Source organism: Chelonoidis abingdonii, chromosome 14, assembly GCF_003597395.2.
Source record: "Chelonoidis abingdonii isolate Lonesome George chromosome 14, CheloAbing_2.0, whole genome shotgun sequence".
NCBI lineage: Eukaryota > Metazoa > Chordata > Testudines > Testudinidae > Chelonoidis > Chelonoidis abingdonii.
Window position 1 is genome coordinate 4170112 of NC_133782.1, and position 69436 is coordinate 4239547.

A 69436-nucleotide genomic window follows, 5' to 3' on the forward strand; every position below is an offset into this window, starting at 1 on the left:
AAAGCTGCTTTCCTCAGGAAGAGGAAGGGGCTGCAAAGGGGAGGCGAATAGCTATTGTGTGGACATTTGCCTTTCTGTCCAGGAGCAAACCCAGTGCATTCTGAATACCTGCCAGCTTGAAGTGCAAGGCCATACAACACGTTTTCAAACTCTGGTCATACCAGAGGAAGAGAACAACAGGAAATAAGGGTCGCTTTATGGTAACAGTTTGGAAAAGAAGCTATATTCAGGTGCTTTCTTTGGAGTAATGCCAGGTGTGGCACCCATCAATATACTGGGTTATTCCTGAGGGCCTAGGCGCTTGGTCTTCCACTTTGCTACAACTTGATTTCTTTTTTGTTGATCAAAACTCTTTCACCTCCTCTCCAGGCTATTCGATGGATTTAAATGTCAATGGGGAAACGATCTGGGCACCATGGAGAGCTTGGATTAGTTACAAGAGTGAGGTCAAGGCCCCAGTCTACAAGCAGCTCTTCCGGGTGGCCCTCTCTCCGTCCAGAACCCATCGCCTGCCATGGAGCTCCATGCCTGCAAAGAGTTTTAACTGCACTGAGCAGCTTGCAGGTTTGGGAGCTAGTAACTGTAAGGTTCTCAGGCCAGGGACCAACATCTCTGCAAAGCACCAGGCACACCTCTGGTGCTCTCTAGAAATACTGGACAGTAAGCAAGCGTTCGAGAGCGGGCCCTGGGCAGAGCTGCTGCATAGAGAGGAAATCACATGACTGACTTTATAAAGAGCTGACGGGAAAAGGAAAGTTTGGTGCTTTCCACTCTTAACTTGGATTTAACATAATGAGTTTTGCCTAAATTCAGAGCCCCCACTCAGCCTGCTGCGAAGGGGGAAGTTATTCTGCCTGCAGGCTGGCCTGTACCTTCTGGACGTTAGAACAATTATGGCTTTGGCTTAGAAATGAGATATCGTCCCCTCCCCCCCCACATCTCCAAGGCAAGGGGGAGCGGTAGAATGGCTGGAATGCCCCTGGCATCTACTTAAACAGAAAGGGCTTATTTCTTATAACCCTGTGGAAACCAACTGCTCAATAAAAACCACCCACACCAGTTAGGCAGGTCTCCTTTCGTCTGCTGTTTCACTTACTTCACCGTGACTGTTGGCCTCTCTCTCCAGGAGAGGAACAGGCCTCTACTAATGCACTAAAAACACTGAGATTTTCAAAGCTGCCTGCGCAATCTGAATCCCCAAGTCCCATTACAATTAATGGGACTTGTGCACTTACATTCTTTTGGGGGCTTTGTCTCACACAGTTTAAGGTTGAGAACGTCAATGAATTCAGCTGCTGGAGCAATCCTGCATTCCTGCTGTGTCTCTCTCACTGCGGCAAGTGTTCCACTGAGCAATGCACTGTGCATGAGAAGGGAGTTGCGATTAGACAAACCTGTTGCTGGTGAACAGGATCTGTCGTCCCTGTGTTAAATTTATTGGAATTTGGCAGCTCTTCTGAGCCAGGCTGTTTTAGGCCAGGGCCCTGGCAACATTCAAACTGAGTAATTACATTCAGTCTCTAGTTCCCCACGAGCTTCAATTAAATAATTTTATTTTTTCCTCCCTGACATCTCATGTAGTGTTGGTAGGTGCTGCAGGGGTCAGCTGGAATTTCCTAAAGGAAGAGGGATGTATGGACTGCTGTCTGAGAACAGTCTCTTTCACTTCACCTTTCCTCAGCACAGAACTGGAGAGTGTGGGCAGCTGAGAACATCTCTAAGGAGGCTTTTTTGTTTTAAAGGAAGAAGCAATCTGTAACTGCTGTGCTCCTCCTTAGCAAGGCCACTTCACACCTGTTAGCTTGTCACTTACAAAGCAGACGAAGGTAACACATTACTTATTGGTGCAAGAGAGAAGAAACCTCACACTGGTGCTGGTAGGGTGACCAGACAGCAAGTGTGAAAAATCAGGATGGGGTGAGGGGTAACAGTCTATATAAGAAAAAGACCGAAAAACTGGGACTGTCCCTATAAAATTGGGACAGCTGGTCACCTTAGGTGCTGGGAAGAGCGATGCAGCCTCCTGAAATTGTTCCTGTATCTCATCAGGACACGCTGGCTTTTCCCCTTCTCCAAACTGGGGTCACTTCAAAAGCCAAATGGCCCAAATGCTGCTCTCATTGAGTGGGGTAAACTCAGAATAATCCAACTGTCTGCAGTGGATATACTCTGCACCTACCCTGGGTTAAGTGTGAGCAATATGGGTCTCAACATCCTCTGCAACAGGTTCATGCCTTGTTTGTAGCCCTTCACATGCATCCAATAACACACAGTCCTGAGCTCTATGAGAAGGTCTGTGCATCAGTGGAATTTTCCATTATGCTGCTTGTTGTCAGGCTTTTTTGTACATTCCCCATTTTCTTGCACTCCCTGCAGTGGTAGACAAAAACACAGCATTTGCCAACACATCCACTGTTAAACACCCTCCCCCCAGGGTTCGATATGTTGTCAGAAAAGGTGAATTCAAAGGCAGGCCGTTCTCAGTGATTCAGCCCTATGCTTCCAATAGAGCATTACGCTGGTGCAGCAGCCAAACAGCTATTCTTTAGCTGCATCTGACGAAGTGGGTATCACTCACCAAAGCTCATTCTCCAATACGTCTGTTCATCTATAAGGTGCTGCAGGACTCTGTCGCTTTTCACAGATCCAGACTAACACGGCTACCCCTCTGATCCTTTACACCTACTCTTTAGAGGTTCTTATACCACCCTCCCTCCCGTAGTACCTGAGTAGGTTCCAGTCGTGCATTAAGGGACAGGACTCACATCTCTCAGATCTGGTTCATTTGATTAGATGGGGTTCAGCCTGTTTGAAAAAACCACCTCTAGCCGCATCCTCTCCAAAAGAACTATCTGCCAAAATCCTAAACTCCCTTTCCCATCACTGCTGGCCTGGATCAGAGCCTACTCTCCAGTGAGCACGAACAACTTCCACTGAGTTCACTGTGTACTCAAGTTCTTACAGTCCTTGAGGCGAGTGGATTAGTCATAGCATTTACCACACACCTTTGAGTTTAAACTGCATAGGAAAACCTCAGAGGAACCTGGCAGGTTGATGCAATGCATCAAAGGTTTGAACAAATACCACTTTACCGTCTTGTGCAAGTTATCACTCATTCATGTCCAGTTGTTTGGACATTAGCATAGCCACAGCACCCAGCCACCCTTGCCAACTGCTCTTAAACTTCACTCAAGTGTCCTGTTTCAAAAGAGGAAGGAAGGGAGCACTTGTGCAGGTAACATCTCTTTAACAGTTTCTGATTACATTAGCAGATACTAACAGGCTTGGGGTAAATATGGTCTGGCAGGGAGAGTGGCATTTCTGCATTCTGTCTATTTCATTTCCAGTGACCAGAAGCCTGCTGCAAAGGGCGAGTGCCATTAATACTTTAGTGTGGGGGCCTATTAAACAACCATATCAGCAAGGGAAACAGGCAGAGAAGCATGAAGCTTTATTGTATACTTATCCCACCCAGCTTACAGGCACAGCTTTCATCCTAGAACATACATACAGAGGGCCTCAATCCCTCCTAATTACAGTATAGACACCAGGTATTCTCTCAGGTAGACAGACAGCAGAATAGCGCTATGACAAATCAACATGAGGCGACACTTCTGAAGGTCATTTTCCAGTTAAAATAGCCCATTGTGAGCTTACATGCCATCAGGCAGCTGCTGGGGGGCTGGCTTCCATCTCTGCGGTACTGTAAAGTCACAGCTCAACTTTGCCACAGTGGAAATAGAAATATAATCAACATTGACCCTACCCATTGCATTAACAACTGCATAAACAAGGCCAGTAACACCACCTACAATGATTACTGGGGTGGTGGAGTCCTCTCCCCTCTGTCCTTCACCCACACAGGTACCACCTGTGATACAACTAAGGTTTGGAAGTAGCTTCCATCAGTGACTGGAACATGAGAATCCAATGAACTGGTCTCTCGCATCTATTAGATTAAGAACTCAAGAATCATACATCCCCAGCCTAAAGCGATGAAGTAGAAATCTCTAAATCCTCTGCACTTGCACAGCCTCGCTGCAGCATGAGTTACCACTCAGTGTTTGGGAAGGCTGTGCGCTCTCCGGCCAAGGGATTAATACACAATGCTAGAAACATTTTCTAGTCCAAATCCTTTGCTCTTACAGTTCTTTTTAGATATAGAAAAAGAATGTTTGCCTCCAAACAAACTATGAAAGAATCAGGTGTAATAGGAGTCTTGTGGACCTTCCTCTGTAGAAAGAGCAGTCTGTATAGGAAGAAGCTGTCTGTGCTTCAGTTACCCAGCAACTTCTTACGTGATGTCCTTCTGCCTCGGGGGTCGGTGAATGTTCCGCACCACGCATTTCACCATCCACTCGATTCCCTCGTTCACCCCATTGCTGAGGAAAAAAGACAAAAGCAGAGTCACAGCCCCCGCCATGCTATGCTGACCACCCACCCCAGCATGTTTAGCTCTCTCTGTTCCCTGCAATCCTTCCTTTGGATTATTACACTGGCTTCTCATGCATCTGAGGAACAGGATTCAGTTGTACGCATAAAATTTTAAACATATTCTTCTCTTTGGTTCCCTGCTGTTTATGCCTTTTAATTCGGGTCCCAACTCATACACCATGTTTTAGATCCAATTTGCTGGTAGTTAGTGGCTGCATGAAAGTCTTATGCAAAGCATCAAATCACTCAACATTCGACAAGATGGGGACTTTACTATGAATGTCTAACCAGCTCTGGCTCCATGTCTGCAAACCTGCCAGACACACCTGCAGTGCTCCCTTGTGTGACTGGGTGCTCCAGGGAACTCACAGCTCTGCCAGGGTTAAACACAGTTTGAGTTTAATTAGTTAATTTTCCATTAGTTCAAACCCCAAACTCAAAAAATTCCTCCGATCAAAATGTTTGCACACAACTCTGTGAACTGGAAAGGCTGCATTTCACATGGCTGTTGGCTTCCATTCCTGCTCCAGGCTATCACCTAGATACTGAGCTTTTGTTCATCTCCTTGGAAGAAATTGCAAAGATTATATCAGTGGCTCTTCTGTTTGAGAAGGTTCTTTTCTCCTGCTCTCTTTAAGGCATTGCTGCTTTGCTACCAGCTAACCAAAACTGGCGAGGTACACTCGATCTGCCTGGATTCAGAGCCTGCATTGTAGCCTTTTTTAACCACTAAGGCCTGGTCTACACTAGGTGGGGGAAAATCGATCTGAGTTACACAACTTTAATAATAAAAAAAAATAATGAATAACGTAGCTGAACTCGACGTACTTAGATCTATTCACCGCGGTGTCTTCACTGTGCTAAGTCGATGGCTGATGCTCCCCTGGCGACTCCGCCTGCGCCTCTCACCCTGGCGGAGTACCGGAGTCGACGGAAGAGCGCTTGGTGGACGATTTATCGTGTCTAGACGTGATAAATCGACCCCTGCTGGATCGATCGCTGTCCGTTGATCCAGCCAGTAATGTAGACAAGCCCTCATAATACTACTTTGCATTTATACAGAGTAGGGTGACCAGATGTCCCAATTTTATAGGGACAGTCTCGATTTTGGGGTCATTTTCTTATACAGGCTCCTATTACCTCCCACTCCCTGTCCCGATTTTTCACATTTGCTGTCTGGTCACCCTAATACAGCGTAACACTTTTCATTCCAAGACTCAAGAGCTTTATACAAAGTAGGTAGTGATTGTTAGCCCCACTGTATAGATGGTGACATTTGGAGAAGTTATGTGATTTTTTCCCCAAGGTTACACTAGGTGATCACCTCACTTCTACCCCATTGTTCTAACCACAAGCAGCACCTCAGTCACCTGTGCATACATGCTGCAGTATTATGCTCAGACATATCTACTTAAAGCAAGCAGATCTCCTGCCTGAGAAACCAGAAGGACAGCAAGAGGGTAGTTACTTCTCTTCTTCTGAGAATAGACACTCACCCAGCCCTCCCACTGCCAGCATCACAAATGCAGTCATATTCCCATTTGGTTTTCTCTGGAAAATAGCTTGCGGCAAAGTTAACTCATGCAACTGGGATCACGGTGCTGGGTCATTAAGCAATAAAGCCATGTCACAAACCATTGCACAATCCAGAGTCTCAAGGTCCTATAGCACTGAGCATGTTCATGAGCCAGGGAGGGTACCTGGTCTTAGTGCAGATGAGCAATGCACACAGAAATCCCTGGGCTCTGACAAGGAAGCAGGGCTCCCTTGTGACACTCTTACCAGACCCACATAATGCTGTCCTTCTTTTCTCTGTCCCACTTCTCTGAGCACCCTGCAAGTGGCTAGCCCATTCTAGCAACATACACTTGGTTGCAGCAGTATTTCCCCAGAACACTGTCCAGACCCACACTTACCCAGTGAGAGCTGAGCAGGCCTGTGTGAGGCAGTCTCTCCTCCCAATTTTGTTAATGCAGTCACTAAACGCGGTCTTGATGTCAGGGATCGACAGACAGGTCTGTAAGGGAAGCCATAAAATGTAACTCTCATATGCTACAATACAGATCATTGTCCCACCCCTCTGAAATGGATCCTACTGTCCTTAGAGCAGTTTCCAGTATTCCGCCTCCTACTGAAAGCAGAGAGGTTTTCAGCTGTTGTCCAGGGTGCTCCACTTGGACTCTGCTTTCTGACCATCGCTAACCAGAGCATCACAACATCATCCTTATTTATTTCCATCTGAAACTGAACGCTCTTGCCTTTGGAGTGAACTTTAATGTTTTTGAAAATGTAGCAATGACCTCACTAGCTTCAGACAAGTCTATATTTAGGTACGTTAACCTGGCTCTCCAAGGCACAGGCCTCTCCCAAGTAGACACTGTCATGCCAAATTGTGCAATGGGTTAGTGACACAAACCAATATCCCCTTCGGAGTGAAGTACAGAGCAGAGCACCCTCTGTATCCTTTCCAACCCATGTGCATGGAAAGGTTTCTAACTTTCCATCCACCAAACAAGCTCTCCTCCAAATCACTCTCTACAACACCTGAACTTCACAAAGCCTTTCCAAAACCACCTCAACAGGGGGCCTGCACCAACCCGAGCTCCAGCCATAATCCTAGACAGAAAGAAACTGCTTTGTCTGTTTCTGTAGCACACCCTGGGAAAGGGATGGTGTTTCCTGAGCATTGAGTGCACTAGCAGCACTCAAAGAAAATGGCTCAGATGTCATCTCAAGTCTCTGCAATATTTCCATCAGCTGATGTGGCCTCCCTAGACTTCTCTTCTGGCAGGGGGTAGTATATTCTTCTTAGAGGGCCCTTCACTCTGGAACTTGCTTTACCTGTGTACTTTCTATGCCGTTGGGTCAGCCTGTTCTCAGTTGACATAGGCTGACCAGTTCTTGGGTGCAGGTATGTTGTACACATGCTCAGACTGCTAGGATGAGTTGATTTTAGAACATGTAAGTAAATAAAAAAAGACGAAGGCCAATGTGACCTACTCTGCTCCTAACCTTCCCTGACAACATTGCCACGAGGAAGCTTTAACCTTCTCAGAACAATGAATCAGGCTTTCAGATTAAGTCCTCCCATGTCAGAATGACAAGAAAGCTTTGGTTCTCCCCTCCTCGTGGCACTACTGGAATCCTGTAGTTCTCACCTAAGTGTCATTACCATCACTGTACAGTGATGCTACTCAAACATAGATTGTGGAAACTTTAGAACACATTAGGGTCAAATGCAGGGCTGGCTCCAGGCCACAGCACGCCAAGCGCGTGCTTGGGGCGGCATGCTGCGGGGGGCGCTCTGCCAGTTGCTGGGAGGGCGGCAGGTGGCTTCGGTGGACCTGCCACAGGCGTGCGTGTGGAGGGTCCACTGGTCCCGCGGCTTTGGTAGACCTGCCACAGGCGTTTCTGCAGACGGTCTGCTGGTCCCGCAGCTCCGGTGGACCTGCCGCAGACACACCTGCGGCAGCTCCACCAGAGCTGCGGAACCATCGGACCTTCCGCAGGAACACCTGCGGGAGGTCCACCAGAGCCGCGGGACCAGCGAGCGGCAGAGCGCCCCCCGCAGCGTGCCGCCATGCTTGGGGTGGCAAAATTGCTAGAGCCGGCCCTGGTCAAAGGAAAGTGTTGAAATTTTCCTTCTGGGTTCCCTCAGTGACACTGTTGTCTGTCAACAGAAAACCATGATCTCATCATTATTTGCATTCTGCTTGCTAACTGCCACACTGACTTACATACTTAAGCAAAAGACAGTTGGAGCTCAGGCTCCAGAAACCAGCAATGATTAATTAAGAAGCCTCTAAAAGATCTAAACAGACTTGAGAAGATTAATTAAAAAGTGATTAACGTACATATGAATGTTAGCCACAGGAAATGATTTGACACACAGGCCAATGCAGTTTCCACATTTCTAAATTAGAGCAGGAGGGTGGAGAAGAGGAGATGTGGTGGCCTAAACAAAAGTCTGAGAGCTGGGATCTCATAAGCTCTAACTCCTGTTCCAACACTGATGCTCTCTTAGTAGTCCTGGACAGGTCATTTAAGTGCTTTATTTTTAACCAAGCATTAGCACAGCCTCCCTCTTTGCAAGCACAGTTTGAACCTGCAGCTGGTTACACACTCACATCTACCTTTGAGCCAGTTAAGTATCTTGTTCAAAGAGCAAATCGGGTCTTTATCTGTCCAAGGAGCAGGATTTTACACTCACAATTAACGGAGACAAGGAAAAAAAGAACCCTACTGGTGTAATTTGTGCAGATTGTGCTCTCCAGAAGAAAATCCATCTTCTACAAGGCTAGACCTTAAATTTATCTTCCCTGTCTGCGAGATGGGGATAATGATCCCTGAGATGTATTGCAGTGCACTGAGGCGCCGCATGGTTAACATAGGTGAGTCCTCTGAGGAAGAGTGCTGTAAGGGAGTTCCGTTATTATTCAATGCTCCTGAAAGCGAGGAGCTATTGCCAGTTTGAGCCAGGGTTAGCATATGGTTCCCTGCCCAGCTCAGCCAACGCCACGAATGTGGCCTTGTGCTGCTCCCCTTGCTATTCTAGCCCTGTCTTGCACTTGAACAGTGACTGCTACTTGTGCAACTTCTTGTGAGCCAACCAGGATTAACAGGAAACCGTTTGCTCTTGTGCCTCAAGTTGGGCTTTGAACTCTTGCTCTCCAGCAGCGAAAAGTGAGTGTACAAATCCACTGTACTACTTAGACCATATGCTACAGTTCGCCAGCCATGGAGCCATAACAATCAACTCTACGCTTCTTTAACCAACTGCAAAGGCTACAATGTGTAAACGTGTCCAGCCACCTGATGAACAGCTAACTGTTGCGTGGCGCACTCGAACACTAATTGCGTTGGGAGTTTGACTGGGCCCTTGGGAGAGGCAGAACTCACAACAGAGGGTCTGGAAGGTGAGAGAGACACCACTACACTGAAATGATTGCACTTCTCAGATTTTGCAGGCATCCTGTCAGCCACTGGAGTCACCCCAGCACAATGTTCGCTGAGCAACGAGAAGGGCAGAGCTAATCACCTCCTGACAAATGGAATTTCAGGCCAAGATCAGTACTAGTGAGGACGAGGAGTGCTGCCTAGGAAATGCATAGTATTTACTGTAACATGACTTTTTTTTAGTAAGTATGACTTTGCAGTGCTAAGCTGATGGACATTAAAACCTCTGAAGTAACGGAAGCTGAAGGGACAACATTCAGCTTGTTATGTTTTGATAAGTTATGTCAGATTCTCCATGGAAGGCTTGTGGCTAGCACAGAGCACTGACTCATTTGGCTATCACATCTGATGTGACTTTTCAGAATCTCCAAAATTCCAAGGAGCAGCAAGATGCAAGAGAAGAGGTGAGAGAGCCCTGTAGGATGCTGTGTGTTACGATCTGGAGTTCAGGGAAGATAACAGTTCTATGGCCTGAACTGGTATTTTGGGATAGAGCAGAGGGGCCATATGCTCCCCTGCTACCCCAATCTGTAGAAACTCTCCTGAATGGCAGGATCTAGGCCTTAAGTAATAGGGGGCTTTTACCTCTCAGCTGCATATTCCTCCTTTAATCTTCCCCCTCCCGCTAGTGTGGGCACATCGACAGCCCACACAACATCACAATCCCAAGCGCTATAACTGTACCACAACTGCCAGCTAGGTCCAAGGAGTACCAGCTTCAGTGAATTCACTTGTACCAATCCAAATAGGCCAGTAAGGCACACTATTGTGACAGCAGACATCATCTGGTGGTACTGTTACATCCAGTCTTCCAAGTTCTTTTCCTCTGTGCGCAAGCAACTTTAGTCTTGGAAGAAATACTTGTGTTAGATTTTGGCTGGTCAAGGTTCTGGGACAGAGGGAGTGGTATGCAAAGCAGGAGCATTTGCTCTCTGCTGTAGGCTCTGGTTCAAGTCAATTCTAGAGGCAGAGCTGCTCCCTGGGAATCAGGCTTTGGTGCTGGGCTGAGATTGCTGAAAGAAGAGACTGCTGGCATCTCTGTCTTCCAGGATTGGTATCTGTGTCAATACAGTCAATAGGTTACACTTTGAATATAGCCGATTCTGCATCACTGGTTTCTGCTCCACTCAGAAGCCAAAAAGCAAGGCCTCAACATCTGCTACTGCTCAACAGAGGGGCTATGCTACAATAGTAGGGTGGTGACTTCTCTCATCCAACCCCTGCAGAAGGGACAAGACTTTACCGACTTGACCCTTACCAGCGTGGAACAGTGGATACCGCTACAACGCTAGGTTAGTTTGATATTAGACTCACTATAAGCTGGAAACTGATTTGGCTTTCAGAAGAGATCCCAGGCTCCCACTCACAGACTTTGGAGAATTGGCCAGAACAAAAGAAATCAGGATGAGAAATAAAGACCACCTTCACTGCTGCTCGCTCTGTTCTGTGCAAAATAGCCAGCCTCGGGGCTTTTCAAAAGGGACACGCACACCAGCCACCCGTGGGTGATCAGTCTCCATGATCTATTAACTTCACATGTTTGGCCACTGGAAGCCCTTCTGTGCTTCCAGTGGCCAAGAGAGTCAGTCTACTTCACCGTATCCAGATCTCTACGAAGGACCTGGGGGGAGATGTTTTCACTACTCAGTAGTACAAACAAACTTGGAGAGACTCCCCTCCCTAGTTTTGAATGCTGCAGTCATCTAGGGGGCTAGGAACAACTTTTACTCTATTTTGGTCACTTCTCTTTCTTGTTGCCCCTGCTATGATGGTTCCTTATTGTGACTTACAGAACCAAGCAATCATTGACTCTCAATGGAAATGCAGGTCAGAGGAAAACTAAAGCAGGGTTTATGCTGACTACATTAAGCAGCACTAGGACGATGAATCTGCTTTGAGGATTTATCATACTTTGTCTCAAGAGGAAAAACAGCTGTGGGGGTCAAACGTAGGTTGCTGATACAGGGACACACCCCTTTTGACAGAGCAGTTGCTCTCTCGCAGCCTCCAAAAGGAAGGCATAAATTGGGATCCTGAAAAGGCAATGGAGAAGGAAGTTACATCACCGTTCCTTTCGGACAGACATTTGAAGGTTTCGTGCTTGGGAGAGAACATCAGCATAGTTTAAGGTTATTTTTCCCTCATTCTTGTGAAGAGATGTTTTAGAACGTCATTTTGTTTCTGATGTAAAAGCATCTAAACTGCGAACAAAGCAATGGAAACCAGATCAGTAAGCACACAGAACAGCATGTCATTACAACCCACGCAGGGACTGCTCTGCAAAGGTCAGATTCATTAGCTATTTCAAAGCAAAGTCACATAACCTGGGAAACAGAGTTTTCACTTGAGGAATAAACCTGCACCTCAGCTCTCCATAAAGAGCCAATTCCACAAATTCCCCTTGATGAAGAATGGCTGTTTCCAAGACAAGGTCACTTCCCAAAATGGTCTTGCTTTTAAATCGTAGGAGCAGGCTTAAATCCTTTCATGAAGGATCTGCAGAGGGCCCCAGGGGAAGTGCTCCATGTTCAGGAAGCCTGTCTATTTGCACGTCCTCGACTGGTGACGCAGGGTCACAATGTCAGGAATATGCCTGAAATAAATATGGGCTCTTTAAATGCCTCATGAGGAACTGACTAACAGGTCAGGAATAAGATTGGGACTGTTCCGCTAATTCCAGGATGGGCAGCAACCCTGACTGTGAGAAACATTTAAAGAAAAAGAAAATGCATGATTAGCATACCCCATCGGCCCTAGTATTCTTTGTTTACTAGCATATAATCTTGTTTTATGGAGAGGTTAAAATAGTAGGCAGGTAGTGTTTCCTAGTGGATACAGCACTGGCCTGGAACTCAGACCTGAGTTCTATTCCTGGCTCTGCCACTGACAGGCTAGGTGACTTTTGGCAAGTCACTGCCTTTGTGCCTCAGTTTCCCCATCTGTAAAATGAGGATATTACTACAAGCCTCCTTTATTAAGCATGTTGAGAGCCACTGCTGAAAAGTGCTACATGAACTAGGTATTATCAAAAATTGGAATTGCCAATTTGCGGCAGAAAGAGGCAAATTTCCTAAATTCTGCACCCCTAACAACTACTAGGCAAGATCACCAAACTTCATGAACGCACACATATCACCAATACTCCTCCCATCTCCTTCTGTAAGGCTTATCAGGAAAAAAAAAACAAAACAAAAATGAGGGCTCTCCAAAGCTCTGGAGTTTGACATAATTTTCAGAAATGACACACGATTCCCCTGCAATGACCACATCTCCCTAGATTTACATACTACAGCCAATACTCAACATATGTTATAAATGGGCAGGTCACAGTTTTCCAAAATGAAATTTTTTTTTGCATGAAGTTTCAGCCCCACAATTTTCCCATGATATAATTGTGTCCCAGAAGTTTTAATTTGACATTTTTATAACACCGTTCAATGGGAAAAAGAGTAAGTTCGCATTTATGCAGGTTTTACTATAATAAGCAATCAAACAAAAGATAAACTTTTCTAAACATTAGGGATTCCCACTCAAAACCACTTGAAATATCTTTGTGGGAGAAACTGTGAGGTTTCATAGCTCTGTCACCAAATCAGTCTGTCTTCAGCCAATCTAAATGCAAAAAAGTTCTAATTTTGAAGATTCAGATCAGCACTGACGATGCATCTGATACAACACAGCATCTCGTCAAATCCCAGCGGTGAGGTACCACGCTCCTGTGAGCATTGTGCAGCCTTCTTGCATTGAACTTGTAGTTTATGCTGTTGACCATGCAAAATGATGCTACTCTGAAGTGCCAGGGCAAACTGGGACAGTTCTTGGACCCAGTGTGTAGGACTGGTTGTGAGTGGCTGAATCTGACAGCAAAGATGGAAATGGATTATTGGGCTCTGGTGTAAATTACAGTGTTCCATGGCAGCTTATATTCCAGTTTCCCCACAGTAAAGCAGCTCCTTTTACAGAGAATCTGAAATAAGAGATTCAGTGACATCCTCAAGTCACAGAGCTAGTCAGTGGCAAAACTAGGGCTAGAATTCAGAAGGCCCTGGCTCTCAGGCCTATACTAATTCTTCTGGACCATGTGGCCTCCTGATTAGGGCTAGATTATTTTTTAAACGGTTACATTTAAAAGAGTGATAACATCTGTACCGATGTTCTAAAATAAGAATCAAATCCCCTAAGGCATCGGATCAGAAAGGTACATCACAGTGATGTGGGATCTAGCTAGAGGCTTTACCCAGGGGTAGAGGGCAGTCAGCATTAGCTTCCTTTGAAGCAGGATACCAGACCTTTAGACCAGTGAACTGGTACTGAAAATCCTATGTGCCTATTAAATGTGTCTGGCTCCCTCTAGAGGACGACTGGTGGTACTGCAGCTATTGGAATTCAGGTAGACCATATGCAAACAGGAAAGAGAGAAGGGTGAAGTCTTGTATTTCCTTAGAACAGCAAACTGTCACCCAAACAGTATCCACAATCTGATCCGAAACTAAAGTAGGTCTATTCTGTAATTCTAGATATCCAAGAAAGTTTTGAAATTATAAAGCCAAGAAAAAGCAGGCTGTATCCTCTGCAATTCACAGCTTTTTCCAATGGAGAGCTGTAGCACAGACTGTCTCATTGAGTAGTGCTGGTCTGGTTAAAAGAAAGAGGAATGAGAGCATCTCATCACATGATTTGTCACACTGGTATGATGTTACATGAGCACAGCACAAAACAGTTTCACTGGGTATTGTTACTCATCAAAAATGGGATCAGCTGTATTAGGTTACTATTAAAAAAACACATGTACGTGTTGGTGTTTACATAAAGTACACAACAGGTACTGCAAAGATGGAAATATTTGCTATAGAGTCATTTTACAATGGGGAAGGAGGGGAAGAGGAAAATACTTGAAAATTAAATTCACAGCAATTACATCTGCTGAGCAATGGCAGTGCTATTAGAGACCAGCCTAAGAGCAGGAAACAAACGCAGAGTGAAGACATGGCCCACCTTTTTTGAGCTAAAATAATATTTGCTGAGTTGAGAACACAATCCATGGGGGTGGAACCTCAGGAGATGATCTTACCTCTACATCCTGTTTGTTAGCTAACACCAGGATGGGAACCCCTTCCAGAGCTTCACTGGTAACCACTTTCTCTGTAAGGCACAGAAACAGACAATGTCTAGGTAACTCTAGAACACACAGAGACTCCTCCAAACACAAAAATCACATTGGCTGGATAGACAGAAAGGAGTGAAAGGCACCACATGCATCACTGTTTAATTTAACCAAACTTTCTAGAGACAAATTCATCGTGGTACAAAAACATCACAACTTCCACTCTTTACTTTGATCAATAGTGAGTATTTTATGCAGGTATTAATTGGCTAGGTTAACACCTGGTTATAAAAAATTTGCTACATTTGGAATAAGGGACAAAATGCTGATAGGTGAGGAAAACAAGACCAAGGAAAGATCCAGGACAACTGAAGAGGACAACAACTAAAGATTTTGTCAATAACAATGTCTGAATGACAGAACAGGCAACATGCACAAACAGCCCCACTGATTTCAAAATGTATACCTGCAAAGAATGACTACGCAGTCTGCAAGCCATGATATGCAAGGAGGTGGTCACATGCATAATAAAATCAACTGTATATTTCAATGAGAGTAGCAGGAAGGGAGTTGACTGAAATAAGAGGAAGTCTCCATAGGATATAATGAAAAGTACATAACTACTGGTAAAAGCCCAGCATACTCACCAAAAGCTCTTTTAGATTCCGAGAGCCTCTCTTCATCAGTGGAATCGATAACATAGATGACCCCATGGGATTCAGCATAGTACTGAAATCACAGCGCAGGCGTTAGCATCTAACAGTGAGGGCTGCTCGCTTCTCTTTTCAATGTTGATGTGAATTTAATAAGATTTTTGGTACTCAGGAAAGAGACAGACTGAGATCAAATAGCCAGAGCCAGGCACTGTGCCGGCAGTTGATTTTGCAAGCTTCATCCACACAGATCTGCCGAAGTTCCTCTATCCAGACAGGTAAGATGCACTGCCTGCTCCTCCTGTTATGAGCCTCCTACTGAATTCTGCCAAAACATCTCAGTCACGACTTACAGTACCTTGTGCTATTCCAGTGCCACAGGCGCTCTTAGGCAGAGCCCGACAGTGGTACTCAGCTGTGTGGATGTTTTCTGATATGCACAAATTCACAGAGGGCTACGTAGAAATGACAAAACTCCAGGAAACAGATTTGAACCTGTTGAGCTGGCCTCCCCCAACAGTTCACCACAGTGTGGATTGGGTAGCTTTTAGAGCTTGGTATGTTTAGTCAAGTGTTTTGTTGATTATTGATCTGGCAGCTGTGAGGCTCCGTTTATTGTCAGACAAGTACACCCAACAGTAAAGGTGGCTTGTCTGGCTGACCAGCAGGTACATTTATTCAGCGTTTACGTTGCACAGCCGCCAGATGCCATTGTGATGGATGTGCAATAATTCGTCCTGGCAACGTAGCTTATAACACAACACAGGACTCTGCTGGAGAGGTTAGTGCCCAGCACACAGGGCTCTTAGGGATAGAGACTGGTGCTGATAACAGTTACAGACTTTACTTTTACACAGTGTTGTAATAACCAAGAGGCATGGTCAAGCCAAGAATTCTTGAGTTCTAATACTGGCTTTCATAGATTTTTAAGGCCACAAGGGACTATTTGACCTCCTGTCGTACAAGCCAGAGAAGCTCCCCCAATAATTTTTGCATCAAACCCGCAGCTCCTGTTTGAGTGATAATACCTAGCTCTTGTAAAGCACTTTGAGATTATGGATGAGAAGCGCTATATAGTGAAAGTCAGTATCAATATCCTTATTTTACATTTAATAACATATCTTTTAAGAAGCTATCCAGGCTAGGCTACCACATCTCTCTGTGGTTCTGGGCACATAACAACCTCTAGGTTAATTAAGCTCTGTCCCAATTTCCTCTACTTGTTACATAGGGATGATAATAGCGGTACTTACCTGACATGGGTGCTGTGAGAAGTAGTTAGTGTCTGTAAAACTATGTGTAACTGTTAAATATTAATTTTTGTGACTCTCTCAAATAGACAAGTGGAACAACAGCACAAGGGTCAGTGCTAAGGAGCAGGGCTGGCTAATTATAAAGTAACCCTTGTTTCTCTGCAACTCTGAGAGACAAAACATTTAAAATAGAAAAAAGTTATTTCCCCTACCTTGTCCCAGAGGGACTGCAGCTCGTCCTGCCCTCCAAGATCCCAGAACATTAGCCGGGCTTTGCCCACATCAATAGTACCAACTAGAGCAAGGAAAAAAGAAAAAATAACCCAATGCAGACTGACTATTCTCTAAAGCAGGCAGGGTCCCACACGAGGGAAGGCAGGTTGGAAGAGTCATCACACACACTTTTAATCCTCAGCAGGATAGCAGCACCTATCGTTAGCGGGTTAAATTCACCTTGGTATCAGCAGATACAAACCCACTGATTTCAATGGAGTTACACCAGTCTAAATAAGATCAGAATCAGGCTAACTTCCTTCAATGGTATTACAGGGCTGACTTTGGCTTAGCATCATTAAAAGGGGCACACTTGCCTTCAGATCCAGCATGTTTTCTCCATCTGATGGAGAAGTCCATTTGCTCTTTAAAGTGTGTGTGGGCAGGTGGGGTGTTGGTAGGGTCTCTCTTATCAGGAACTATTTTCACAGTGTAAACTCTTAGAATGATCACTAGTTGTCTAACTTTGTAGGATTCACTTACTGTTTAAGCCCACAGTGGTAGTGATTTTGGATAAGCTCATCCCCTTGTAGGTCCTGTTAAATCGGGTTTTAGTCTGCTCAAGGAAGGTCTGAAAGGGAAGAAGAAATAAAACTAGCTAGTATTATAGACACTTTATTGGCAAGGACAATCCTGTCCAAGACCTGTTCTCCCTCTATTGGGCCACAGTTCTCCATGAAATCTTAGAACACAGCATAGCCCTTAGTTTTCCCATTATAGCACAGAGTCATTGAAGAGTTCACAGCTGATTACGTGCTTAACGAAGCCCATGCTTGTCTCTCTCTGAAGGCTTATTGTACTAAAATTAGATGCATGGGGGTCAAATTCATACTTGGGATAACACCCCTGAAACAACTGAAGTGACAACAGGGAAGAAATTGGCCATGCTAACACAGTTTTTTTTTGAGAGGAGTGAGTGGGGCTGCATGTGCCCTCCATGTTAACAGGTAACTAAAAGCACATACCGTTTTCCCTGCATTGTCCAGCCCAAGGATCAAAATGCAGTACTCATCCCTACGGAACATGTACTTATAAAGTCCAGACAGCAGTGTATACATCCTGCTCCTGCAACAAATATCAAGACATTATCAGCAAATGAGTCTCCCCAGGGCCTTCCATTCAACTGTATAATTCTGTTCACTGCCAGATGATAATACAATTTTATATTTATATAGCACTTCACCTTGGGGGATGCCAGAGCAAGTCACAGACTCTATGAGACTGACCTTAAAAAGAACTCAAGGCCAGATTTTCAAGTGCTCAAACAATACCTGGGGGTGGATTTTCAAAAGAGCTCAACTCTTGTTTAGGCATCTAAATAGGCCCAGATTTTCAAACATGCTCAGCACCCAGCAGCTTCTATCACAACACTCATGGCCAGATTTTCAAAAGAGCTCAGCATCTAATGTGTACCCCTCATGCCGAGCATTTCTGAAAATCTAGCCATGTATTTTGGTGACTAAATGGGAGCTGAGCACTCGTGAGTGTTTGTCTAGATAGCTCTCTGAAATGTAGCTACCTCCACAAAGGAAGGGTGACAGCCAGATGCATAGCACCCACACGTGTGCAGAGAGGGGGTATTCTGACTAAGAAGGTAGAGGGCAATCCCTGACTCTGAGGAGACATACTTAATTATTATACTGAGCAGACAGGACCTATGTTTTAAAAGCCTGCGAAAACAGTTTCTTGTCAGAATTCAAACATTCCTTGGCAGGATCTCCTCTTGCCATGTTTGCAGTATACACATTATATCACCATGCGTGAAGACCAGACAGTGAAACTGACTAGTCAGTACCCTGAGCGAGGGTGGCAGAATCAGACAGAGCCAGAGCCAGATAGCTGGTATACAAACAAGCACTCTTCCATGAAGTCTGCATAGCAGGGTGAGCGCACACACACTTTGCCCAACCAAGGCCAAGTTTACTTTAAGTTTATGAATTGGATGATATGATGGGGTTGCCTGTGTTAGCAGGAGGCTGAACTCTATAACCGAAGGTGCCTGCCCTTCCACACCTATGATGGGGTGTGTTGGCCTCTTCCTGGGAGCCAGAGGGCCACACCTGACTCATGTGAAATGGAACAGGTTGCAACTACCTCTTATGGGGATGCAGCCCTGAGACTCCAGGTCTCACCTTGCACTGGGTCCCATCATGACCAGAACGGAGATGGCTCTTAATGCGCAAGGGCAGCCTGTGGCATCTACAGTCGCCACAAACCTTCCTGGGGACAAGTCGCTCAGCTGGGACCGGGAGCCCTTGTGAGCTGCTCGGCTAAGGATGGAGCATTGCTCTCCAGGAACGGCAGCGGGCTGGGGTCACAGCATCTCAGCCCAGGACCCACAGGGCCCCCTCAGCCCCGAGTCTAGGACAGGACCCACAAGCCCACCCCCATCCCCAGGGCCACCTGGCTCAGGCTGCAAAACCGGGGCTGGGGCCCACAGATTCCGCCCCCCGGGGCCACCTGGCCCAGGCTGCAGAGAATTGGGCCGTTGCCCATAGATCCATCCCCACCGCCGGGGCCACCCAGCTCGACCCAGGCCCGGCCCCGCAGGCAGGGGGAGCCCGAGGAGCCGGCGGCAGTGAAGGCCCCGCCCCCTACCTGGGTGACGGGTCTCGGCGGCTCCTCCTGCCGCTCAGTGGCCCCGCAGCCCCCACACTTGCTGCTGCGGCTCGTATCAGCTCCCCCGCGGCCGCCCACTATCCCCACCTGGGTGGGCAGCACCCCAGTCCCGCCGGGCACCCTGGGAAACGTAGTTCCTCCGGCTCACACGGCCCGCGCCAGCGACTCGGAAGCGGGAGGCCTAGTGGACTACCTCTCCCAGAATGCTCCGCGCGCTCACCCGACGTTAGGCGCCGCGGCCTCAGCCAGCCGGAAATACCAGTGGAGGAGGAGCTGGAGGACTGTTCGCCCTCTCGCCCAAGATGGCGGCAGAGGCGGAAGTCAGATCTAGCCGGAAGTCGGGCGGTATCTATCGTTTGGACTCAGCGGGGCGGGGTGGAAACCCTGGCAATGCAGGGTGTCCTGGCGCTGGCTTAGCAGAAGGTGGAGGCCTGAGGTGAGTGAGGCGTTGGGGGCGTTCACATTTGAGGGGGACCTGCATGGCCGGGCCCCCTTCGGAGGGTTGGGAGTAACCCCTCCCCCAGGGCCTCCATGAGGGGATTGGCAGTTACCGCTCCCCTGGGGTCTCCATGGCTCGGGGGGGGTTGGGCCCTATGAGGGGATTGGCAGTTACGCTCCCTGGGTCTCCATGGCTGGGGGGGGGCTGGGTCGCGTCAGAGGGATTGGCAGTTACCGCTCCCTGGGGTCTCCTGAGCTGGGGGGGGGCTGGTCCCGTCAGGGATTGGCAGTTACCGCTCCCCTGGGTCTCCATGGCTCGGGGGGGGGGGCTGGGTCCGTCAGGGGATTGGCAGTTACCGCTCCCCTGGGGTCTCCATGGCTCGGGGGGGGGGGGGCTGGGTCCGTCAGGGATTGGCAGTTACCGCTCCCTGGGTCTCTATGGCTGCGGGGCTGCGGCCCTAGGGATTGGCAGTTACCGCTCCCTGGGTCTCCATGGCTGGGGGGGGCTGGTCCCGTCAGGGGATTGGCAATTACCGCTCCCCCGGGTCTCCATGGCTGGGGGGGGGGGCTGGTCCGTCAGGGGATTGGCAGTTACCGTCCCTGGGGTCTCCATGGCTCGGGGGGGGGCTGGGTCCCGTCAGGGGATTGGCATTACCGCGCCCTGGGTCTCCATGGCTCGGGGGGGCTGGGTCCCGTCAGGATTGGCAGTTACCGCCCCCTGGGGTCTCTATGGCTGCGGGGGGCTGGCTGAGGGATTGGCAGTTACCGCTCACCTGGGGTCTCCATGGCTGGGGGGGCTGAGTCCTATTAGGGGATTGGAAGTTACCGTCTCTGGGTCTTCATGGCTGGCGGGGGTGGGGTTGGCCCTATGAGGGATGCAGTTACCACTCCCCTGGTGCTCCGTGGGTTGGGGGCGGGTCCTATGAGGGATTGGCAGTTACCTCTCCCCTGGGGTCTCTATGGCTGCCGGGGTGGGCCCTATGAGGGATTGGCAATTACCGCTCCCTGGGGTCTCCATGGCTGCGGCGGGGGGTGTGTTGGGCCCTAGCGGGTTGCAGTTACCGCTCCCCTGGGTCTCCATGGCTCGGGGGCGGGTCCTATGAGGGCATTGGCAGTACCGCTCCGGGTCTCCATGACTTGGGGGGGGGGCTGGGTCACTGTGAGGGGATTGGAGTACTGCTCCCTGGATTTCCATGGCTGGGGGGGCTGATCCCTTGAGGAATTGGAAGTTACTGCTCCCTGGGCTCAATGGCTGGGAAGGGGCTCCCATGTGGGGGTTGGCAGTTGTTCCCCTGTTTTACTCCAGGAGTGGGAAGCAATAAGGAGACTGTGCCAAAATAAATCTGATGAGGTTCAGCAAAGACAATGCAGAGTCTGGACTTAGAATGGAAAATCCATTCACTTTAGCAGACTAGGACAATGCTAAGCAGCAGGTTCTGCAGAAAAGGACCTGGGGTTACAGTGGATGAGAAGTTGGATATGAGTCAGCAGGGTACCCTTGTTGCCAAGACGGCTACACGCATTTGGGCTGTATAGTAGGGGCTTGCCAGCAGACGAGGAATGTATCATTCCCCCTCTATTCGACATTGTGACCTCATTTGGAGTATTTGTGTCAGTTTTGGGCCACCACACTACAAGAATGGCATGTGGAAAAATTGGAAAGAAGTCAGTGAGGGCAAGCACAAAATGATTAGGGCCTGAACACGATGATATATGGCGAGGTGAGGCGAACTGGGATTGTTTTGTCTGCAGAAGAGAAGAATGAGGGGGGATTTGACAGCTGCTTTCAGCTACCTGAAAGGGAGTTCCAAAGAGGATGGATCTAGACTGTTCTCAGTGGTACCTGATGACAGAACAAGGAGTAATGGTCTTAAGTTGCAGTGGGGGAGGATTAGGTTAGATATTACGAAAAACTTTTTCACTTGGAGAGTGGTGAAGCACTGGAATGGGTTACCTAGGGAGATGGTGGAATCTCCTTCCTTAGAGGTTTTTAAAGTCAGGCTTGACAAAGCCCTGGCTGGGATGATTTAGTTGGAAATTGGTCCTGCTTTGAGCAAGGGGTGGGACTAGATGACCTCCTGAGGTCCCTTCCAACCCTGAGATTCTATGATTCTATGAGGGGGATTTTAAGCACCTCACTTCTGTGACAGGGTAGAGTCTGTGCCCCCAGTGAGTAGGAGGCAGCGTGGGACTCCTGATGGGAGGGATTGGAAAGGTGCAGGCTGAGAACGGAACAGCTTTTTTGCCCCCGTTCCGCAGTAGGTGAGATGCTGCATGCCATTGAGCGGGAGCCAGAGTGTGCAGAAAGATACGATTAAAGAAGAGGTAGGTAGTGATGGTGTCATTTCAAGGGGCTGCAGGTTTAAAGGGACAGAGAAGCAATGCTAATGTTATTCTCTGGTCATAACTAATCATGCTTGAATTCCCAGAGCTAAGTTAAAAGCTTAATAGTTTGCACTTCAGTTTGCAGTTTTGCAAATGTGGTATGTCAGATTGAATGTGCGACTTGTGCTAGGTGTATATAATGCCATGTAGTGGTAGCTGTCTGCGTTAAAGATACCTTGTTCAATTTAGGATGTCTACCTTTCTTGTGAACCCTTTCTCTAACACAGCTTTATTATATTTGTTCACTGCAGGGATCTCCCTTTGATTGCACCAAAGTGAAGAAAAGACAGGACTACCGAGAAGATTGACAGCTAGTTTGGACAAAGATTCAATATTTCACATCACTGTCTAGTAAATTGCTTGAGTATGTACTGAATTCCCAGACAGGAATCAGCAAAACAGCTTTTTGCATGATAACAATGGATGAGGAGAGTCTGGAAACAGCAATTCAAACCTATAAAGCACAATTGCAGCAAGTGGAACTGGCTTTAGGGGTGGGATCGGATCCATCTCAGCAATCTGACTTGATCCAACTGCAGGAGGATTTGAAACAATTGATAGAACTGACTGAATCCAGCCTGGTGTCAGTGAAAAAGAGTAAACTACTGGCCACTTTAGACACAGCTGCACCCTCCATTTCTCCAGCAGGTCACCTAAAACAGGACAGTAATTCAGGCAGGTCCTGCAATGATGAGGAGTATGCTGCTTTTAAGGAAGCTATTGCTGAACTTAAGCCATTGAGTTCTGAAGTCGAGGCCTCTCCAAAGGAAGATGGAGAGGCTGATTGGGAAAATGAATCAAAGTACAGTGAAGAGGAGGAAGCATCTGAGGAAGAGGAGGAGGAAGTGAGTGGGATGAAGGTTAAAGCCCCGTACTACAGTCCATGGGGTACCCTGGAGTACCATAATGCCATGATTGTGGGGACAGAGTGTTTGGAAGATGGCAGTGCAGGAGTCCGAGTACTGTATCTCTACCCAACTCACAAGTCCTTGAAGCCTTGTCCATTCTTCTTGGATGGCAAATGCAGATTTAAAGAGAATTGTCGGTAAAAAAGCTTATCTCTGAGGGCAATTAGTGGCAATGTTAGCCAGTGGGAATAACTTCTCACTTGTAAATATCTCACCTTACTTGGTTTTTAAATCAGCTGTAATTTTGCCAAACAACTTTTTATTTGTTTAAAGTATTGTCATTTTACTGTGCTGTGTCGGTGGGTGTGCACTCCTGCAGCTAGCCAAGGGAGACAATGGAAAATCCTTAGAGGGAAAAGTACAAGGATTAGTTCTAATATATAATAAGAAGTTTGCAGTTAGCTAGTGTATTTGATTCTAAAAGATGCGAGCCTTGTCGGTTTTTTTAATGGATTTGTCATTGGCCTGTGAAATGTGGCTGCTTCTGGGGTCAAATGTGACACTTGTTTAACAGAATACAATAATGCTGTAAAACAGTCTTAAAAAAAGACACAGTGAAGAATAAGTTTTATGCAGTTGAAACTATTCTAGTGGTAAGATATTCACAATTATTGGTGAGGACAGGGCAGACAATTTGCCCATACTTCCATAAGGGAAGGAAACTTTTTCTAGAATCCCCTTCAGACCAGGGCAGATCTGATTGCTTCTCCCTGTATCCCCTGCAGGTTTTCCCATGGGCAAGTGGTATCTGTGGACGAGCTTCATCCATTTCAGGAGCCCAATCTCGGCTCTCTAGAAGTGGGCTCAGCCTGCTTGGCGAAGCACCATGATGGAATATGGTATGCTGCAAAAATCACTGGTAAGTCTTGTTTTCTCTGGGTGGATGTTAAAAGGTGAACAGAAGTACTTCAGTCTTCATTTTAACTAAACTCCTAAGACGTAAACAGAGCAGAGGATGGTCTTGTAGGCTAAAGCACAGGGCTAGGGATTCTGAGACAACTGAGTTCTCTGCCACAGACTTTGGATGTGGCTTGTGGGGGACCTCCAGTGTTGTGATGCTTAATTCATTGAGGATCTTAAAGCACTTTACAAACCTTAAAGGCAGATGATCTTTATGAAAGGGAAACCAGAGAAGGATTTAGGGATGGGAGGGCAGAAAACTGGTGGCAGGGGCCTACAGGGAAAGTTGGGGAGACCTAGGAGAAGGGAATAGTAGCAGAATAGAGGACATAGAAATGAAAAAGAGAATGAAAGAATCAAGTCAACTAGACTTTCAGTAAATTGTCCTTTATTTTCCTACCCCCTGTTCAGCTTTGTCCAAATATCATCCCTGGTATCTTGTCTAATACTGAAATTAGATACTTGGAACCACTGGCTCTTGTTTTAATCCAATTCCAGTTTAAACAAAGCCAGAGAACTTCGTCTGCACACCTGTCACCGACAGGAGTGTTTGACTGGTGCTTCATTCTGTGGGGGGGGGGGGAGGAGGAGGTTGGATTTGTTCCTCATGCTTCATCTCAAAGCTACTGTGAAGTAGCATTTCTTATATTTCCCCAAACCTGTCGTCCTTCCCCTGTAAGAACAAACTCTGACTAATGTGCTCAGATGCTGTGAAACACATTGGTACCATTAGAAACTGAAGATAAGTGATGACCCTAGTGCTGTTTATTATGACCCTAACTATGTTTGTACCATGTGGCAGTATCTGATGGTGGGAGCAGTGGGTGATGATGGTTCCACCTTCCAAAAGAAAACCCTAAATAGATGTTCCTGGACCAAATTCATCCCAGGTGTCATTCCACTGAAGTCAGTGCGATTAGCTAAGATGGGATGAACATGGTCCTCTAGTTACATTTCATACTCTTGGGGGAATTCTGCACCAAAAAATTAAAAATTCTGCCCATAATATTTGAAAATTCTACATATTGTATTTGTCAAAATAACATAATTTATTTCAAAATATCTGTCAGCAAGTAGGTCTGTAACAATACACACCAAAAAAAATTCTGGTAATTGTTTTTTGACAAATTGATTCCTTACTAGGCATATTCATACAGAACTTTGTGTAATTCATTTAAATTACAACACAGAACTGTATTTCCTGCACCTGTCAGAAGCAGTGCAAAGGCTTTGGGGGTTAGGGGTAACGGAATTGCTGAGGGAGAGGGAAAGAGCCTAGGAGTGAACCTGGAGGGTGTTGGGTGTGGGTGGGAGATTTTTCTGGTGGTGGGGGGAGGGATTGTAAGGGTATTGGGAAGCCTCCTGCATGCAGACCCTGGGTGACCCCAAGCCTCTCCCATTCAGTCACTGCACCTCTTCTCCTCGTGGGTCTCTGCGGCCCCTGTCCCCAGACTCAACACTATCACCCCACTAGCTCCTGAGCTCATGCTCCAGTCTGTCGCTCTCACTAACCATTGTGAACCCGTCTGTGACCCCCTCCCCTCATCAGTCCTGTGTGCCCCACTCTGTGCTAACCTGGCGCCGCGGGCAGGGTATTGTGATGAACTCTGCTCCTGGGGGAATTCTGGGCATAGAACTTTGTATTTTCCCGCATAGGATACATTTTACCTAAGTAGTGCTGCAGTTCCTCCTCTTACCCACCAGAGGCTGCTGTGGCACCATAACAGCGGGCGTGAACGCAGTAGGCTGTTATGGCGCCACAGCGGCCTCTGGTGGGCAAAAGGCAGAACTGCATCACTTAGGCAAAAGTTTTTTTTATGTGGGGGAAAAAACAAATTATGTGAGACAGATGAATTCTGCACGTCCGCAGATGCGCAGACTTTCCCCAGGAGTAATTTCGTGGAGATTTGCTCATGCAGTCCATTGCTTTTCCTCCCGCAGACGTTGACAGTGGTTACTACACAGTGAAGTTTGAGTCACTGCTGCTGAAGGAAGCTGTTGTGGAGGGAGATGGCATCATGCCTCCACTGCGAAGCGAGGAAGACTCTTCCTCCCCGGAGTCTGAGGAAGACAACATAGATGACTCTGGCTATGCTAAAGGTAGACAAGGCAGAGAGTGAACTGCAACTGTCAGTGATCAAGGGTCTGCCCTTTAATTCAGGTCCTCTTGGGCCACTGCCCAACTTAGTAGAACTCATGTTTTTTACCTCTTGTTCTGCTGCAGGAGGAGATGAGAAGACATTAAGTATCATGCGTATCACTGTCTCCAGTTAAAATCTCTGATGTTTCATGCTTATGAGTTTCACTAAACTGATGCAGATAAATAGCTTCAATGAAAAAGAAACATATTTCACCCCCAATGGGACTAGAGAGTATACCGGAGTGAAATGGGGTTTGGGAGTAGGAACCTCTGCATTCTTTTTGCGGTTTTGCTGTGTGACTCTGCGCGAGCTACTTATTTATTAAAATAAAGTTTTGAAAATGAAATGAGAAACCAGGAGACTTCAGATTTCCTAAAGAAGTTTCCAGGATGCCAGGACATCTGTTTGTTTTACATATTTATGTGGCACCCATCACTGTAACATCTGAGCGCCTTGAAATCTTTAATGCACTTCTCCTGTGAGGCAGGGCAGTGCTGTTATCACTGCTCTACAGGTTCCTGTGAGTGCCTCAGTTCCTTAGGTGACTTGCTGAAGGTCACACTGGCAGTCTGACAGAGCAGGGATCTGTGTCTTTCCCTTCCTAGGTTAGTGCCCTAACCACTTCATAGAAACAAACAGGGAGTGTCCTGGGCTCCTTAATTTTAGGTAAATAGATAAAAGGCTCCTCCGTGCCATTGAACCTGTTAGAAGTACGATGGCGGAACAGAATGATGCTGTTCAGCATGCTGAATTGTGTCCTGATGAAGCTGTGAAATCTGTCCAGACCCCAGGAGCATGGAAAGGATCTACTAACACTGCTGGATGATTCTGCCTGACTTAGGGGTTTATGTGTGTAGTAAATAGGGATCTCCCCGTGAACCCCAGCATTTAAAACCCTGCTTATTCCTCATGTTCCTCCCCTGGTCTGATGGATTAGGGAGTGGGTGTTCAGTAGGAACTATTTCATGGGCAGAACTGATTGTACTGCAGAGGACTAAAGAAGAGGCTGTGAAGTTGCTTGTGTGGAGGGAGAGGTTGCTGGGTTTTGCGATGTTGCTCGCAGCTTCACGCCTGCTGAGGTTTTCACTTGGTGCTTTGCTGCCCCAGCCTTACTGCTCAATCTCTGTTTTGTGCTGCAGTGATCGATTCGGGGCCCTTGGAGAATGGGGAAGGGGCTCCAGCTTGCAGTTCCTCCTTTGGTGGCTGGGAGGCTCATACTCGTGGCATCGGCTCCAAACTACTTGCTCAAATGGGATATGAGTTTGGAAAAGGTAAGGACAGACGAGTAAAATCCCTGCAGGACTAGGAGCCTGCATGTGTGCCTGCTTCTTAATCCCAGCCTCACAAAGGGACCAGGGGCTTGTTCCTGCAGAGTCGGGGAATGGGGTGACAGTAAGTCTAATCAGCATTGCTTGGATCAGGCCCAGAATGGGGTATGCATTCAGTACTAAATGCAGGATTGTACGTGTGGTGGTGCTGAAAAATGACCTTGTACAGTTAAGGGGTAAAGTCTTAATACTGATGTTTGGGGGGGATGCAGGTGTGTGCATGTTGACGTTCATATTCCGTGATACATCAGTGGAGGGGATTTTAAAGCAATGGCCAAATGATTAAAGCTGTCAGAGTAGAGCTTTAACTATTCAGCTGTCCTGCAGGCCATTAGGTAATGGGGAATCTGGCTCAGGGACTTCTGGCCCCAAACACAGACTTCAAAGCCTGTGGAGCCAGCTTCTGACTCAAGACAGCTTGCACTGAAGTTCTGCTGAGCCCAATGGGCTTGGGAAGCCAGTCTGCTGCCAATGCTTGCCTCCTGTTCTTGAGGAGTGACTGAACCTGCTTTTGAAGGGGAATGTCTTCTCTGCTCAAGGAGGTGACAGTGCAGATCTAAGCCTGGCTTCGCTGCAACACCTCAGCTGCATGACCCTGTTCTGTATCATTGCGGTTCTTGTGTGTGTAATGGTGTGAATCAAGTGTGTATGGGGGAAGGTGCATCTTATATCTTGTCACTCAGCAGTGAACCTTACCTTCAAGTATATAGTCCAACACTACTGCTGTTGTCTTCATGGGTATCAGCAATGATCCCCAACAGACTGTTTTCTGTTGTTCTGAGCCTGGTGGCTGTGCAAAAGTGGATGGGAGGAATCACTGGTGTATGGAGAGACTCCACTGTTAGCATTTGACTTCTCTCTGGTGCTGTTCTTCCTCCCTCAGGTTTGGGGAAGAACGCAGAGGGCCGAGTGGAGCCAGTGCAAGCCATAGTGCTGCCTAAAGGGAAGTCGCTTGACCAGTGTGCTGAGATCCTTCAGAAGAAGCAGCTGGATCCAGCCAAGTCAAGGAAACGGCGAGTGAAGGCAAACCATGCTGGCCGTCCTTCTGCAGGGAGCCGCAAGCCCCCCCGCAACGTCTTTGACTTTCTGAATGAGAAGCTTCAGGGGAAGGGCTCTGGGGAGCAGGATGGAGGGATGACACCAGTGGAGAGAAACAACAAGGAGATCTACCACGCCAGTAAGAGCACCAGGAAGGCCCTCAGTGTCCGCCTCTTCCAAACAATGGAAAAGATTGACCAAATGCAGAAGACCGTCAGGGGAATCCAGGAGGCCCTGGCACGCAATGTTGGACGGTATGGGGAAATCCCTGGTTGGGGTTCCAGAATGATTTTGGGTTGTCTGTTCCTTAGGCTGGGGGCGGATCATGCAGGTGATGGGAGCTGAAGGTGAAAAGTTGGATTATGTTACATTAAAAAGTACCAGTTTTGAAGGGGTCTCAGAATGGGGACTCGGGGTGGTCTGGAAAATACCTTGTCCTGCCATGAGCGCAGGGGACTGGACTGGATGACCTCTCGAGGTCCCTTCCAGTCCTATGCTTCTATGAGGTGGCTGTCTGTAGGAGAAGAGCTGAGCTTATACTAAGGTGTTTGTCACTGTTCCTACTCTAACCACTGTCATGGGAGGAGGCCTAGAATAAAGTGGTAGGCAAAAGCTTCCAAGCCATGACTTGGACCAGATTGTGTCTCTGACTGCTGCCTTGAGAAGGCAAGGACCCCTGGGCCAGACTTCAAATCAAGGAAGGAGGAGAACCCTCCAGAGTCCTGCAGAATTTTTTCTTCATTTTTTTATACTGATTGGGGCCATCCTTGTAGCATTTCTGTGATGAGTATTGTGGCAAGAACAATCGCAGTTCTCTGGTTCATGTTTTGCTTGATGTCTGACACTTCATGTCTCCCAGCGGGTCATTTACATCCACCCACTGCTGAGAGTGAGATTCCTAGCAGTAGAATGGAGATGTTAACGAGGAGCCGTTGTTCTTAACGTGCTAGATATCCTTAATGTGCCTGTCTTCTGCTTTTAGGCACAGTATTGCCACAGCCCAGCTGGAGGAGAAACTAGCGGGTGCCCAGAGGCAGCTGGGGCAGCTGCGGGCCCAGGAGGCCAGCCTGCAGCAGGAGCAGAAGAAAGCAGAGACACACAAGAAAATGACTGAGTTCTAGTCTCGAAGGAAAGTTGTCGATGTGATGTGCTGGTTTTCATTACGTCTGAGCCAGCGCTCAGTGCATTGCAACCGGGATGAGCCGTGCCATCACCTCTGCATCTTGGGCAGCCCAGCTGTGAAACTGGGATGAAAAGCAGCAGTTCTCCATAAAAACGGGTGCTGTCTGAGCTGAGCATTCCTGGGGGGAGGGCGGGGGGAGCAAGTACTTGCTTGGTCCTGAAGGGGTTCAGAAGACCCAAGCTGCTTACATTGATCTGCGATACAAAATAAGGCCCCTGCACCCTGCTTTTGTTCCCTTTTCCCAGTTATCACCATGGTAGTTCTCTCCATCCAGAGAGTCTGTAGCCACCCGGGTGATACCATGGTTGTCCACAGATCAGCTGGTGGGAAGAGCCCGAGGAGCCCCAGGGCCTGTCACTCTGCCTTGGAGACTCAGTGAGTTGTGCCTCTGTGTGTTTATCCACTAGGCTGGGAACTGAGTCCCAAACACATTGCAGCACTGCAGAAAAGATAGTCTGGTTTTGGTGAAAACCAGGGCAGGTCACTTCAGCTATCAGCATCCCGCTGTCCTTGGCTCTGGGTGTCACTCAGGGACACAGGGGTCAATGCTGGGTTTGTCCCTATTAGTTCTGATGTTGCTGTGGTATTTAGAGTAGCTCTTTAAAGTGCCAGCACACTGAACAGAAAGAGAAGAGGCGGGGCAGTGTTAAGTTCTGAGATCCCCAGGCCTTGCACTATTGCTAGCTGACTGCAAAAGCATTACTGGGTCCCAGCCTTGTACAAAAGGTTTAGGCCTGCATGCTAATGGTGACAGTATAGTACGCTGCCCCCCTTCCAGATCACAGCACCAAGGGCCAGAGGTAGGGGAATGTGGCAACCACATAAACAGTTACATACGTAACAGGTCAGCTACATACCTGCTGGCCAGGAACAGTACTACAGGCAGGCTTTTGCTTGCACTCTGGCTGTTTTGAGTTTTTCTGCTCTAGATATCTTTGTGAACAAGGAGGTTCTCCTTGTTATGAAACACCACAGAACCATACAAAATGACCTGAGGTCCAGGTGTACCCACCACACACAGCTATCCCTGTCAAAGAGCTCCTGCAACCCTGAGAGCAGACTCTCCTGCCCTGCAGTGGGTACAGACAGTCTCAGGCAGTTGAAAATCTCCCAGACAGGTTCTGTCAGTGGTGGCCGGCTCTTGCTGTAAAGGAGGTGTTGATTCTGTCAGGCATTCTGTGTTAGGCAGTGGACTATCCATTTGAGTATTTTTCTGTGGACCTTTCTTTTCTGATTCTGTAATTTTTGCAGGTGTCTTGAGAAAACACTTTTTTTTTTTTTTTTTTTTTTTAAGTAAAAGATATCCACCCCTTTTATCATAGAAGAGACTTCTTTTGCCTTTTTCTCTCCACCTCTCAGATGCCGTTGAAGGATTACAGAGCTGTCAACCTCAAGGGTAACAGTCACAAGAGCGGGAGACAGTGTTTCCTTGGCTACAGGTCAGGGCAATTAAATTCACTGCAGGGATGATTAAAATGACCACAGCTTTCACAGCCTCAGACCGAGGTGTGGAAGTTCCCCCCTGTGACTTAAGAGTAACAAAGGAGACAGAAAAGGAAGTGAGGGCAAGAACGAGAGAGAGAAAATACATCTTAAAAAACCTGCAAAATTCTTGGCTACTTAAGGATGCAGGAAGGAAATTAGATCTTTTGTGATTGTCCTTTCCTGAGAAGCACTCGATCTTACAGCAATGGGCAGTATCATAAGACCCTAAACAGGAGCTGAAGTTTCATCTCTTCTGTTTACAGTGTAAATGAAAGTGATGTGGATTTTGTCTTGAACACATCAGTATCCTTCCAAGCCTGCAACTAATCAGCACCAACATCACAAGCATTGTGACTAAGTATGGGTCTTCTCTCTGCATTGGGTTAATTCAGAGCTTGGTTTGGGGTGGGAAATGGGAGACGGGCAGTGAAGGTTAATGCATGTAGTTCGCAAGTTACCGTTAGTGGTCTCATACAAGTGCTCTTTGTGATAAGATTCACAGCTCCACATGGTTACCTGTCTCTGATGGAGAGATCCGGTACTGCACAAGTTGTCAGGGTGGAGGAGTCTTGCCCTGGAGCTTATCATCTTTTGCCAGTATTCAGGGGCATGCCATCTTTTATTTATTTATTTTGTGAGAGTGGGCATGTTAGTTCCATTGTCCAAAAATGGACATTTTACTGCATTTTCAGTCCCTTGAATTTTCTCAGTGGTTTTAGTTGCCTCCTCACGTACTGACCTAAACAGTTTCACCTTGAGACAATCGCATGTTAGTACTGGATAAAGCAATCTCTGTTTGTAACGCATTTTGTGATCCTTCACAATGAACAGTACTATATCAAAAGATAACTTATTCTTTTTTCACTATATTAGTCTACAAAACAAATCAGGCAAACTCCTGCAGGTGTTATGTACTCCTGGGGGAATTCTGTGCCACTGTGCAATGCAGAATTTTGCAGAAATTAATGTTGTGCATGCAGAATTCCCCCCCGCCCCTTGACAAATGAGCTGCAGTGCTGCTGGCCACCGCTAGGGGACGCTGAACCTGGCAGAGGCCAGCTTACACATAGAAGACACTGCTGGGTGGTGGTGGGGGGAATAGAGAGTTCCTAGAAGCTGCATTTCCCAGCACACGCAGAGGGAAGGAGAAGGCAGCATGCAGGAAACTCCACACAAGCCTGGGACTCAGCATCAGGCTGTTTCTCCCTCTGGATCCATGGGCTCTGAGGGGAGGGGGTGGCTATCTGGGCTCTGGATGTCTGGGCTGAGATGGGCCCACAGCTGGGCTCTGAGGGATAGTGGGTGGGTGTCAAGGTGGGTGGGGTCCCATGGCTGAGCTCTAGGGGGAAGGGGAGAAGGGGAAAGGATATCTGGGCAAGGAGGGACCTCATAGCAGGTGTTGGGGGGGTATGGGGTTCAGGTGTATTGGCTGGTGGGGGCCTGCAACTGGGCCCTGGGAGAGAGGCGTTGTGGATGTCTGGCCACCTGGCTGGGCTTGGCGGGGGGTGGGGGTGCTAGAGAAACAGGAACTGGGTTGTCATAGGGGTTTCTTTAACTCTACTTCTGGGGGAATATTTGCGTGTGTCTGTATGATACAGACATACTGATACGTATTCTGAAATAAAATTTCCAAAATAATTGAAACTGGCATGATTATGTAGTGTTATTTTGACAAATAAAATTTGCAGAATTTTAAAATTGTGTGCCAAATTTTTAAATTTTGGTGCAGAATTCCCCCAGGAATAATCAGTTATAGGAATGAGGTCAAGTACTGATGAATGGCCAGCAGAAGGCGCAGGTGCACATAGTCCTACTGATCCCATCCACCTGCCTGTTTTCTGCAAATGGAAGTAGAAAGTAAGTCAGTTGGGTGATGTGATGACTTTTGCAGGCCAGGAAATGAGCTGTGGTATTAGACTGCCTGGTGTCTCAGCTCAAAGGCATCTCTATCTCTGGCTGAAAATCAGGGTTGAACAAAGGAGCAGCCTGAGAAAGAGGCACAATCAAGATGTTTGAAAAACTCCAGAATATGTAGTTCAGAACAGTCACATTCTGCAGTGCAAGGAGAGCAGGAATAGAAGGTAAGGAAGGATATGGAAGGAAGAGGATATGGATGGATTTCTGCTCTTCATGCTATCTGGCTTCTTCTAAGTCTCCGTAAAGTAAGTGCTGTTCATTTCTTACCAAGCAAACTCAGGTGTTCCCCTGTCAATTACTGAAAAACATTGCTGCATCTCCTGTATCAACTAGCTTTGTTCATAACCCTCTAAATATTGTACACAGAATGTTAGGCTGGCACTGCTGGAATGGCAAGATTCTCTGTGTGTTGGTCACGTTACTTAACAAATGCCCGTGTGTTAATCACTGGCCAATGCGGGCTATCAGCTTTGTGCAAATTAAGATTTGTACCCATTGGAGCATCTAGGCTTAAATGCACAGAGAGGTCCACTGACCTTGATAGTGTTTGGCATCTCATGAGTGGAACTTTGCAGCCCTGCAGTTGACACCATGTTAAGTACAGTGGGGGCTGTTTAATTTTCCTAGTGCCTGGTTTTCAGAAATGCTGAGTTTGGAATCCGTTGAAACTGGAGGCACAGCACCTGGGGTGGAGGGGCGGGAGAGAAGAAAAGTCAGGCCCCTGATTGTTTGGGGGTGAGCCACCTTCTTGTAGAAATCCCCAGGGTTACTGACCACACCACTGCAGTTGAGGTTGTTAGGGATAGAGAGACTGATCACAGAAATAACAGCATATATCTTGGACTTCAAACTGTGTGTAAATGGACTTGCTCTTATGGTGGAAAAAATTCCAAAGCAGGTGAATGATTCTAGTAATTACCAAACATCTGTCTAAAAGCACCTTCCTGGCGAACAGCACAACTCAGTATTTTGCAATCTGGCTTTCTATAAACGTAACAATGAGTATTCTCACCGGAACTGCTACCTTGTTGTTTCCAGCCCAATGTTTGCATCAGAAACCTCTCTAACAGTGCCTGGCTCCTGTTTTAAAAATAAATTCCGTTCAGCAGAAACAATTTTATTGTCTCAGTCAGCAGAAGGGAGGCACAAAATAACAATCAAATTTCTGAGTCTCAAGGTTTCAACCAGTTTTCCATGGTGTGAAGAGAAGGGTTCAAGATACAGGAAGCCAACCTAACATTTAAAGCCAAAGGTGTCTTCCTTTATTACTTCTATTTATTTGTTTGTACTTATTTTTAGTGTAAACAGAAGCACCTATGCTGTGATCAAATACAAGGCTTAAGCCACCAGGCACCTAATAAGCACTTGGTATTGGCCCTGCTCTGTGTGACAATCATTCAGAATTTCCCCATGGACTTCCAGGGGAGCAGAGTTAGGCCAGCATAAAAACCCCACCCTATGTGGAGCAGTAAGCATTGCAGTCGGAAGTGTTTGTTCTTCTGTGCCCTTAGCCCTGGCCATTCTGAGACTAACCTTCATAAATCCAGTGTGGCTCTTCAAAAACCCAAACACTCCCCCACCACACACCCGTTTAGCAAAAGCTGCCACTCAGAGCCTGCCCACCTCATGGTCTTCTGGTGCTGAACTGCTGGCTGTGAGCTTTTGTGCTCAGTTCATGTTTAAAAAGTTCTTCTAGGATCATTTGTGCTTTATCATTATTAGCCTCCCATGATACTGTCCTGGGCTGACTGCAGCTCTCATTGAAGTTTACCTCTATGGTTGCTTGTGCTGTTGTAGAAATCTTGATAAGAAGAAACAGTCTTTTTTTTTTTTTTTTTTTTTTTTCCAATAATGCCCCCTGCCCCGAATCCCTGAGAGCTGTGTCAGCCTGTCCAGCTGATGGTCTCTGGTGGTGCCCAGCATGGACCCTTCCTCTCTTTCTCCTCCTTAAATAAAAGCAAAAAGCTGAGCCAATATTTTGGGAGATTTTGTGGGCTCTTCTCTTTCAAGCTGTTATTTCTTAAATGTAGATTTATGTTCATTGATTTTATTTTTCACCAGAAGGGACCATTAGATTATCTGGTTTGACCTCCTATTTTACACATCCTATAGAATTTCTCTCATAGTGAACTTTATTTCATGTAATCTTGCAGCCTAGCTGGATGTAAGTCCTTGTACCACCACCAAAACAATCATAGGGGAGAAAAATTAACAGGAATGAACTATTTTCGTACTTGATTAGCACCTATCTTTGCATGATTTCCCCCCTAATTCTCATCGTGCCAGGGTCTTTCTGTACTGTGGACACATGCTAATAATGTAATTGCCTGATCAAAGCTGCTATGGCTTGTGAAGCTTGTCCTCTGTGCAGCACTGCTGTGTTTTTACCTTAGAGAACAGCTGCAGGGGCTTGGGTCAATAGCTTTATTGGCCGGGAGCTTAATTGGCACATTTCAAAGTCCATTTAAGGACTTGATCCTGCAAATCCTTAATTGTGCAACACGCCCTTATGCATGCAATGAGCCCCACTGACTTCCATGAGGTACTCGCAGGAGGAGAGACTCCTCATGTAAGTAATGGTAAGCAGAGTCAGCCATTACATTTTAAAATTCAGATGACCCTGATTCATAGTCCATAATGCCGACTCCAGCCTCCCAAAAGTGATTTATCTCAAAAATAATCATACTTTTGTCAACAGATGTAGGATTTCCCTCCCACTCCTCATTCCTGCCTTGTTCTTCTGTTTTTTCTTGAATTCATAGAATTTGAGGCCAGATGACAGCGTTACCTCATCATGAGTTCTGGGATCATTTTTTGTGGTTTGAGCGTTCTTACTGTTGTGATTTGTATTTTGTGGAATTACTGTACAAGGCTGTCTGGACACTTGATGGGCCTTGAGGAAATGTTAAAACCTGACTGAAAACTTTCAGGAAGAAAGCTGCCTATAATGTGAGCCTGGGGACTCGGCTCTCTGGTGCTACATAGACAGTAATGTTTACCTATTCACACTGGTACATTGATACTAAAGCAGGGATTGGGAACCGTTGGCACATGGCCTGTCATGGTAAGCCCCTGGTGGGCTGGGCCGGTTTGTTTACCTGGAGCATCCACAGGTTCAGCCAACCGCAGTTCCCACTGGCCGCAGTTCGCCGCTCCAGGACATTGGGGGCTGCGGGAAGCATCCGCCAGCACATCCCTCAACCCCTGCCGCTTCCCGCAGCTCCCATTGGCCTGGGACGGTGAAACTGCAGCCAGTGAGAGCTGCGATCAGCCAAACCTGTAGACGCTGCAGGTAAACAAACCTTCCTGGCCCGCCAGGGGCTTACTCTGATGGGCCACGTGCCAAAGGTTGCCGATCCCTGTACTAAAGCCTGTATCTGTATTATACGGTCCCAAAGCACTGGGCCTTCCAAAAACAGATGGGAGTAGATATAGGGTTAGCTCTGTGCAGCAAAAGCAGAATCTGTAAGTGTACTGTAGTGCATACCCTCCACTGTGTTTATGCTTTTGGACTGCAGCTATCCTTGGCAGCATTGCAAGTCTACTAAGGGGTGAAAAATATTCATGTGTGCATGACCAGGTGCCTGTCGATTTGAGTGTTAGCTTTGCTTGGCGGAACCCACACTCTCAGCCTGTGCTAGCTAAGGGAGCTGACCAAAATGAGTGCTTGTTCTGCAAATATCACATAAAAGAACTGTATCCTCGGAGATAAAGGCAGTATTGTCTAGTAAAAGCATCAAACAGAGAGTCAGAAAAGCCAGGTTCTCTTCTCGACTCTGGCACTAACTCGCTGTCTCTTTGGGCAAATCACTTAACCTCTGTCTCAGCTCTGCCATCTGTAAAACTTGGAATAATTCCTCTCTGGGTGTTGAACCTTCAGTCATTCACCTTTTCAAAGGATGGTGAGATTCTCAGGCGGCAAGTATTGTCCGAGTGCAGCACTCTGTTTATTTGGGCAAAGATTTGTCGAGCACGTTGGCTTGTACCTTCGGGCGTGTAAGCCAGCGAAGAGATGGGTCAGTCTACGGGACCTGTGCCTGCCTTCGGCTCCCATTTCTCAAGAGGCTTCCCCAGGCACGTGGCCTTCGATTGCTGAGGAAGAGTTGAGGGCCTCTGTTTCTGATGTGATGGGGCCGTAGATTGTGTTGCTTTGTTAGGAGGCCACTCCTGCAGCTGCTGAGAGCTCTCTGACTGTAAGCAAGGGGAGATGAGGGAGATCAGCACCTTCTAGGATTGGGCCTTAATTTCAGCGCATGGGGCTGACTCCAGGGCCTGCCGGGGGCTGACTGAAGCCAGGTAGCTGCCTGACTTGGTTTTCCTTTTCTAGGTACTTTAGTATTGGGCAGGGTGATGGGGCAGTTAGGAGGAGCACAAAGGGCCCGACAGCACGGCCAGGCTGGTTCTTTCCCCTCCAGGGATGCTGTTGGAGTTGTGCGCTTCTGCTCTGCCCAATCCAGACTGCGAGCGGTTTGTCTAAGTAGTGAATCTGCCTTTGTGCCACCTTGTCCGCTGAGGTGAGCAGCAGCTGTTTCATTGCCTGTCCTTACTTCACTGGCTTCTTTTCAGCATGGCAGCTGCAATGATGGGAGGTTGCCCTAAGTCATTCTCTTCCCACCCCCATCCTTCCATCTGCGTGGGGGTGGAAACCCCCGGCCCATTTTTCAACATGCCAGTAGAGGTTGGGGGGTGAGGAAGAGAATTTTGTGGATGCCACTGGCAGCTGGGGAACAACCGTGCTTTGCCACCTCCTCTGGGGAAGGTGGGATTCCGGAGAAGCCCTGGAGAATAGGACTCTCACCTTCTCCTAGTCCCTGGGCTCAGTGCCACATCCACCTTGGCAGTGTTGTCCTTGGGTTTATGCTGCCTGTTGGGTTGCCTAGGGCCCTGTGCCCACGTACTTGGCCTGCATGCATGGATATGGGAGGAGGGCCAGCTGCAGAGAAGCAGGCTTAGGCTAGATGTGACTTATTCTCCATAGGGCTATAGCACTTCAAGAGTCTCAAGTACCATTATCCCCTTTTTAAAGAGAGGGAGATCCAAGGCACATGGTGTAAGTGACCTTCCCGTGGTCCCCCAGTGAATCAGTGGCAGAGAGAACGCTGGTGACCTGGCTGCTGACACCCTGGCCTCTCCATGCTGCCTGGTGCTGCCTCCCGTGGTCAAAGGAGGAGAGAATAGGACAAGGAGGATTCACAGTCGTCTCAGAGCCCAGCACATTGTCCACATCTGTTTTTCTAAAGCTCCATTGGGTTGTTCTTTCCCTTTAACACGGGAACAGCTAAGGCAGGAGAGTTCCCCCTTCCCAAGAGATGATCTTTTTTTATAAAGAGGGAAGTGAGTGAAACCTCAAAGGCAGAAAGTGCATCATTTTCAACTCTGGTGTGACAAACACGCATGTGGCCTTGAAACTCCCACCTTTAGAACCACCTGTGAATTGTGCCCCACAGCGGAGCTTTATCCAGTCAGGCGCAGAGCTCCTTTCTGCACTGGAAGTGCTGCCTAATGGAGAACTTGGTTAGGTTCAAATATGGCTAATTCTTGCCATGTGGCTGGCACTGAACCAAATCTTACCCCATCCCTAGTCTGTGCTACAACTATGTAAAGTCCAGTGCTGGCCCCCCGTTCTCCACAGCTCCACGTTCTCCGCAGCTGTGAATCAGCAGAGTGACATTGTGTTGCTTAAGAACATAAGAATGGCCTCACTGGGTCAGACCAAAGTTCCCTCTAGCCCAGTGTCCTGTCTTCTGACAGTGGCCAATGCCGAGTGCCCCAGAGGGAATGAACAGAACAGGGAATCATCAAGTGATCCACCCCCTGTCACCCATTCCCAGCTTCTGGCAAACAGAGGCTAAGGACACCATCCCTGACCAGCCTGGCTCATAGCCATTGATGGACCTGTCCTCCAAGAATTTATCTAGTTCTTTTTTTTAACCCTGTTATAGTCTTGGCCTTCACAACATCCTCTGGCAAGGAATTCCACAGGTTGACTGTGCATTGTGTGAAAAAAATACTTCCTTTTGTTTGTTGCTGCCTATTAATTTCATTTGGTGACCCCTAGTTCTTGTGTTATGAAGAGGAGTAAATAACACTTCCTTATTTACTTTCTCCACACCAGTCATGATTTTATCGACCTCGATCATATCCCTCCTTAGCTGTCTCTTTTCCAAGCTGAAAAGTCCCAGTCTTATTAATCTCTCCTCATTCGGAAGCTGTTCCATACCCCTAATCATTTTTGTTTCCCTTTTCTGAACCTTTTCCAATTCCAATATATCTTTTTTGAGATGGGGCGACCACATCTGCAGGCAGTGTTCAAGATGTGGGCGTACCATGGATTTATAGAGAGGCAATATGATATTTTCTGTCTTCTTATCTATCCCTTACATCGACCGTCTTTCAGAAGCTGTCCCACAATGCCCTGCATTGACAGTACAATCGATACAAGCACTCCTGGGGAGGACGCGCACCACCGAAACAAGAAGCTAAGTGTAGACGTGGTCTAGAAATCCCTATGGACAATGGTCGTGGAAACCATGCAAGCACCCTGCTTACATGCATCATGCTTAGACACGGTTGCTAGTGCCCTTTCAGGGCCAGGCCCGTAGATGGTAAGAGGCAATTACAGATTCATGTCTCATGTCACAGGAAGTTTTGCTAACCCCTTGTGCTGTTGCACAGTTTGCTCTTTTCTGCAAAACCTTGCACTGCGGCGCACTCTCTTGTCTTGTTTCTCTTGCAGCACGTCGGATGCACTGGAGACCACAGTGAGCGCGCTTGGGGGGTTGGCGGGCCAGATGGAGGGGAGCTGTGGCTTTTTCGTTTTCTGGTCCTGTTGCAAGGAACACGCCTAGTGCGGGGGGCACAGGAAACTGATTGCCCCGATAGATGGAACTGGAGCCAACCCAGAGAGAGGATGTGACTACATGCCTGCTTGCATGCAGGAAAGCCTCAGCCTCCTGGGGACGGCATTGGAGTGCCTGTTAAAGGGGTCAGCAGCACTTCAGATTGTCACTGAGCTGGTCACGTGGCTGAGTCCCTATGTGCCTTGTTTAACACCTGGCTCCTACTCGAGTGGGTGGGCCATGTTCCAAGCCTGCTCGTGAACAGGGCTGTAAGGCAAAGGTCAGGCTGAAGCAGGATCTAAGATGGCTCTTCTCCCAGCCTGGCCCCTCCTCTCTCCTAGCCCTCTGGATGGGAGAACAGCCCACCCCCACCCCCCGCCATGTGATGAACGTCCCCAGTCCTCTCCCACTCGCTCCAGTAGCTTGGGCAGGAAGGGACAGCAGCTGAGACTTGCCCCCGGTGCACTGCCAGAAGCCTGGCTGTGTGCCATGGGAGGCGCCAGCACAACTGTGTAGAAGCACTCAGCCCCTCTGAAGGGGGCAGGTGAGAGCAGGGTACTGCTCAGTGTGGGTCTGTCTGCAGACTGGAGGTGGAGGTAGACGCAGTCACTGGTTTGCAGGCCTAAAGAGCTCCTGTGAGACATCTGGCAGCACCCAGGGGCGGCTCCAGGCCCCAGCACGCCAAGTGTGTGCTTGGGGTGGCATGCCGCGGGGGGGCGCTCTGCCGGTCGCCGGGAGGACGGCAGGCGGCTCCGGTGGACCTCTCGCAGGCATGCCTGCGGAGGGTCTGCTGGTCCTGCGGCTTCGGTGGAGGTCCACGGCTTCGGCAGAGCGCCCCCCGCGGCATGCCGCCGTGCTTGGGGTGGCGAAATGTCTAGAGCTGCCCCTGGCTGCACCCCAGCCCTGTAAGTCAGCAGTGCCCCAGTCGTGTGACTTTTGTTACAACCCAGGACAGACCTTGTGCTGGTTGGTGCCCTGCGCTGCCAGTGAGGACGGCTGGGGGCTGAAGCCCCAGTCTTGTCTCACTCCTCAGGCTAGCAGAGGCTGGGCAAGCTGCCACAGCCAGGGGAAATTAGCAGAGGCTGGGCCAGGAAAGGAATTTGTTTCCAGTACCAGATGTGATATGTGCAGGGGCTGAGAATCCAGCCAGCAGAGGCTGCGTCTTGTCTCTGCCTTTTCCAGGCAGAGGAACGGCTGGCCAGTCCTCTCCAAAAAAACCCATCCTGGTTATTGGGTCCCCTGGTCACAGACAGCATCTGAACCAGTCATTGGGGCCATACCTTGAGCACAGGATGTGGCTGGGCTCACACAGTGGTGACTTAGCGTGCATGGGAACTGGGAAAAGGCCGCACCAGGACAGCACTGGATTCTGAAATAACACACAGGGCAGGCTGAGGTTCAGAACCAGCTGCATGTCTACTGTAAAGGGTGGTGAGCCTGCAGCCCTGCTCTTTTGTCCCACAGTTTGTTCTCCCTTCCCTATAAGCCCCCTTCTGACCTCAGCAAGGATCAGATCTCACTGTAATATTCAAGGCCAGAGAGGGGCTTCTTTCTCCCTCCGATGCGACCTAGTCTTCAAGCCATAGGGCACACACAGAGCTGGTGTCCAAGATGCTGTGATGGCGTTAAACCAGTTTTAACTCCATGGGAGCAGGCACCATTGCATCTGCTTGCACCAGCTCTGAATCTGGGGGTTTGTTTGCCTACAGGACTCATGTCACTGGCAAGCTGCTGCTCTACAAAACTTAACTCCTTAAAGGCCTGAGCATGGGAGGGGAGAGTGTCTGCGGAGGCCACAGGATCAGGCCCCAAGGAGAACACCAGAGCCACTCCCACTGCACACAGCTGCTAAAGTAGGTCTGGTGGTTGGCTGGGCTGTGGGAGGCAGGCAGTGTGACTGACTGTGAAGCCCTCATGGTTTCCTGTGTGCTGACACAGAGCCTGTTTGCCTTCCCATTGTTACTCACCCCACAACTCGAGCCTGCTTCTGCGAGAGGCCGTGAAAATGTGTGGCAGCCGAGCTCTCTGACAGCGGGCACAGCATTTCCACTCGCCACCTCGTCCCTGGAGCCACAAGACCAGGGCCTCGATGTGCCGGCCAAAGTGGTGAGTGGGGAAGGAGTGATTGGGTGACCTGGATGCGTGAAGGAGTCTTGCACATAAGGCCAAGTCCAGCTGGGGCCAGGGCCTGTCTGGCCTGTCCACACAAGCCATATGTGCACGTTGGGGCACCTGGTTCCAGTGCCAGAGCAGCCCTTTCACATCCGAACGGGCTGACTGCATCTGCCATGTCCCCGGGAGGGGGCATGTGGCAGTGTGGTAGCTGGACTAGTGCAGGCAGGCTGTTAATGGCAGATTGTTTCTGTGATGTCCTGACAGGGTCCGGCAGCAGGCACACGAGGGTACGAGGACAGTGGGATTGCGGGGCAGGATAGGCGATGCAACCACCAGACCAAGGTCGAGTGCTCTGGGACTGGGAATGGGAACTCCAAGGATATTCCCCTTCCCATGCCAATACTTAATGCCAACCCAACTCTCCCTTGCAAATTTTTTTGCTACACTGAGGCTCCCAACCTCGCATGAACCCAATACCCAGCCTGGGGATTTCAGGCTTGGGGGCTGCCTCTCATTTTAGATTTAACAATGTGTTGAATCTTAACCTAAAGCTGGGCCCCATCCAGAGCCTCACGGCTGAAGCTCCCTGAATTTCAGGAGGATCTGACTCTCTGGAGCCTCGCCTCGCCTCAATGCTGTTATACCTTTAGTTTCGGATCAGAACCAGGAGGGGCTTGTTACCCACTGAGATCTCAGGTCCTGAACAGCCATTCTTGGGAGATTTGGAGGTAAGGAGAAATCTCATGAGAACAGATGATCTTGCAAAGTTTCCACCAGTGAGTACCAGAATGACTTGTGAGACAGAAGCACCATGGACCTTGAATCTCAGTCTGGATTCAGCCTGCAACTCCCATGCCTGCTTGAATGGAGAGCCGATGCCCTCTTCTTAGCCCTGCTCTGTGTAAATACTGACTCCATATTCGTTTCCAAACACATCACCCCTGTGCTTGCTCTGTTAAGAACTTGCTGATGGGCCAGAGTGAACCCCGCCCCCACTTTCTGATTCTGCTGCATTAGGTGGGTCAGAGTTCAAATGCCGTCTTATGCTCTGGGCCCCCATCTTTTTCTCTTGTTTTCCTTCCCTTCCTTTCTTCCAAGCAGGTACCATTACTCCAGCATCGAGCTGGCTCCAGGACAAAGTGCCACGGGTCCAGAATTCAGTGTTGTCATGCTCACTTGGGTCCAGTATCACTAGACCCCTGACTTATCATTGGAAACCTAGTATTGGCAGCCCCAAGCATTCAAAGAGCAGGTGTCTGGCCCCCAGAAATAATCAGAGTGGCTTAAAAATGACAAGATTTTGAAAAATAGTATATTTGGGGTCCTTTTCTTGGCCTTGTGCTGTTTGAGTCCTTAAGGAGCACCTGGGTCGTGTTCTTGAGCATCTCTAGGCAACCACATGGGCTAGGAACTTTTTCTTTTAAGTGGAAGCTGCAATTGACACCTAATAACGTGAGGCCCCCAGGAGCTGGGGCTTCAAGAAAAGCGCCACCTTGAGCCAGATTCGTGATAGAACGGTGAGAATTAGTGATGCCGGAATCCACCTGACTGGGCTGTGCCAGGAACGGCTGCGGGGGAATCTCCCATGGCTTGGTGCAAAGCAGCAGCAAGGAAGAGGGAGCCCTCTTGCTGAGCTGCAACTCTGCCTTCCAAGTGAAAAAAGGCCTCCATCCCCCAAAACACCTTTGCCTGGGAAATCACAGGAGCTCAGCCCGCTCTTCCTCAAAGGACATTTGAGAGAGAGTGCGTGCAAGATACAGCCCTGGAGCCCCAGAAACTCAGCAAGGAGGGAGATCGGTTTACTCCAGCCATTCAGCGTTTGTCTAGGAAAAGGGGAAATCAGGCCAGATCTGAAGGCAGTGGCTGCCCACAGGAATGCTGTGGCTGCTGCTTTTCTTCCTTATTGGCTCCCTCTGGTGGCAAATCGTATGGATTTCAGCAGTTCCAGTCTAGGAGACTTCATTGGCAGGGCAAGCTAGAAGCGGGTTGCCAGAGTGTAATTCGCGAGGCAGATCCTTTAGGTGGCTGTTGAGCAGTTGGCACCTACCTCCAGGGAGGGGCTGCGCACTGTGCTGGGGGTTGATCCGTTTTTGTTGGACTCCACATCTATGCTGTCAAGCTAAACTTCCTAACCACATTAGCTGCAGCAGGAGAGGTGCCGCTTTGGGAAGCAGAGTTAGGAGGAGCAGGAGATTGGCTGCAAGGATTGTGGCTTCCCATTCATGCTGGGAAGATGCTATTGTAGTTGCATTCAGCTAAAACCCTTCACCCAGGTGATGTGACCCATTGGGCCAATCGGTGCCTGAATCCTGGCCTGGGCTGCTGAACGGGTATACATTGCTGCAAGCTCAAGACATGCCAACCAACTGCTTGTTGTGATGCTCTGTGCTTGGGATAGACAGGAGGACAGGAGTTGCTGGGACCTGGCATCATGCTCAGTCTGTCAGACCTGGCTCTAAATGGACAACCTACCTAATTCTCAATTACTGAGGGACACTCTCCACTCATTGATATATTTTGCTTTCCACAACCAAATCTCTGTACAACTTCTCAGGAGTGATGTACCTGAGTATTTGGATTTTAATATCTAAACTGTATTGTTAAATCTATTCACCTAAATTTGAGTTATTGCTGATTATGTATGATGTGACTTTTAAAAACTGACTTATATTTGTGGATAATCTATGCACTCTTCCCAGATGTCCAGACACTCTTTTCCCAACCATGTATTCTATAATTTTTTTAACATTATCTTTAATAATATTTTTAAGCCTGGCACTATTACTTTCCTTGCTTGTGTGATCCCCTGCCTGAGATGGGGACATTAGATGGCATGCCCTCTGCATTCTCCTTAGGGTGCACTAATTAGCCATGTTCTCTTCCCACAGATCTCTGTGTGAAGTGGATTTCTGAAGTGGCTCCAGACCGTGGTGAAAGGATGGCTGGGCCCCATCTGCCCCCCTTCACTGCTGCCCTGGGACTGGCATCGCTTGGTGTCCTGGTCTTCCTCTCAGCCCTGTGTGCTGCCTGTAGAAGGTACATGGCTGAGCCTCCCTCTCACGGCGTAAACTGTGAGTCAGGGCAGAGCAAACCTCAGGAGTTTTGCATGGGTCATGAAAGGGTTAATTCATACATGAATCACCTCTGGCTTAGGAAGTGACAGTCTGTATGTCAGCCCCACCCCAACCCGCTGTCCCTCAAATGCAGCTAACCAACCATGGCGCCGTGCATGCTGGGGCATGGCTGATGCTGTGTGGATACTCACCTACCCCTGCAGCTCAGGAGTGTGAGGACCCCAGTGGCTGGATTTCAGTTGCCTGGGATGAAACCCCCAGCTGCAGACATGCAGCTAGATTCCAAAAGTTCCCACCCTCCTGCTTCACTTCTCTCCCCTCCACCCAGGGCTATCCCTGTCAGGTTTGTTCCCCAGGATCAAAGCAGGAACAAAGCTCCAATCCAGTGCTGCACTGGCTGCAAACACATGAGTCACAGGCTAGGGAGAGGCCTGTATCTCCCAAACTGGCTGCTGCTTCCAGACAACCCAAACCACAAGCCACAAAGCCCAGCCAGGCTCCCAGTTCCCAGAGCAACTCCCAGCCCTGCTGAGGGCGGGGATGGGATTAGAATCAGCCCTGTACTCTCAGCTATGACTGTGCCTCTCCCCATGCTTCTCTGATGCCTGGTCTCCAGGCCCCAGCGCTTCCCTGGCAGACCAGCTGCCCATTGCTGTCATAAAAAGGGGGCTGGACGTATCTGTCCCGGCTAAGTAAAGTGAGACCTGACTTAACCCTCCCACCAAGGGACCAGGAAAGATCTGTCTCCTTGCAGAGGCGGGGCTTGAACTAAAGGCCAGACAGGATTGTCCTGAGAAGGGCCTAGGGAGGCTTCGGACAAAGTGCTGCCCATTGGAGGTGGGGTTGGGCTGTTGCTCCTAGTGTCACCATGCCATGTGAGTGGGGTGTGGCTAATAGGACGAGTTGGCCCTTATGCCACCACAGAGATTCAGAGCAGGGAGGTTAGGGGAGCCTGAAATGCAAGGGGGAAGTGATCCCAGCTGGGCGGGAACCTGATCGCAGCTAAGCTCCCAGCAACACCCCTCCGCCACTTGGCAGCAGCATGAACCCAGGAAATCTGCCAGGGCCTGGAGGCACGTGTCAATCCCACCAGAGCCTCATGACGCACTTCCCATAGGCTGATGTGTAAGGAGGGCACAGCGCAGCTGCAGAGATGCCAGGCCCTTTGAATAGGGAGCCTTGAAGGTTCCATCAGGGTTAGATGCAACTGAGCATGTCGAAGGTCTTGTCAAGGTAAAGGGAGTGGGCAGGATTCCCATGTTGAGCGCAGCAGGAGCAGGCAGGGTGCCCTGCCGCACCAGGCTGCCAGAGAGCCCAGACATGCAGGGCAATGACTGCGCTACAGAGGGGAGGGGGGGCAAATGTCCGCTGCCCTCAGGAGAGCAATGCTGCAGGAGGCGCAGGGAGTCGGCTTGCCACCTCCCATAGTGTCCAGGCACTGGAAAGATACAGGGCAGGACAGTCACAGGGTGTATGGGCACAGTGGATCCAGAGTGGCAGGCACGCTCACAGCAGCGTGTGGGCATGGATGCAGAGTGGTGGGCAGGCTCCCGGGGCACAGGTGCAGCGAGGCGGGCACAAACCCGATGCACTGTGTTGTACAAGCTTAAGAGCTGTGCAGTGCCGACAGGATACGATGTCACGGGCATGCTGCAGCTGGTGCCCGCGCAGGCAGGATGTGGTGTGTTCGTCTGACTGATCCATGCAGCTGTACGATGCACTGAGTAGTCTCAGGAAGCAGAGAGCGCGCGCTGACGGTGCTCTCGTTAGGATCATTCCCTATATTCGATATATGCTCCTAACATCAGCATGACCACTGCACTAGGAAACGTGGCCTCAGATATAACCGTGATGGTATGGTGTAAGACCCTGGATACTGTACACCTGGATCTGCTGGGCTAGCTGGGAGAAGCAGATTCCTTGGGTAATTAGTATTCACCAGTGCTCCACAGAGACAATACGTTAATGCCGAGGCTTTAGAAAATGACCTATGGTTTTGGGTGCCCAACTAGAGAGCTCTCACTGGGGCCAGATTCCCTGGGGCAGGCTGCAAATGGGGCCTGTTGGAGGCCTCTCCACTTGGGCCCCCAGAAACGCTGATCACATTTGACAATGTTGCCCTCCAGGCCACAGGAGAGCTCTTCTCACGCGGTGCTTGCAGGCATCTCTTTTGCCACCATCCAACCTTTGGCTTAATCCCTCTCCTTGCAGGAAAGCTAGGAAGAAGGTGGTCCCACCAGATGGGGTGAAGCTGGTAGATGTGGTAAGTGCACACGTTGGCTAGATAAGCTTATGGCCCCAAAGTCACGCAACAGCCAGCAGGAGCTGGCCTCGGGGGAGCCTGGCAGCACTGCCTGAGGAAAGGTGCGGGACAATCATCTCCTGGACAGCAGCTGTTGCAGGAAAAGCTCTAGAAATGAGCTGTCTTAGAGCCTCATCCTGCACTGAGCATCTCCTCCTGGCTCTGTGGGAATTGGGGGTGCTCAGCCCCTAGCTAGGACTGTCTGGAAGATGCTGGGGAAGAGCAATTGAGGTAGAAGGTGGAGTGAATCTTCTCTGCCTGGAGTGAGCAGCCTGTGGGAAGGGGAATCCTTGGGACGGCCTGTAGAAAGGTGACTGTGATACTGCTCTGGGAGAGACCAGCTGAGCCGGGAGCCAGGTTCTAGCCAAAGCAGCATATTTTGGTGTCCAGAGATGCACTGGAAAACTCGGTTAATTTGTTCAGAGGCAATAATTCAAAAACACGAGCAGCAGGGGGCTGGAGTGCTTGTTAAACAGCAGAGACCAGCCTCCACCCAGCGTATTATGTGACAGGGAGAGGGCGCGGAGCCCGAGCTATTGCTGGATGGTGCATAGATCAGGGGGTAAAGTTCACCAGCACTGCACTAGGCGGCTGGAGCAGGCTTGCTGGGTGGAGGGCAGTGCAGCCTGGCTGTAGAGCACGGTGCCCCCTCTTCCATTGTGAGGGATCCCAAAAAATGGGTGCAGGGTTGGCAAATGCAAAGTACTGCACATTGGAAAACATCATCCCAGCTACACATACAAAATGCTGGGTCTAAATGAGATCTTGGAGTCATCATGCATAGTTCTCTGCAAACGTCTGCTCGATGGGCAGCGGCAGTCAAAAAAGCGAACAGAACATTAGGAACCATTAGGAAAGGGACAGATAATAAGGCAGAAAATATCACAATGGCATGATATAAATTTGTGGCACCCCTACCCCTCGAATGCTACCTGCAGTTCTGGGCTCCCCATCTAAAAACGATCTATTAGAATTGGAGAAAAGGCAGAGAAGGGCAACAAAACCGATTAGGGGTGTGAATCAGCTTCCATATGAGGAGAGATTGAAAAGATGGGGACTGTTCAGCTTGGAAAAGAGATGACTGAGGGGAGACATAATCAAGGTCTATACGATCATGAATGGTGTGGAGAAAATGTGCAAAGAAGGGTTGTTTACCCCTTCACATAAGACAAGAGCTGGGGTCACCTAATGAAATTAATAGGCAGCAGGTTTAATACAAGCAAAAGGAAGTACTTCACCACACAGCACACAGTTAACCTGTGGAACTCATTGCCAGGGGATGTTGTGAAGGATAAAAGTATAACTGGGTTCAAAAAAGAATTTGATAAATTGATGGAGGATAGGCCCATTGATGGCTATCAGCAAAGATGGTCAAGGATGCAGCCCCATGCTCTGGGTGTCCCTAAGCCTCTGACTGCCAGAAGCTGGGGCTGGATGACAGGGGATGGATCACTCTGTAAATTGCCCTGTTCTGTTCATTCCCTTTGAAGTAGCTGGCACCAGCCACTGTCGGAAGTCAGGATACTGGGCTAGATGGACCATTGGTCTGACCCAGTGTGGCCGTTCTTATGAGTCTCACCGGTGTTGTCACGGAGTCCCTGGGCGATGCTCTGGAACTGCTCCCCACTAAGCCAGTCAGGACTTTGGGGAGCCTCCTCTCCCTTGGAACAGACTTGTTCAGGGCAAGAAGCTCACACGTCTTCACCTCCTGGGTCTCTCCTTGGAGCGTTCAGCATCCTCTGCCCCTTCGTGTGCTTCCCACAGCGAGCCCACCCAGGCGGGGTCCTGGGGAAGCCACAGGGTTCTGCACCCCCACTTTGCAGTCAGACGTGACTCTCAGCCAGCAAAACAGAGGTTTATTCGATGACAGGAACAGGGTCTAAAACAGAGCTTGTAGATACAGCGAACCAGACCCCTCGGCCGGGTCCATTCTGGGGGGCAGTGAGCCAGACCCCTAGGTCTGCACTTCACTCCTTATCCCCAGGTAGCTCCAGACTAACCAACCCCTCCAGCCCCTCCTCTCTGCTCAGCTCCTTTCCCGGGCCAGGAGGTCACCTGATCCCTTTGTCTCCAACACCTTCAGCTGGCACCTTTGCAGAGGAGGGGCCCAGGCCATCAGTTGCTAGGAGACAGAGTGCCAGGCATTTAGGTGCACTGGCCCTTTGCTCTGCAGCAATCACACACCCTTATCCCACCACCTAGATACTTAAGAACTGCATAGGGGACACTGAGGCACCAACACAGTGTTCAGAGCAAACATTAAGAACAGTCCCAGTTCGTCACAATGGACCATTGGTCTGACCCAGTGTGGCCGTTCTTATGGTTCTTATGAGTCTCATCGGTGTGTCTCCTCCTTTCTTTGCAGTCGTTGCTGAGGCAGATGCAGCTCCAATCACTCAGTAAATCTGACACCAAACTGCATGAGCTCCACAGGGTGAAGTGCACTGCCGAGCGTGAGTGGCTGTAAAATTCTACAGTAGCTGGAGCTGAGGTGCAGAGAGATCCGGCGGCTCTGCGGCTGGGAGTGCACCAATGCGAAGGGAGATACTATCTGTGTCCACAGGGCAGCGCAGCCTTCCGGCTGCAGGGATAGGGTGGTAGGGCCGCGTTGCCTGTTACTGGATGGCTGGTGTATTCCTGCGATCACACGTGTCGCATGCAAGTCCTCCTCGTTAGCATGAGCAATGACACTTGCTGCACACTGTGAATCAGCTTCCCAGTGAAGGGGGATTGGCAAGGGCAGGGTATTATCATCACTTATCTTTCTAACTCTGCTTGGTGAGTCCATTGAAAGAGCCAGCCAGTGTCCCCTACAAGAGCTGGCTGGCTCCAGCGCGGACTCCTCACGCACCTTCTCTTCTCTTCCAGACCAAAGACCAGCCAGCGTGGATTTCCTTTACCCATCAGGGTCTTTGGGGAATGGAGAAGGAGCTGTGCATAGCTCGAGCTTCAGCATCCTGCTGCACCGAGAGCTGCCTCAGATCCCCCATTGCAACCCTTTGGCTGATGCCCTGAGTCCTGACCAGACCTACTCAAACCTGTCCTTCTTAGCCCCACTAAAACCGGCCCCGGAGGCGCTGTACGAGTGTGCGGCCATGACTCAGGAAGAGCCTCAGCCAATGCCTGTCTTGGGAACCCCTCTAAGCGAGGAGGACAAGGCAGTGACGGCTGAGTACGCCTGTGTCCGCAAGGTGAAGAAGAATTTCCAGCCAGAGCTCCAGGATGAGACACAGGGCGAATCCTCCGTGGGACCCGCAGACCCAGAAGCCTGGGATGGAGCTGCCTGTAACCCAGCAGCGGTGAAGGTACTGTAACATCCATCACCTCCTCCCACACTGAGCCCCACAGCGCTGGGGGACGGGAGACGGGCAGTGTCGGTGCTGGGTGGGTAGGAAGATGCTGCCTAGTCCTGAACTTGGCTTGCCATTATCCAGGGGGTCACATTGTTCTTTATTTGTGAGGATTCAGGTGGCCGGGGAGATCTGTGGAAATGGTTACACATCCCACCAGCCTCCTGAATGGCAGCAGAAAGGGTCTATCTATTATCGATAGCACCGAGAGGGGCCATTGTGCTGGGGGCTGCAGAAACACAGAGCACCAGGACTGACAAGGCCCAAAGAGCTCAGTGCTTTGTTCTCCGGCCCCTGTTCTACAGGAAGTTCAGGGTAAATGATCTCGCCTTAAACTCTATGAATCTACTGAGTTATTCATTATTTGTCAGCCCCTTCCATTTGAAATGTTTCAGTTATCCAACCAGGGAGCAGAAATGGTAGCATGTGACTTTAGCAGCCAACCACTCGCCATGAATAGTGACTAGTGAAAGCAAACAGTGTGGGAACAGCCCAGAGTTTGAGGATATTCATCCAAACTCATCACCTCTAGTGAAGGAGGTGGGAATTGACTTGCAAGCCCCCGATCATGGAAACTGGGTCCCTCCTGTGGACGGGGGGAACAGAACTTGAACGCAAGAAGGAAGCCAGAAGCTTGGGATAATTTTTAAGCTTTCAGAAAGTTCTAAGTGGAACTAGAGCAGGAGGCCCCAGAAGCGTAAATATTGTGCCTGTGAAAGGCCCAAGTGTTGGGAATTGCGTGCAGTAAATGCACGTGCAGATGTACATGCAGTACTGAAAATGTGGGCCTTGATTTCTTTCCCCCTTCTTTCCCGCTGCCTCCCCTCGCCGACTGAAGAACACACGTAACCAGTGTTTGTTTCCTTCTGGGGGGGTCTGGGTGCAGATTAGCTGCAAGATGACCCGTGGAAGGTTTCCTTACAGGAAGATTCCAGGTCCACCTCAAACAAAGCTTGATTGGGCTGGTGCTGATGCCTATCGGTCTAAGGTTCTACGTCTATTAAATCCTCTGCTCCTAGGTGTGCCACCCTCCCAGCTGTACTGGTGAGCTGACCTGCCTTACCCACACATCAGAAGGAGAGGAGGGGATTTGGATTAGGCTGGATTTTGCCTGTGCTTCTGGGAGGGAGGAGAACAGTTTATCCTGTCCTCGCTGTTGTAACCGGGCATCTGCCGGGCTGATGAGTAGCTTATCAGCTGAGTTCAGGAGCCCATGAGCTTGCAGGGGATCAACTGTGCAGCAGGGTTCAAGAGTTCACCACAATCCCTAAGGCAGATCTCACCTTGGGGGATCACTGGGGCATCAGGCAGATCAGTCAGGGCCTTATCCAAAGGCCATGGGAGGAAACAGGAGGCTTTGCTTTGCTTTAGGTAACCTGTGGCTCAGGCCCTCAGGTGGCTGAGGGGGATACACAATTGATCTGGGAGAGCGAGACCCATTGGAATGACCCAGGGAAAACACTTCCCTTAAACGTGCACATGTCTGCATGTGTACGTAGCCCATAGAACTGATGAAAATCTTTCTGATAAAAGGTTGCGGGGGGAGTTTGGTGAAAGTGTCTTTTCAGCAAAATAAAACTTTTTGCCAAAAAAAAAAAAATTTTTTTGGTCAAAAATATTCAGCCAACCATTCTGAGCTGTGCGTATGTGTTTTAGTGGGTGAAATCCCAGCCTCTTCCCCCTTGGTTTTATTCCTCCCCCAAACGTTTTCCGTGGGAAAACTGGGGGGGGAGGGATGGTTTTTATCCACAGAAAATTGCCAGTCTTTTCACCAATAAACACACACCGTGGGAAATTTCAATTAAATGAACAAACATTTTGTTTCTATCGATATTTTTGTGAACTATATTTGCCCTTTTTAACAAATACCAGCTCTGAGTGGGTGGGCGTAAGCTTGATTGAGTCAAAGTGCTGGATGCAGACTTGGCTGTAGTGACAGGCACTCATCCCAGGAGCGCCCCCTGGCAGCCCAGTGTGGAACCACACTTATGTCTGCCTCAGTTTCCCCTAGTAAACTTTCAGTACGTTCAATGAGACTTGTATATAGTGAAAAGTGCTCCTTCAGGGGCCTGGTTTATTAAGCATGGCACGTAAATAAGCCATCTCCTTCTGCTCTAAGTGTCCAGGCTTCTCCACTGCCTGAGCTCTGCAACCTCTCGTCTGTACAACTGAAGTCTTTGTCTTTCTCCTCTGGAGCGTTCTCTCTTTGCCTTTTGGGGGGATCTGAGCAGATGCCTCTGCTCTCCAGGGTGGCACCACTGGGAGTAGCTTCTCTCTCCCCTGGAGCTTCCTCTGTCCTGGGGCCTCCTGACTGAGTGCTCATAACCCTTTATACAGCCCAGTGTTGGGACTGGGACAGTTTGATCTAGTGGTCAGAGCCAGAGTCTAAGCTGTGGGTCAGAGCTGGAATCAGGGAGCAGTAGCCACTTGAGAAATCTCTCAGTTGCTTGGACAACTCCCTGTACCGCCTCCTGACTTAAATAGTATGGTGGAGCCAATCATCATCCCCAGTCTGGATTCTTGTGCATAGTGCCTGTGGGCTGGGTTCGAGTTCTGCTAGATCCTCACTTCCAGCTGTTCTGGGGGAAGGCTGCCTGGCACCTGTGAGCCCTTGCACCCCAGAGTTCCTTAACTAACTGCAGCTCAGCGACTTGTCCAATTAACTATGCACGGGTGAAACTGGGTTGGCTTGTTCTCCCTAGTGGAGCCGGTCACAGGGAGACTGCCCAGCTGGGTCCTCAGAAGCCAGTCCCTGGGACCGAGGCAAATCTATTCCCTTCAGTAGGTTTGTCTCCCATTTACACAAGGTCTGAAGTTTTGCAGAGGGTGATCCCTGCAAAGACAGCCAGGGCAGGTGTAAGCCAGGATAACACTGGTGACTTTCGTGGAGTGGCAGGTGCTTCAAGCAGAGCAGAATTTGCCCTGTTCCTGTTTTTATGACGAGGGTTCCCCTAGCAGGGCTGCACATATCAGATATGCAAGAGGCCTTTCTCCAGCCTTGCCCAATTCCCTCCTCCTTCCTTATGTTCTCAGATCACAGGCACCATCTGGATAATGCTCCTTCCCCTTGGTGAGTTTGGGCGATGGCCGAGGACCTGGCCATGGCTCCGCTGAGAGCTGCCAGCAGAGGGTACAGCCAGCAGCCTGGCAGGAAGAAGACAGGAAGATTGTTTCCACTGCAGACTATGGTGGAACTGTGGGAAGCTAGTGAGCTCTGGGCAATGACACAAGCAGGGACCAGTTTGGACTTTTACCCCCAAGGAACTAAGAACTCAGGAATTCTGGAGTCGCAGGATTTTAAGTCTCTCATGCAGCCTGCGAGTGGGGCCAGTGGGTAAAGGTGGCTTCTCTGCAGGAGGAGGAGAGAGGGAGGGAGGCCGGCTTGGTTCAGTGTGCAAGAGGCCAGACCGTGGTCCAAACAGGAGGAACCAAGCCCCTAAGCATGTCAAGGCAGAGGGAATTCAGCAGCAGATTGCCAGTCCTTCTGCCTCCGCACTGGGTTATTTTTAAAATTCCTCCTGTCTCGCCAGCTTTTTGGCTCCAGCGTGCGACGGGACTATTGCTGGCTGGTCTGTGGCAGCATCTCCAGCCGGCCCTAGTGAGGATTGTGCATTTACAGGGACCAGAAGGCAGAAGAGCATTAACAGCTTCAGAGAAAGCAAAAGGCTGATTGTTACCATCCCAAGCCCCAGCAGCGGGGGCGGTGGCGGGATGAGAGTGCCAGCAACATCTCCTCCTCTATCTCCCGCGGGAGCATCCGGAGCCAGTGACGTTCGCTGCCCGAGCCCCGGGCTAAATAACAATATAAACCGCAGCTCCCACTCCCTGGCTTTTGGGGCCAGAGGTGCCTGGGCAGACACTCTGGGCATGTCCGCACTGCAGCTGAGAGCTGGGTAGACAGACTGCCGGTGGCGGGGGTGATACTGAGCACTAGTAACTAGCCATGTGGGCGCTTCGGCAGTGGCATGGGCTAGCCATGCGAGTTTGCACCAAGGGGGGAGCTTCGGGTGTCTACTCTGAGCCTCGGCCCCCCAGCTCTTTGTAGTGTGCTAGCACATGGCGGTCGACCCAGGCTGGGATGTGCGTTCCCAGCTGCAGCACAGCCTTCCTTTGGCCATGCCACACTGGGGGAACTGTGCCAGGAGGGGCCTGTTCTGCTGGTGCAGTAGCTCGCTGGGGCCTGGGCAGATGCTGAACTTGTAGGGGTGGCATGCAGGTGGCGTTTGAAGGTGTAACGCACCATCGTGTGCATTCCTACACCCACCCACCGTGCAGCTCTAGGCCGGGCCGCACATGCAAGGATCCCCCCCAATGGCAGCAGAGTTCCTCCCTGCTCAGACCCTCTGTCCCAAAGACCCTGCCCCATCAGAAAAATGCCTCCCCAAAGCGAGACCGAAGCCAGATGTGGGCTGAGCTGCTGCCCAATTGGGGGGGGGGCGGGTTCCGCAGCCACCAGGCCTCCACCGAGGATGCTGCGGTGACCTGCCTGGAGAGCCATGTGCCAAAGTCTCATTGCTAGAACCCGTCAGGCTGGAGTGCAGAGAGCCCCCATGCCATTGTGCTACTGCAAAGCACTTGCCACTGACCACAGCTTGGCAGAGGATGTTCCAGGACCTCGTTTTTTTGTGCTATAATTTACTCTCTTTGCTGTTACGTCATCCCCACCCCATTCGTCTCATCTCCCTGTTGCACGTCGCTCTCTTGCTCTAACCTGGATCATGGCCTTCTATGGGCAGGGACTGTCTTTCTAGTGTGCGTCTGTGCAGCAGCTAGCACTGTTGGGCCCTGGTCCCTGAGGGGAGCTGCCGGACCCTCCTGCAGTAGAGGAATATGAATAATCCCAAGAGGCAGGTGAGGACGATGGATCCCTCTAGGATCTGAGCTTTGTGGGTTTGCCCACAGAGTAAGAGGAAGATAGTGAAAGGAGAAGGGAGTTGTTCGCTGAGTTCAGACCCTGAAAACCTCACCGGTAGGTGGTGTCCTAATGGGAAAACCAGGAGTCTTCCTAGGAGGATCTGTGATGGGCACTGAGCAGCACTGGGCACTTTGTCCAGGGATTTGTATCGGGAGCTGAGTCAGTCCATCACCACTGCTAAAGGCTTCTCGGAGGCTCCTTGTGTTACTCGTGGATCAGATGTCTCCCCAGAGGGAAGGGTGGGAGGCAAATCAAAGGAAGTGAATTATTCCCAGGATCATCCCAGGTAGGAACAGAGCGACTGAAACGGCTGCCCAGCATTCCCTGTAACACATCTGGACTGGGCCTAATGGGGGGGGCATCTTCCCCCATCTCTGCTGCCTCACTACAGGTGTCCCGGGGAGCTGGGCACGCCTTCCCCTGAATTAGTCCCAGGCTGTCGCCCTCAGGTTAATGCGCCTTAACACAATACCTCCTCACAGGGGTCAGGGGCTGATGACTTAGGAAGTGCTTTGGGCCGCTGGCAGGTCGGGTAGAAGTAGCACCTCTTTGAAATCCGGGTCTTAGGGTGAAATCAGGCCTGGCATAATGGGCACAGCTCAGCTGCACCAGGGTTGAATTTGGCCTGTTAAATCTAGATCAGTCATTCTCAACCTTTTCTGTATCATGGCTCCATTACCCCCGGTCTAGACTGACCTTTGCTGGGTAAATGCCTAGATGCCCTTAATTCTGTTGGTGGGATGGGGTGACTTTATAAAGGAAGAGTGCAGAGCGTGAGTCACAGGCAGGGATACATGGGCGGGTTTCGTTGTCCCGCTGCTGTACAGGAATTCCCAGTAACCACAAGTATTCTTTTGTAGGTAGAAGAAATGTACTCGACTGTGTGCAAAGCTGGCAAGAAGAAGAAACACGAAGGCTCTGCTCTGTCCCTGTCTGAAGGAATGGACACTGGGGAGACAGGCCAAGGAGAACAGGGGTGGCCAGCTGCCCATCTCAGAGATGTCAGGGCAGGGTATCAGTCCACGCCGGGTCGAGTCTCACTCACTGAGCCCTGCTATGAGTCGATCAGTGATGGATCCTGGACTGAGCATGGCAGGAACCCAGTCCCAGAACCGGCCTACGAGGCAGTAGATGTCAACTGGAAAAAGCCCAAGAGAAGGGACAAGTCTACCAAGAACTGCCCTGCCGAGAACTTGTATGAAAGCATCAGTGAAATGTGGGAAGGGGACTCCAGGAACACAGCTACTCTGGCGGCTCCCAATGGGTTGGAGACATACGTAACAGACTTATAACCCCTTATGTCTAGCTGCCCCCTTCCTGGGAAGGTCTGTGCTCCTCCACTGAGACCTCCAGCTGTCTCAGGTCTCAGCCACATGGCGAGGCACAACAAGAACATCCAACACCACAACAGTAAATACTAAAAACATCAACCCGCTCTAACCCCTCCTGTCTCAGGCCAGCCTGTCGCTAACAGGAGTTAAACTTTCCCTGCGGGCCGGGTATCCTAGTGCTCCTTCTGCAGAATGCCTCATACCTTCCTCTGAAGCAGCTGGTGCTGGGTGCTGTCCGAGGCAGTTCACTGGACTCGGTGGACCTAGGGTGGCCTGAACTACAGGCAAAAGAATTGAGTAATTCTAATGGGTTTGGCATTGGTTGGGGGTTGTGCCCATTCTAGGTCAGGTGCCTCTCTTCCCTAAGTCTTTATGCAGGGTCCAGTGAAGCTGGGCACAGAAACCTAGGTAAGGAAAGGGGCAGCTGAGTTATAAAGAGGAATCTCCCATATGTATTTCAATCCTGTTCTGAATTTCTGCATCTGTCCTAGCCAGCAGGCTAACAGTGCAGTAACTGAGATGCCCAGAAACAGGATGGTTTTTATTGCCTGAGAATGCACATTTCACGGGATAACGGTGCCTGTTTCTTCCTGTTGAGATGGTGAGGGTTTCCTGTCTGGGGCCTTGGAGCTCTGATTTTCAGCCTGAGCTGCCCAGGGCTGTAGCAGCTCAGGGGTAGCAAAACAAGGCAAACCTTGGCCAGATTTTGGAGTCAGGCTGGAGGACGCAGGCCACAGTTTCTGGAGGGGCAAAAGGAGAGGGCTGGAAACTGAGGCAGTGCAGGGGATGGATGGAGCACACCAATTGGGGCTGACTGCATAGCAGGTAGAGCCGATTTGAAGGCAAAAAGCCTTGTGCTCAGTGGAGGGCCTGAGGGCAAGAGGAGAAAGGTGACTCGAAGCCGCCTGTCCACCTCCTCCATCCTTGGGCTGAGCAGGGCCCTTTGAGCCCCGAGCAAAAACAGTACCAGTAGGAACGGCCCTCTAGATCCTGTTATGCTGCCCAGGGTCTGCCACTTGGCCACAGTTCTCAGCCTCCTGTCAGCCTTCTGTGGTGGTGGCTGAGAACTGGCTTTGCCCTTCATACACCAGCCTGGGATTCTCCAGGGTCAGGGGAGTCCCCGGGTGCCCAGTTTAGGTGCACTGCTTGTTCCGCGGGTGCCATGCATGCCAGCCAGAGGGGTGAGCGTCTGGCCCAGAATGCCCGTGTGCTAAGCATGGGACTTATCGGAGGGGCCCCACTAACTGATTACATGGAGTAACTGTCTCCTCTAGTGCTTGGAATATTAAAGAGGCCGGAGACAAATTAGCAAACTAAGATCAGTTTATTAAGAGGGAGAATTTCTGCAGAACTGCAGAAGGCTAACTCCTGCCCTGTCTGGATCTAGGAATTTCCTCTCGTTGCTGACCGATGTGTTAACCCAAGGAACCCTTGTGGGCTGACAACACCCTGAGGACCCCAGAAACTGATGCTTGCTGCTTGGGGAAACTGGGGCTGTGCTCAAATTAACCCTTTCACGGTGGGGACACACACACTACATCTGCCCTGCCTTAGGCTGGGTCTACGCTCAAATCGACCCAGCTGTGTAGCTCAGAGTGTGAAAGATCCACATCCCTTCTCAACGTAGTAAAACCACCCCTGCTGCTGGTGTGGCCAGCGCTAGGTCAGGGGAAGGGTTCTTCCATCCACCACTCGGGGCAGTGGATTAACTTCGCTGATGGGAGAACCCCTCCCGCCGCTGTCGCGAGCGTCTACGCAGAAGCATTTCCAGTGTAGAGAAAACCACAGTCCAGCAAAGGAGGAGAGAATTCAGGACTCTGCCCCTAGGTGCCTCAGAAATGGTACTGCTACCCAGAAAGCAAGTCTGGCCTCATCTCCACTGGGATGCCAGCCAGTGGTGCCGCTGCACTAATGCAGGGCTCTGTTTGGCCCACTGGCACGGTTAGCCGCAAGTAAACTGTTCAAATCATGCAGCGCCAGGGACAGAGGTACCTGGGAGTTTCCACCAGTGGCTGAAATCCCAGCATCAACAGACTGGGTTCAGGAGGGCTTGATTAGCTGCGCTGTTCAAAATGGGTGCCTGTGTAGATCGTTTCTGGGTAACGTATTACCCTTTTAAAGCCCTTCCCCGTAACAGAAATCATGTGGCGCAAACCTCCATGCACTGCTTTGATAGTTTAGACGGTAACTTTGGGAGGCAGTGTTGCCTGGTGAGAAGAGCACTCAAGTGGGACTCAGAGGAGATGTGGGTTCTATTCCTGGCTCTTCCACTGGCCTGCTGGGTGCCTATGGGCAAGTCACTTTGCTGATCTGTGCCTCAGTTTCCCCATCTGTAAAATGGGGGTAATGATATGATTTCCTTTGTAAAGTGCTTTGAGATCTACTACTGATAAGATTCAGGGATTAGTGTTTTCCTTCTAGATGTCTCCTGCTGGCTGTTTGAAGGTCAGGACGCCTGCAGCCCCCTGCAGTTTCCTATCACTATAATAACCCAATAATATCATTAAAGGGCTGGGAGTATTTTTATACTGGAGCAAACATCTTTTTAAACTTTCACCTAAAGAACAGGCTTAGGATTGGATTTTGGTTTGAGGTATTTTTTTCCTGACACATGGTAACACACAAACCAAACCCACCCAACACAGACTTTACTGTGCTGTCCACTAGGACGGCGTCAGGGTTAAAATAAACACAGGAGCTACATTTCATGTGTACCAGCGTGTTTGCATTACCAAGGTGCTCGGAGGCGAAGGTAACAAGTGGCTCTGCAGAGCCTAAAAATGGTATAGATTTGCCTCATGCAGTGGTTCCCTTTGTGTCAAACCTGAATCCAGAGCACAGCTGGAGGGATCAGGCTGTGCACAGAGTGGGGAGGTCTAGACTCCAGGCCGCTCCGAGAGCCTCAGGCCTGCTCACCTCCCCTGCGCACGCACATGCTTGACCATTTGAAAAGCCCTGAGGTGCATTGTGGGCTGCTGGAAGTACAATCCCACTCCCAAGTTTTGTAAATCCTACTTATTCCCAACCAGCAGAATCCCACCAGCTCCCCTGCCCCTGGAGCTCTGTGAGCCTGTGTGGGTGCAGTAGGGTGACCAGACAGCAAGTGTGAAAAATCGGGACGGGGTGGACAATAATAGGAGCCTATGTAATAAAAAACCCCAAATATAGGGACTGTCCCTATAAAATCAGGACATTTGGTCACCCTAGGGCGGAGTCAGGATTTGCCCTGTGGAGGTTTGATGTTGATACAGGTAAAACTCTGCATTCCTCATCTGGGACGACTTGTTTTGTACTTTATTGTCTCCCTCCACTGTCAGTCGAGTAGGCTGGTTTCTGGATTGCTGCTGGAGGGAAATGTTTCCGGGGTGGTGCAAATTTAACAGGCCATAACCTAGATTAGGCTGTACACGTTGTCTTCTAGGAAGCTAAGAAACACTTACCTGCCTTTCAGCTGCCCATGAGTTATCAAGGGGCCGTAGCCCAGATGTTCAGACCTGTGCACCTCGTTTGCAGGTGCCAAAGACGTGCATTCATTTGCTGTCTGCTATTGCAATTGCAGCCGTTGTGCCCTGGAATGGGGACGCACAAATACGCACACCTAAGATAGATTTACTACTCTCCTTTACCCCGGTGATCAGAGCAGGCAATCTACAGGGGTCAACAAACGTGGCATTAACATAGAATATCAAATATTTTCCTCTTGTGCATTCTGCGGAATATGCAAATACAGTAATATTTGAATGCGGTTTAGTGCGTCTCTGTGGCATAGTGTTACTATGGTGGAATCAACTCAATTCCAGTTGGTTCTAATTGAGGTTCCCGTCTCATTTACATTCAGTTTAACTTAAGGTTACATAGCCCTGTAGTGGCACCTCTCTGCAAGCACTGAAACAAGGGTGACCTTTAACAGCTCTCCTGGCATCCTTGATTGTAACTGGCAAAGCAGTATCCTGACGAGACAGACGTTGAGCACAAGGCACCAAGTAATTGGTGACCTTTAACCACTGTATTAACACCTCGACTTATAAATGATGCAGAAATTAGGCTGAATATTTTTCCAAACACCAAAATGACACTGGTCCCAGTGCAGAGACCGAGACGGCTTTCTGCTTCACACGATGGAAATCGCTTCGCCTCTCCCAGTGGCTTTGACCCTCTATTGAATCATGCTCACATTGCTTTTAAGTATGCTAAGCCTGAAAGCCTTCTTGGCAGCAGGGAGTTAATGGGCCATTCTTCATGGGCCTTTTTGTCAGACTGATGCTCAATGGTGAACCACAGCCCTCAGCGATAGAAAAGCCCTGCTACATATCTGGTCCCACCCCTCTGCCAGACACAGTCCCCTCATAGGGGACATATCAGATAGTGAGCCTGTAGTTATAACATTAGCCCACTGTATGCTACTGCTTTGAACTTAAAAAGTATGTGGTTCTAGAGGGTCCTAGAGGGGAATAAATTCCTGGCTCTGCCAGAGATTTCCTGTGTGACCCTGGTCACCGCTGCTCCTCCGTGCCCCGTCTGTGAAAACGGGGATACTAATCTTCCTCTTCTCCCACGCTTGGTCTCTCTTATCTATGTACACTGTAAACTCTGCAGGGCAAAGATTCTTGCTCACTAGCAGAGCATGCAGTGCCTAGTACAATGGGGCCCTGTTCTTGGGTACAGCATCCAGCTGCTAACGTAACACAACTGAGTAATGATGCTGATGGACCCAACGCAAGTGACATTAGCGCTTGGGGGCCAGGGCTTCAGCTGTTGAAGTCGTCAGTCAGTGATTTCAGTGACGGGACGTCAAGTGGTACCAGCTGAGCCTCTGGCCCTGGGCATCCAACTAGTTCGTTAGTTACTGTGCTGAGATAGTGATGCTGAGGATTAGGATGCCCGTTCCTCAGGAGCTATCCGCTTCCCCTCCTCGCTGATTGCAATGACAGCAGCATATACTGGCAAAGACAATGAAGTCGGGGGCGGGGGGGATCCGGATCCGAGGACAGCAGAAACTCTCATTGGGAATGGCTTGACTTTCATGCCTAGCCAATTGCAGCTCTGAAGTGTTTTTTTGCTCTCATTAGCAGGTGATTTCCCACACCTGGGCTGGCCAAAGCATTCGACAAGGCCTGAATGGCCACAAGGTTTTTAATCCTTAAAGTGCTGGTTGGGGGTAGGGGGTAGCAGATCTTCCAAAGCGCTCAGTTCATAGCTCCAGTTTTTCCTGGATGCCAACGAAACAGACTACAGCAGGATCCAGATCTCCACCCAGCAAGCTCTGAAACCTGTCCCACTGCCCAGCTGGCTGGATTTACCCGTGGTGGGAACGTCCAGAGCCCGTGGGCTACAATAGAACCTAGTTGGGCTCAGAAACTCTTGGAAAGACACTAGATTTGGCTAACCTCCATCTGCCAGCAAAGGCAACATGCCCTCAAATGTGAAGTGTCACATGGACATGAAACACCTGGGTGAGAACAGCTTCCCTCCCTGTGAGCTAGGAAGCTGGGAGGAGATGAAAGTGCAAATTTTTTCCTCAGTTAGCTTTCCAGAAAGAGAGGAACCTGCTGAGCCATCGGACATGCAGCTGAAGATGTGGGGGCCAGTCCTGAGCCATGTGTGACTCCTGTACAAGCAGGCGGGACCCCAGGTTCACTGCAGGAGTGAAGCTTCGCACACTCTGGGCTGCATTCACATCTGTGGTTCCTGCACTCACCTTGCAGCTGCAGGATTCATGGGAGTTCTGGATCATCTTGCCACATCCTGGCTTGGTCCACAAAGCCCCTTGCCAGGCAGTGCAGGGATAGTCATCGTGGACTAGTGCTCTCCTGCAACTGGGTTCTTCTCTCTGCGTCAGAGCTGCCCTGGCTCCAAGGCCTTCCCGAGGCTGCAGGATCTGGCCCTAAAGGAGTCAAGTGTGTCTATCCATGTCGCATAACTGCTCCCATCGGGGCTCTGACTTTCGGGAGGCCTCGGTGTGTCCTGCAAAGAGGGTGATGTGACCACTGGTCCCATCCACTGCTGCAAAGCCTCTTAAGATTCATGGCTTTACTAATGCTAGTGGGATGGTTTCATTATTCTGCTCATGCAAGGATTTCCCCTGTGGCCTTTGACCCTGCTACAGGTAAGATTTTCTGCTGGGAAATGGTGTCCCAAGCTAGTTACTGGAACGAAGGTTGGATAGGACTGAAGGAAATGAACGTCAAGTCTGCAAATCCAGTTTGGAATGCTGCAAGAACTGGGACTTTCTCTTACCACTGGGGAACCCATTCTCTTCTTCTGATGGCAAAGAAATCAAGGAGAAGAGGATAGTCTAATCACTGTCATATGGCTTTGTGCACAGATGTGTGGAAGGGGAATTGCTGACTGGGTGTCCTGAACAATAGCTGTGTCTGTGTGTGCTGGGGGGAAAGCTGGACCGTTTTAATCAACATTTGCCTGTGACTTTTCCTGATGTGCATATGATCTATTCCTGTGCAGGAAAGATCTCTGTGTGGGGCCATGGTACATGTGCCTTCAGACCAGGCCTCTTCATCAGAATGGGCCAAAGCGTATTGCGGAGAGGCATCAAACTGCACTCACACTGGCATCTGGTACCAAGAACAGTGCCCTTCTGATGTACTCTGCCCTCCTAACCAGCATCTTCACCCAGAGTTCCCAGATAGGCTCCTGATAGGCTCTTCCTACCCGGTCTCATAACCAGAATCCATCCCACATGGGCACAAGAATCTAGTCTAGGTTTCACGTGAGGGAATTCTGGGTTAAAAGCATTAGCTAGCCCAGTCTACAGGGTCAGAAAGACAGAGGTCTTCCCCCCAGGCTCCACATGCCTTTGAAATAAACAAAAGACCTTGCTATGGATTCCTCTCCACAACACACCTGCACTTCACTAGCCTGATGACTGGAAGACCCGACAAGACTCCCAGACTAAAATGCTGGAGTCGGGCCAGTGGCCAGGCTCCCACACAGCTCTGGGAAGTGGTGGGAATTGCACCCACTTATGCCAAGGCCAGTGATGCTCCTATTACTCACATTAAATGGTGTGACTATAAGAGGTCTCCCAAACCCGCTGTAAGCAGCATTGTGTGAGTAGCATTTGGCGAAAAGGTGCAGTTTGCTGTGTTGCCAGCACTCATGGTTTTGTCACTGGTCTCACGGTATTTGGAGTTTGCCATCAAGCCCCAGCTCCTGGAGTCCAGGGATTAAGGGAAAATCTCAGCTTTCAATGAAAAAAGAAGCACAAATATCTAATCCTTGCGAAGGTGTAAAAAAGCATCAAAATATGTCCCGAGTGCAGCCTAAAGTTTCAAAAATTCAAAACCAAGTGAAAAGAACCCCAAGTTTATGATTTGACTTAAAAAATCAGGAGATTTTCTTTTCAATCTCATGATTTTTGGAGGCTGACTCGTCTGGGGTTGGTGATGCTGAGTTTGAATGGAAACCGTGTTTGCTGTGTCTGGGGTCCAGCCACGCAGTACAAACCCGTCTATCTCTTCCTAAGCCCTTGAGAGCTGCTCCTCTCTGCTGTGCTCCTCATGGAACTTGCCCTGGTATGATCAGGGCTCTGTAGACACTACCATGCTGCAGAACCAGGCATATCCCCAAGATACCACAGAATTCAGCTTTCTCGCCGCAGGGTTTGCCTTGCTGCAGCTGGGAACCGGCGTTCTGGTGTCTATCTGGCCTGCCCAGCTGCAACCTTCCAGCTTTCCCCACGAGGGGGAGTTAAATGGAGCCCAGTGCATGTTCCTGGAGTTGGTCAGCAGGGGGCTGATGAGCCAGAGCTGCCTCCAGCTTGCAGCCAGGGAGCTGGGGTGGGAGCCAGAAGTGTAGACTAGCCAGGGTGGCTGCAACAGCCAAGATCTAGGGAGCCAAGGAGTGGAGCTGGCCCGGCCCTCCTGGAGCACGTAGAGCAATGCCATTTGCTTTGATTTTCTAGGTGCCTTTGCTTTATACTGGGCACTGTTCTCAGGGGATCCCTGTGGCTCATCTCCAAGATGAAGAAAACAGATGTCTGCCCTTTGGGTAGGAAATGTGCCAGTCCAAGGTGCAGGATGAAAGATGCCCCTTCCCACAGCTGTTAGCAGGCTGAGCCGGCTGCAGGCAGTGAGAAGGCAAAGCTACCCTCTTGCCTAGCTAGGTGGGGACTCCAAATTAGGGGTGAGACTTGTTGATGGGGTTGCATGGGGGAAGCCTGTGCCACTGCTCCCTTTCCCGTATGGATTCTGTGGACAATCAGAGGAGGTCAGGCCCCAGGACTGTCCATCTGGCATCTTCTCCCTTTCAGCTAGAATCTGGTCTTCTCCGTACAAAATACCAACAAGGAATCTCCTGGAGCATCTGAATAACATCCTGGAGCCCCCTTGGAGAAGCAAGGTAGCTGGGACAGATGGAGTAGCAGCTAAGAGACCCCTCGGCCCCGGAGGATAAAGGCAGAGTGGGTGCCTGTGCCGTGGGTTCCTGATGCAGGGGAGCTCTTGTGAAACGACTGCAAACTCCATTAGCTGTGGTTGCATAATATTTAAATTGACTAAAGAAGCTAGCTCAGCATTTTTACGTTAAAGATTAAACAAGATTGGAAAAAAGGCAGCCTGCAAGCTGACACCCGGGTCCCAGCATGATAACAGCCCAGACTTGTTATTTCGATAATAATTTGAGAAAAGAAAAAAAAAGAGGCGTTGCCTTTCCAGCCAATGGCAGGTTGTTCTGCAGTTAACTCTTTCTGAGCTCAACTAACACAGGCAGGTTTAACTAAGTCCGCCCCCAGCTCCTGCATTGGTCCATATCTTGTAATGACCTTAGAATTGTATATGAGCAGGGACAGCTGTAAGCACAGCACTAATTGCAGCAATTACAGGGCTTAGCTGGACAGGCTCTGAGAGATCGGGTTTGAATGACCATGAGTGTTCTGGTCATTTTAGCCAGTAAAGGTTACCAAGGAACAGTCCAGGGAAGGCAGATGGGTTGCACTTGGGGTTCATTAAGAGGTCCATTTCCAGCTTCTCCTGGAATTTTCACAGCCAGTTTTGGTCCCAGCAGCTGAATGCACCAGCTGCACATGTTTTGCGCGCACAAAGCCCTGCGGTCCCATTTGCCCACATAATGCCAGTTCCTGTCCAGGTTTGCAGGTGTGGTGAGTTGGGTGGGCAAAAGTGAGTGTGCTGAGTCAGAGACCAGGACTGCAAGTGAATTCCAAACAGTTACTGCTCCTAACGGCACGGTGACCTACGCAACCCCAGGGTTGCGGAGCAGGGTCAGAAAAGGAAAGTCAGCTATGGTGAGGGCACTAGACTGGGAGACGTGGCTTCAACTGCCCACACTGCCACAGATTTCCTGTGTGTTCTTGGGCAAGTCACTTCATCTAACCTGTGCTTCGGTTTCCCATCTGTAAAATGGGGGTAACCCATCCCTACCACACTGGGGGTGCTGCGAGGATCAAATCCATTCATGATGGGAAGGCCAGATAAGTACCTGGACAGGTGGAGCAGTCAGAGCTCATGTTCTTTGCCGACTCCATACTGCAGCCCTCACGTGATCCTTTTTGCATTTGACTGTCATATGGAGCATTAGCCTAACACCACTAATTCCAGTGACTGCGTTTGTTTAAAGTGAAAGATGACGGTGTCTCTGTCATGGGAAAAGCGAGCAACACCCTTGGTTGCTGGCTGCCCTGGGTCCTGCCCTCCTTGCATCAAACTCCAGAAAGTGGGCGCTTCGCCCGCTTAAAGGCTGCAAAATCAAGCCTAGTTGCTGTTTATGGCAAGGGAGTCACAGGAACTAGAGCTGGAAGAGACCAGCTAGTCCATCTGCCACGCTCCTTCCACCTCTGCAGGACCTTCCCTATGGATTGGTCTCTAACACCTTGTCCCATCTAGTTTGCAATGGCACCAGGACTTTCACAAGCTCTAGGGTGACCAGACAGCAAATGTGAAAAATCAGGACAGGGGTGGGGCAAGTAATAGGAGCCTATATAAGAAAAAGACCCAAAAATCGGGACTCTCCCTATAAAATCAGGACATCTGGTCACCCTAAGAAGCTCTCTGGGGAGATTGTTCCACACAGGTTTCTTGGAGGCATTGCCTTGGAATGCAGAGCGGGCGGGAGGGTGAGGGAAGGAAGCCTAAAATCCTAATCTGTATGTTCTTTGCAAACCACGCGAGTGCAGTTATGGCCTATCATTACTGAATTAGCCCTGGGCATGGGGATCCAGGATCCTCCAGAGTGGTAGCTCTGAATCCTCCTGCCCCAAGGCAATCTCTAATAAACAGACCCTGTTGGTAACTGCTCCATGATGGACAGTCTCCTGCAATAGGCTGCCTCCGGCTGGGGAGTTTTCCTGTAGCACCCCAAAGCTAAAGACCTGGGTGCTCTCTGCTAAGGGAGTGGAGGCAAGATAGGGGTATAATATTACTGAGCATTTACATGATGGTGCTGCCCCTGGCCCCAGGTGGGATGGTCACTGGACACACACAGATGAAGGGAGAATCCTTGCCTGGGGCAGCTTAGAGTCTAATGAGCATCCAGCCCAAGCTTAGATGCAAATACAGAGATGGTCCCACCCACTTCAGTTTGAACCAGATGCCTGGTCTTTGAAGGCTTCAGTGGTCCGTAGGCCTTGAGGTGCACAGGGGTGAACTCTAGAGGGGGTGAATCTGGTCTGACTTCAGCCCCCAGAACTGCTCCCCGATCACGTTCTAGCATTCTGGGTTGGTTACCTGGCGGGACAGAGCCGGTGAGGTGGGGCCTTAAGGAAGCTTGAGCCTAGGCCAATATAGGGTACCCAGGACCTCAAATTGTACCCGTAATATGACTGTTACCCACTGCTGTGTGTGGAGATCGGGGCTTTGGGGGTTTACTCAGTTACTGTTTGGTTCCTGAAGGGTTAAAAGGAATTGCTGTTCCTTGGCAAAAAGAGGGAAGCCATGTGGGAGGAACTAAATATAAAAATAACGCCAAAGAAGTGATGTGTGTGCATGAGGGGAAAACATCATCCCGGTGCAAGGGCCATGGCGGAGGTGGTTTCTGCAGAACAGTCTGGTTTCTAGTAACACAATTTTCATTTCACAGTCCTGATGAGAGCAGGAGGAGGATGAGCACGCGAGAAGTTTTTGAAACTCAATATTCTTGTCAGCCCAGAGAGATACGTCACGCTGCAAGGGAATGGAACGGACGGATACACCTAAGTCCACGTTCCATGGACAGCGAAAGGCGAGGGATCCATATTGACTCTGTCCTGGCTTTTCAGCCTCCGGTTTGTAAAGCAGACAGTAGGAGCATCTGGATGGCTTCTACCCCCTGTGCTGGCTGCCAGCACTGAACATATGTTGTGGGAGAAGATGGTGCTCAGAGAAAATGCTAACGGGTCTGCCATGTCCATGTTCTTCCTCCTCATGCTTTCCTCTCTCAGCTCCCCCCATGTCTGTCCACACACGCATGATCTCCCTAGGGTTTTTCTTGTGTACAAGAACTGTGGAACTAAGAGCTGGGCGAGCCAACGAACGCTCAGGCTAAGCATGAGCAGAGTAACCAGCTACATGTCCAAGCTAGAGGAGGAGCTGAGCTGCCAGAGATTTATTTGGCATCACTTCCCAATGATCACACTGACCGCACAGATCAGTTTCTGAACTTCCCTTTCCATGGTCAGAGTTCAGGTCCAGTGACTGGGCTCCCCCAAGCCCGACCTCTTGGCTCAGCTCCACCTTCAAACCTTGTGGCTTCTCCTGGTTCAGCAGGGAAGGTCAGTAGTCGGAATCTATCTTTTGGCAGGTCAAGGCGTCAGATGACAGGAAATGAATCACTAACACAATGGTCACAAGATGATAGGCAAGTGTAAGATAAATGAGCAAACTTGTAGCTCACACTGTAAATACACTCACAGAAGCATGAGGAGCTACAGAGCCAAAGAGAACTGAAGAGCACAGATTCGTAGGTTAGTGGCAGGCAGCCTCCACGCGTGGAAGAATGTGCCCTGCAGAAGAAAGTCCACCTGATTGCACCACAGGCTGCAGAGTAAAAAGAAAAAATGACCCAACAATGTCCTAGGACAGAGTAATTCTCTGCTCGTCCTCAGCACTGTTCATCCAGGGATTTATTAATTGAGTCCTGTATTATCTGCCGCACTATTTTGCTAGGATTGATGGCAGACTGACAGGCCTATAATTACCTGGCTCATTCTTTTTAAATATTGACACAACATTAACTTTCTTCCACTCTTCTGGAACTTCTGAAGTGTTCCAAGACTTATTGAAAAGCAGCATCAATGGTGCTGTGAGCTCCTCAGCCACCTCTTTTAAAACTCTTGGATGCAAGTTATCGAGGTATGACGATTTAAAAATGTCTAACATTAGTATCTGAGCTACTAGTGGAATGGAAAGAGTGTTATCTTAGCATATGACTACGTCATCTGTTTCTTCCAGATACAGAACAGAAATATTTATTTAATACATCTGCCTTTTCTGTATTATGATTCATAATTCTACCATTTTCATCTAGTAATAGATCAATACTATTATT

The 69436-nt window shown here is 49.5% G+C and overlaps 3 protein-coding genes across 7 annotated transcripts; 2 read left to right on the plus strand and 1 right to left on the minus strand.

Moving 5' to 3' along the window:
* Positions 1–4210: 4210 nt before the first annotated feature.
* ARFRP1 (ARF related protein 1) lies at positions 4211–19403 on the minus strand. Of its 3 annotated transcripts, none has more exons than XM_032766241.2 (8): positions 19272–19392; positions 17639–17738; positions 17157–17244; positions 16613–16695; positions 15142–15223; positions 14462–14532; positions 6351–6451; positions 4211–4382 (listed from the first exon to the last, which is right to left on the minus strand). In XM_032766241.2, the coding sequence occupies exons 2-8, from the start codon at positions 17729–17731 to the stop codon at positions 4295–4297; spliced, it is 606 nt and encodes a 201-aa protein (XP_032622132.1). In that variant the 5' UTR covers positions 17732–17738; positions 19272–19392; the 3' UTR covers positions 4211–4294. The 3 variants fall into 3 exon arrangements, 2 of the variants coding, with proteins under 2 accessions (XP_032622132.1, XP_074928276.1); XR_012656974.1 differs by lacking the exon at positions 4211–4382 and adding an exon at positions 8568–11423 and having other exon boundaries at positions 6364–6451; positions 19272–19403; XM_075072175.1 differs by lacking the exons at positions 4211–4382; positions 6351–6451 and adding an exon at positions 12506–14025 and having other exon boundaries at positions 19272–19400.
* Positions 19404–19620: 217 nt separating this feature from the next.
* ZGPAT (zinc finger CCCH-type and G-patch domain containing) lies at positions 19621–30934 on the plus strand. Its single transcript, XM_032766315.2, has 7 exons — positions 19621–19728; positions 22367–23160; positions 23749–23882; positions 25865–26023; positions 27204–27335; positions 28276–28684; positions 29413–30934. Exons 2-7 carry the CDS (start codon positions 22526–22528, stop codon positions 29549–29551), a joined length of 1608 nt encoding a protein of 535 aa, XP_032622206.1. The 5' UTR covers positions 19621–19728; positions 22367–22525; the 3' UTR covers positions 29552–30934.
* Positions 30935–32031: 1097 nt separating this feature from the next.
* LIME1 (Lck interacting transmembrane adaptor 1) lies at positions 32032–59644 on the plus strand. 3 transcript variants are annotated; one of them, XM_032766355.2, is made up of 6 exons: positions 32032–33260; positions 44858–45005; positions 47255–47306; positions 49711–49798; positions 50214–50650; positions 56471–59644. In XM_032766355.2, the coding sequence occupies exons 2-6, from the start codon at positions 44908–44910 to the stop codon at positions 56900–56902; spliced, it is 1107 nt and encodes a 368-aa protein (XP_032622246.1). In that variant the 5' UTR covers positions 32032–33260; positions 44858–44907; the 3' UTR covers positions 56903–59644. The 3 variants fall into 3 exon arrangements, with proteins under 3 accessions (XP_032622246.1, XP_032622247.1, XP_032622245.1); XM_032766356.2 differs by having other exon boundaries at positions 32032–33179; XM_032766354.2 differs by lacking the exon at positions 32032–33260 and adding an exon at positions 41689–41960.
* Positions 59645–69436: the final 9792 nt, after the last annotated feature.

Coding starts and splice junctions, on each gene's coding strand:
- ZGPAT (XM_032766315.2), top strand. CDS start 22,526: ATGATAACAATGGATGAGGAGAGTCTGGAAACAGCAATTCAAACCTAT. Junction 23,161..23,748: donor AGATTTAAAGAGAATTGTCG/GTAAAAAAGCTT, acceptor TATCCCCTGCAG/GTTTTCCCATGGGCAAGTGG. Junction 27,336..28,275: donor GGGATATGAGTTTGGAAAAG/GTAAGGACAGAC, acceptor TTCCTCCCTCAG/GTTTGGGGAAGAACGCAGAG.
- LIME1 (XM_032766355.2), top strand. CDS start 44,908: ATGGCTGGGCCCCATCTGCCCCCCTTCACTGCTGCCCTGGGACTGGCA. Junction 45,006..47,254: donor CTGTGTGCTGCCTGTAGAAG/GTACATGGCTGA, acceptor CTCTCCTTGCAG/GAAAGCTAGGAAGAAGGTGG. Junction 49,799..50,213: donor GGTGAAGTGCACTGCCGAGC/GTGAGTGGCTGT, acceptor CTTCTCTTCCAG/ACCAAAGACCAGCCAGCGTG.
- ARFRP1 (XM_032766241.2), bottom strand. CDS start 17,731: ATGTATACACTGCTGTCTGGACTTTATAAGTACATGTTCCGTAGGGAT. Junction 17,245..17,638: donor TGGACAATGCAGGGAAAACG/GTATGTGCTTTT, acceptor CTTCCCTTTCAG/ACCTTCCTTGAGCAGACTAA. Junction 16,696..17,156: donor TACCACTGTGGGCTTAAACA/GTAAGTGAATCC, acceptor TCCTTGCTCTAG/TTGGTACTATTGATGTGGGC.